This window comes from Capsicum annuum, chromosome 11 (genome assembly GCF_002878395.1).
Source record: "Capsicum annuum cultivar UCD-10X-F1 chromosome 11, UCD10Xv1.1, whole genome shotgun sequence".
Lineage (NCBI taxonomy): Eukaryota > Viridiplantae > Streptophyta > Magnoliopsida > Solanales > Solanaceae > Capsicum > Capsicum annuum.
In genome coordinates, this window is record NC_061121.1 from 97,028,269 (window position 1) to 97,079,828 (window position 51,560).

Consider the following 51,560-nt stretch of genomic DNA (forward strand, 5'->3'; position numbering starts at 1 on the left):
TTTTTTTAGTAGTATAGAAGGTAAAAATTCTGTGCTATTCTAAATTAACTACTGCTGCTTCATCAATTGGTTGAACATATCTTGGCATGGATCGCGGAGGATCATTATTGTCGCTTGTGTATCCTTCATTGGCCTTGATCACTCTGTAATTTCATTGTAATGTAGTATAGCACAATCAGTGAGTTTGTGCGTCTAGTCCACCTAAAGGTACTATCAGCCCTTCACTTAAGTACTCCGCATACCTGACTACAAAAATGCCACAGTATTTGAATTGAATAAAAAGTTTCATTAATTAACAAGACATAAAAAATTTCTAAAGAATTATTACATAAATAATACTTTGACATTAGAGCTGATATGGTCGATGTAGTATAGATACATTCATCGATATTACCGATACATTTAAGATCGATAATTATAGCAAACTCAAGTATAGTAAATTTCAGAATATTACTCTATACAAAAACTTGAATCTTGTCATATTTTTCCTGCTGTATTCGAGCATCAAAAAATATTTAAATATTTGGCCTATCCAGTTGCACTGAGGCATGTTGAGAAATAAACTGAAGAATGTATTTAGAAATAATTCAAAAATTTCTTCGCCCATTTTTTTATATCTTCTCCAAAGTCCCAGTTACATGAACTATCAATATGCAACGGGTGAGCTGAAACTTTATCAATACGATATTTCATCCCCTGAAATAATAATATAGAGTTGCAACCTTTTTAAAATCTAACACAAAAATTAAGCTTGCATTGAAAAGAAAAAAATACAAATATAAAAAAGAAACTTTCACTGTAACATACATATCCTGAAATGTATAAGCAAAAATATACGTGCAGACAGCCAAATATCTAATGCATAAGATACATATGTTTGTGTATAATATAACTATGTTCATGTATAAGGAATACAAACTCATGGCTATTTATGTATAATACAGTAATACACACAATTGGATATGCGTAATATCAATCAAAATTGCAGATAACTATAGCATTATACATAATTGTATAAGGTTATCATGCTAATGTATAAGGTTAACATAGTCAAGGTAGCTTATGTATTATACTATAATATACATTGCGTAGTAATGTATGTGAGTTTAAATAACATTAGATCTACGTACGACTTGATATGCATAACAATGCATAGAAAATAACAATAAATCTAATCATGTTTACTTATGTATTATGTTGTATTATACAAACCTTGATATGTATAAAATTAAACAAAAAATAAAATTTAATCATATCGTTATACATCAAAAAGCTTATGTATAAGGTCAACATGCTTAATGTTACAAACTATATGCATTGCTTAGTAATATATGAGTGTTGAATTTACAACATATTTATGACAAAAAAAAGGCTTTAAAACTATATATTACATAACTATGTAGAGCAATGTATGAGAAATCATGAATTGAACGAAAAAAATACAGCAAATCATTATATCTTTGGAAGACGCGATCGTCCTGACTCTTTAATTTTTTTCTTACTTGAAAATTTCGCAACAGGCTTTTTAAAACTTTTATGAACAACTTCACTCAATTTCTTCATTTTAACTGAATCATTTTGGTGTTTCGATCTGTTCTCTGCGAAATTAGGACAAATCCAACAACAAAATTTGTTTGTTCTTTAACATCTAACTGACTAAGTTCTAAACTAAAACTCGAACCAGACTCCATTACAATGCTTTGATTTTAGGAATTAAGAACGTGCAATAAAAGCAAATTCAAAAATCTTTGATTTGAAATATTTGAAAAAATTATAAAAGAAAGCAAATATTACACTGTAATGTCATTACAAAACTGAGATTTTGAGAATTATACACATGCAACAATGAAAATCAATAAAATTCTAATTTGGTAAAGGTGAAAAAAAAGTTAAACAAATCTCAAAAGTAATTAAAGAAGAAGATGAAGTTCAACCCTTTTATCAATTAATGGTTGCTTGCTTTTAGGTAAAAATTAATGGTTGCTTGATTTTAGACAAAAATTAAGGAGCATTTGTTGATGGCAAGTGTGTGTTTTGATTTGTATGAGAATATTAGAGAGATAAAGTATAAAAGATGGGAATATTTTGTAACTAGTTTGGGTTATTTGTAATTAGTTTTGTTAAATGAGATATTATGTAATAGCTATAATTTAAGATGTATATTTATGTAAATTTTAGAAATTATATTTGATGTTTAAACGAATAAAAACAAAACCTAGATTTGCCATTAGAGTTGAGAGGTAAGATGGGATATTGGTTAAATGAAATGTTTAAGGAATATTAAAGATAATTTAGATGAATATTGTTATTGTTAAGGCTATCAAATGTTTGCAAAAAAATTTAAAGGGGCCGGGTAATGTCATTCAGATTTAATTTATTAGGTGTAAATAACCGTAACATAAACAAAATGGATAACAAAATTGTGTACCTATTAGTAGAAGAAATTTCACAAATTTTTTATTGAAGAATTGTTCTTAGTTGAACTTCATTTCTCTAAAAAACGAAGTTAGCAACCATAAACTAGATGTAGTTTACCAGTGTGTGCTTTTGGGATATATCGCAAATTAGAAAGCCGTTTCTTTAATACATAGAGAAGAGATGGTTACAAAATTTACAGGATTTCCTTCCACAAATCCACGTTCAAAATGGGGGACATACATTATATGTGGTAACTCCTTAGTGACTTCTTAATAACTTCATGCTATTTATTTATTTATGTATAAATAATACATTATATCATATATGCTATTTATGTATTCTAATCGAGTTTGTTTGGATCAGGCTGCATGCACGACCTCTGATCCAAATCTAATACCCAACAATTACACTAAAAGTCACTAACACTCTTTTCTTCATAACCAAAAAATCACTTAATTTTGCCTGAAAATCACTAAATTATTGTTACAAATAAATCACTCGGCTTAATTTGCCTAAGTTTCACATAAAGTCATTAAATAATTGTTTTAGTGAAAAGTCATTTCATTTTATGACCGAATAAAAATATCTCTTTTGTTTTTTTGCTAATGACTTTTGTGATGCTTCAATAAAATTTAAATGACTTTTTTGTTAATAATTTAGTGACTTGACAATAATATAGACATAGATGGAAGAAGTGCAGAATACCGTGTTTGAGGCCTCCATTTAATTTAATTTATGGAAAAATTATATATATAAACAAGTTAACTATTAGTTATTACAAAATATCCCTAATTTAAAAAGTAATTACATATATCTCATATTAATTATAAAAAACCCTTCCTTTTTACTGTTTCTCTCTCTTCCTTCTTATACATCTCAAACCACCGTATTTTACTCAATTTTGTGCTTCATATTTTCGGCCTAAAACCTTGCTATCGTAATTTGGGGTTTCAATTTTTTTTTTACTTATCAAGCATTAACTGATCAAGTAATCAATTTCATCAATTTCTTTATTTAATTCTACAATCCTCTCTCTTCTCTTCATTTTCCCAGCAAATTCATGATTGCACCAAGATTTTGCTTGCATTATTGGGATATGTAAAACGATTTTATTTACGTATTCAACTACTAGCATCATGTAAAATTTAAATGTTTCTTGGTGGTTTGCAATCTTTTTGTGTAATTAAGGAATTTGGGGCAACTAATTGAGCACATTATGCGTTTGTCTTTATCCTCTAGTGTTTTCTAAAGTGTTGGAAATATTTTTCAGTAGCCATGAAAGATTGTTGAACTCCTTATGTTAAACATGTTTAGTTATAAGGGTCAAACTCTTCGCGATACACGATATATTGATCTGTTAAGTTCGCAAACCAGTATCAGCCTCTGCTTTCTCTTCAGGTTTGTACATCCGTTAATTCAAAATCCCTCCTTTAATTTTGCCTCCTCTTTCCGGCACATAAGCTTTGTTGGTTTTATGATCACATTATACTTTAGATATTTACATTATACATTAGTAAGTTTACATCAGATATTACTTTTATACGTTGTTGGTTTTATGGTCACATTATACTTTATATTTACATTATACATTATGAAGGTATATTTTTTTAATACTTTATTTACTTCAGTAAATGGTTTCTTATACGTTACTACTTTTTTTATAATACTTTACGTTGATATATTTTGATATACGTTGGGTACATTATACTTTATAATTGTAACCTTATACATTATAATTATAATACGTTTATTTCGATTGTGTTAAGCTCATACATTTATGGTCACATTATACTTTAGATATTTACATTATATATTATAAAATTTACAATAGATATTAGTCTTCATGACATCCTTATAATATGTATAAGGCTACATTATACATTTAGAAAGCTTATTTTTACATTAGTTTTCATGATAACATTATACATAAACGTACTATGTATAAGGTGTACACATATATGTTGAACTATTGTATATGGTTATCTTTTTTATTTTTGGCAGTCTGCTGATATGCTGCTCCCTTTTTTTATTTTTTTTGTTTTTTTTTCGTTGCAACTTGATTTTTTTGTGATAGCTCTGATAACTTTGCAAATATATATTATTGTCTCAGGGCATGAAATATCGTATTAACAAAGTTTCGGCTCACTCGTTGCATATTGATAGCGTATGTAACCGGAAATTTAGTGAAGATATGAAGAATTATTTTGAGGAAAAAATTATTGGGGCATTTAGAATAAAAAACGCAATTGCAAGGAAAACAACTATGGTGATGTTTCAGGAAATTTTTCAATTTGTATTGTAGTTTTTATTTTCAAACCTCCATAAAATCAACACATTAATTACTGGAGTTAATTGTGTGTGCGAATAATGGTATTTGATTTTATTACCATAATTGTAGGCAAACCGGTTACCTCATACGTTGTAGTAATGTATAAGGCACAAAGTAATGTATATGTATTTTTCTAAAGTTGGGAGAGAGAAAGTACATCAGGGATTCTATGTAATTACTTTCATTAAGGATGAGATTTATGTTGTTTATATTTAATTTATACCCAAAGTTAAAATGGGGTATTTTATAAGTTACCCCTTTCGAAATAACTTCAAACATATACAGAAGTGAAGTTGCGAAAATTCACATCTTTTTGAACATTTTATCTAGAAGCCGTGTGAAGACTCGTAATTTTTTGCCTAATAGTTAGAATGCTTAAAAATTGCAAAGACCAACTTCAAACTTTTTTTTGGTATAGAAATTATGAACTCGACAAGATCAAAGTTTAGTTATTTTTTTCTCTGAAATTATGATTTTGGTAAGACTTTAGAAATATAATGGCTTACCAAGCCTAACTGAAGACATTTTTCTTTTTACTAAAGTTGTCATCTCGGCAAAACCTTACTTCATACATATTTGACTGAAGTTGTGATTGCATGAGTTCAGAGTACATATTTGACTAAACTTCAGACATTTTTGCATGAAATTCAGCTGAACAATTTTTTTCTTCAACTTCAGACATTATGCTAAGTTCTCTAAATGCGAGTTTTGGTTGGAGTCTGTTTCTTTCTTAGGTCATTTGGTGATTAAGGAGGGTTTTATGATTGATCCATCTAAGCTTGTCATGGTTCGTGATTGGGATAGAACTATTTCGCCCATCGAAATTCAGAGTTTTATTGGCTTGGCAGGTTATTATCGGCGTTTTGTTGAGGCTTTTTCATCCATTGCAGGTCCATTGACCAAGTTGACACAAAAAAAGATTTCTTTTCAGTGATCCAGTGCTTTCAAAAGCTCAAGGATTTGTTGACTTCAGCTCCTATCTTGACTTTGGCCAAGGAGGGCATGGGTTTTATCGTCTTTTGTGATGCTTCAGTTGCTGGATTAGGTGTTGTGTTATGATTACATATGCGTCTCGTCAGTTGAAGTCTCATGAGAGGAATTATCCTACGTATGATTTGGAGTTGTGCACAGTTTTATTTGCCTTGAAGTTATGGAGGCACTACTTGTATGGAGTCTGTTGTGAGATCTTCTCAGACCATCATAGCCTTCAGTACTTCTTTACCCAGTGAGATCTTAATATGAAGTTGCGCCATTGGCTTGAGTTCCTTAAGGATTATGACTTTACTATACTCTACCATTCAAGCAAGGCTAATGTGGTTCCAGATGCGTTCAGCTGAAAGTCGGCTACCATGGGTAGCTTGGCGCATCTTTTGACCCAGGAGAGACCTTTAGCCTTAGAGGTTCATTTTTTAGCTAACCAAATGGTTAGGCTTGATATTTTGGTACCTGAGTATGTTTTGGCATTTGTGGAGGCTAGAACTTTTTTGATAGAACAGATTCAAGCTCATTAGTTTGATGATATTAGATAGAGGTTGATTCAAGATAAGATGTTGAATGAGGAGGCTAAGGAAGCTTCACTTGGTTCATATGGTGTTTTGAGGATTAGGAGTCGAGTTTGTGTGCCAAGAGTGGGTGATTAAATTAGGTTGATCTTGGAGGAGGCCCATTATTTCAGCTAATCTATCCATCCAGGTGTGACTAAGATGTATCGTGATTTGAGGCAGCATTACTGGTACGGTGGTATGAGGCGAGATGTAGCAGATTTTGTGGCTCGTTGCCTATGTTGTTAGCAGGTGAAGGCCGAGCATATGAGACCTAGTGGGTTGCTTCAGAGGTTACCCATTCCCAAGTGGAAGTGGGAACGGATCACTATGGACTTCATGACTAGTCTGCCTCGTAATTCTTATGATTCTGATAGTGTTTGGATCATCGTAGATCGATTGACCAAGTCAACTTATTTTATTCTGATTCAGGTCTCATTCAGTGCTGAGAGGTTGGCTTGTATCTACATTCGTGAGATTATGCATCTGCATGGTGTGCCGGTGTCTAATATTTTAGATCGAGGTCTCATGTTCACATCTCACCTTCGAAAGACTTTTCAGGATGAGTTGGGCAAACTAATGGCCAGTCAGAACGGATTATCCAGATTTTGAAGGATATGCTTCACGTATGCATGATGGATTTTGGTGGTCAGTGGGAGCACCATTTGGCTTTAATATAGTTTGCATATAATAATAGCTACTGTTACAGTATTGATATGGCTTCTTTTGATGTATAATATGGTAGGCGTTATCGCTCCCCAGTGGATTGGTTTGATGTTTCAGAGGTAAAACCTCGAGGTACGTACTTGCTTCGTGAGTCTTTGGATAGAGTCTGGGTCATTCAGGATAGACTTAGAGCGGTTCAGAGTAGGCAGAAATGCTATGCTAATCGTAGGCTTTGTGCCTTGAGATTTGGTGTTTGTAATCGTGTTTTTCTTCGAGTTTCACCCCTGAAGGTTGTGATGAGGTTTGAGAAGAGGGGCAAGCTTAGCCCCAGTTATATTGATCCATTTAAGATTCTTCGGACTATTGGTGATGTGGCTTATGAGTTGGCTTTGCCCCCCGATCTATCAGCTATTTGTCCAGTTTTTCATGTTTCTATGCTTCGTTGCTATATTTCTGATGAGTCTTGTGTCATTCGTTGTGAGTCGGTTCAGTTAGATGAGCGTTTATCCTTTGTTGAAGAGCCAGTCTCCATTTTAGCTAGGGATATTAGGCAGGTGCGCTCTAGAGTTATCCATGTGGTTACAGTTTAGTGGCGACATCGACCTGTAGATTAGGCTACTTGGGAGGTTGAGTCTGATATGCGTAGTTCTTATCCTCAACTCTTCATTAATTCAGGTATTTCTTTGCCTTAGTTCGAGAGCGAACTAGATTTTTAGTGGTGGATGATGTAACGATCTAAAAATTTGATGAAATATATGAAATTTGTGATTTTGTGTGATTTGACTAATTTATCCCTCCCCGTAGTTGCATTATGGTATTTCTAGGGTGTGGAAGTGATTGACATGATTTTCGATGCATTTTGGTACCATTTATGCGATATTGTAGTTTTTGATGGCTTCGAGAGACTTATTTAAGACTTATGGAGATATCTTTTCATCTATGGGATGAATGGCTGAACGGACTGCGCCAGTAGCTCCAAAATATCGATTTTAGGCTAGGTAGACCTTTAGTTCGAGTCCCGTGCACCCGAGCTTATTTCGACCTATTGGTCGGAAAGTTGAAAAATTAGAAATATGGGTGTGGGACCCACATTTGATTGAAACGAACTCAGATGGAAAATTTAACTTCGCCAGAAGATCCAAAAGATCGATTTTAGGGAGGTAAGATGTTTAGTGTGATTTTACAGCTTTTAAATTGCATTTCGACCCTCGATTTGAAAAATTATGATTTCGAATTTCGGGGGTTAACTTTTGAAAATGATGTTCTTTTGAAAATTTGATTTTGCCAACGCGCCTGGGACGTCGAATTTAGTATGATTGCATAGTTCGTTTGCATATATCGGACTTCGAATGAATTTTGGATGCCCATCAAAGTCTGGGGTGAACTTGAAGGAAAAAATTTAGTGCAAAAACCAGAAAAATCTGCAATATAAATACCCTTTTTGTTCATTTTTCATCTTACCTCTTGGGAGTTAAATCCTAAAATAGTGTGGAAGCTTAAAAGTGAAGTTTGTGGGAGCTTAGAAAGCTTGATTAACACCTATTTCTTGATTCTATTATGAATTTAAGGTGAGATTTCATTTTTTTTCTACTTTAATTCCTTGACTAATTTCTCAAAACCCCAAAAATCTTAGGGCTTGTTTTCAAACTCCAATTTTACTTCTTTTCACTCGAATAATATTTTTATATTATAATTACTAGTTTTTCATCAATTTAACCTTTAAAATAACTCTAATTCTTGATTTTAACCCGGATTTCAAAGATTTTACCTGGTAAAGCTTAAAAATAATTTTTCTTCAATTTGAACCTCGTTTTTGACTCGATTTGACTTGAGTTTTCAGTTGTAGATTCTTAAAATATGGAGAACAAATTTTTGAAGTAAAGTTCTGATTTTATCCTTCTTTTTCGAAAATCCATTCCGGGAGTTCGTTTTGACCTCGAATCAAAAGTAGTCAATATGGGTGTCGTTGGTTTTATTTTGACGCATATATTCTATATTTGATGTTTTTAGTATTTCGAGATTATTCTTAAAAATTAAGGTCGTGGGTTTGAAGTGTAACGGATCAATTTCGGCTTTTGAGGTAGGTTACGACTTAGCTCTTTTAGACTGGGTTGGGTAGTAAATGATGATATAAAATGCATGTTAAGGGTAGGAACTAATCATGAAAAAGTGTCTATCTATGTGTTGTTCCCGTGTGGGTCCTATATGTGATGCAATTGTTAAAATTGAGATACTATGTGATATGTGTGATTGTGTGGGGTCCTATACGATGTTGATAGCCTTGAATAAATATGAATAATTGTATTGTTTAAGATGCTTAATGTGGTACCATTGACATACTGTGATTATATTCATACTTTATTAGCATATGAGACATGTGAAAATTTATGAATGAAACGAAGTTAATGAGTGGATATTGGCTCACGTAGTTGTGGAAATGTATCATTGTGGTTGATCATGGAAATATATCACGTGGTTGGTTATGGAAATATATCACGTGGTTGGTTATGGAAATATATCATGTGGTTAGTTATGGAAATACTCATTGTGATTGATTGTGAACATTACATCTTCGTATCATACTCATTCATGAAACATTAGTACCACCGTGACAACATCTGAGAAACACTGGCAACACCTAAAAAAACCTTTTTGAGGAATGTTCCAGAAAGAATATATGATATATATGAATTGTATACGGGTTGATGAATCCCCAGTGGGTCCTGCATTGGGAGGCTTGCCTCCGTAGGTGTATATGGAGATTGTGCGACGATCCCGGAGGTGTGCGACGACCTCATGAATCATCATCATCATCATCATCATCGTCATATACATTGCACTCACTTTATTGTGTTGTTTTGTCATATGGACTTGCCATTTATGTAATTGTCTTATCTTCTTTTACTTGTATTTGATGATCTTGTATATGCATGTTCCCCTTGTTCTACTTATATATGATATAATGCATACTTTTGTTCTATCTTGGTGTGATTTTATAATATATGTCATATATTAGAACTGTTAGTGCAAGCGGTGTGGGCTACCGTTGTGGGATATTTTCTGGTTGCAGGTGACCTTCCTTTATGTAATACCCCACAATTTTTCCTAGCTTAAATTCGTTCCTAGAGTGTTAAGGGATAGCTTCCAAAATAAAAACTATTTATTTTGTATGGAATTCCTTAGATTTGGACTTTTCATTGCGTAGGAAATTGAATTAGCTTTCCAGCGATAATAGATTCACCTAAATCCGATAACCGAGTAAAAAGTTATGACTATTTTAAGTTCTAGTCGTAAAACACCGTCTTTTGAACCCTTAGTGCATCATGGATCAGTGTAAATTTCCAATTATCCCATTCCAGTGGCCCTCCACGATACTGACATATCGCGGAGAGGTTCACTTTCCCGTTTATCAATTTCCAGAGGTCCAGCGCGATAATGACGCGTCACGTCATGTGCCAAAATGGCATTCCAAAGAGGCACTGCGATGCATCTGCGTCGCGAAGTCTGCCCAGTTTCCATTCGTCAATTTCCACTGAGCTACCGCGATAGTGGCGCGTCGTAGTGGCCACCCAGATCGGAAAAATATACGTTTTCCAGTTTCGTATAAAAGTTTAAAGGGGGTATTTTGATAATTCTCCAACCCCCAATCCGTCCAAAAATAAAAGATTAATCATATTTGAGAGCACTTTATGCTTTATTCATTATTCTCTTTTAAATAAAACCCTAAGACTCATACTTCCTCTTCAAGAAATCCAAAATTTCTCTATTTATTCTCCAAGACTCTTCAAGATTGAGAATTTTCAATTCAAGAATTCTAATAAGTCATCTCCAAAACATCAATTAAGATCCAAGATTCAAGTTCTAGCATCTAGATCATCAAATTATGGTATGTGGGGTTTGAACAAGGATAATTCTTTCATCCTTGTGCCCCAAACTTTATTTTAATTACAAATTTACTGCAATTTATGAAATTTTCCATGAAATTTAAGTTAGGGTTTATACCCATTATCATTATTTGCAAGATTATGAGATTTCTCATGATTTAGAAGTTGAATTACATGATTATATTTATATTTCTATGCATTGTGCAGTAATTTCCAGATTTTATGATGAATTATGAGTGTTTATATCATCAAGCATAAATTTTAAGATGTTTTTAACATGAGATTGATGTATGGGTTGTTAAGCCCCAATTTAAAATTGTTATTTCAAGACTATTTGTGCTATGAGCACCCTCAGATAAGATTACTCACAGATTTTGACAAAAATTTGACCTTTTGGTCCTGAGCTAAGATAAAAAAATCCACTTGTTCAGATAACTTGAGATTTAAAGAAAGAAAAGCATAATGGGTTTTCTTGTAAACCCTCATGATATTTTTTTGAAGTGGATTTCTTAAGATTTTGAGCATAAGAATGAGAGCAGTATTTAACACCGAGATGGGTAGGTTACTACAGTTTCATATTCTAGAACTACGTGCCAATGTAGGATTCAGATTTATTCCCACTTCTACATGGATGACTCAGATTGTGATCACTAAGATAAAAGTTCTATTCCGATGGCAAGAGTAGAACAGCCCTACCTAACTGAGGCCAGGCGTGGGACTCTATGAATGCTCACATGGTGTATGTCAGTTAGAAGAACCTCCCAAAAGATGTCCCCTACTCTTCAACAGTCTATTGATTTAAAACTTTAAGATAAAAGCATATGTTTTAGAAGTTATGGTTTTAAGATTCTCAAGCTTTAAGATAAAGTATTTTTACAGATTTCAGAACTAAGTGTAATGGCTCACCAGATTTACGTTATATGTTTTATCATTTATGATTTATGATCTTCAGATTTCAGATTACTCAAGCCTGTGTGAGTCATTTATATTTAGCATACATGATTTTATAAACTGTGATGATATTATTTACTTATTGCATGTACCCCCATATACTCAGTACATCCTCAACGTACTGATTCACATATATGTCTATATGCTACATTGTTTCATAATATAGGTTCAGGTACTCAGTCTCAGCAGCGTGAGTGATTCCTGAGTATCTCATCTATATCTCTGCAATTGGTGAGTCCTTATAGTTCGGGGACTTAGTCATTCATACTTTCAGTTTATTAGTAGATGTTCTTTTATTTATTTCAGACAGTTTGAGTCAGCTGGGGGCCTGTCCCAGTGACTCTCTAGATTCAGACAGTAGAGGCTTGTCAGACGACTAGATTCAGTTTTAGACATTTGATTCAGAATTCAGATTTCTCAGTATTGTTTTACCCAGACTTCTAGCATGTTTCAGATAAGATTTTCTGCATTATTATGAATTCATATTCATATTTCCCCTATGTTGAGATACATGCTTAGTAGAAAGCAGCCAGGGTTAGCTCAGGACTACTTGTAGTTCGGAGCACCGTGTGGCATCCCGGGAACTAGATTTCGGGGCATTACACCTTAGTGTATATTTTGTATGCTGAGTATAAGTGGACCTTACTCATGCCTACTGCGCCCTTTCGGTGTAGGTCCTAGCTCGAGTATGCTCAGCTTGATTGACTTAGGCAATTGTTGGAGCTTCCAAAGTAGTGGTTGGACATTCACGCATCTGAAGTTCACCTCTGTCTTTCTACTGTAATTATGTCTTTATTAGTATTTAGAGACAAATATTATTCCTTTGTGGTTATTTTTCTGATGTATTTGACTCTTGAATTGTATTAGTAATTCTTACACTATTGACACCTGGTTTTAGGCATGATTGATATTTTGGATAAGTTTTTTCTGCATTGTTATGATTACTTGTATCGTTCGGATTTATTCTAGAAGCCTTACCTTGAGCATTTCTGTCCTTTCCTTTTTCCTTCTTGTATCAGTCTTGGTGATAGGCTTACTTGTCAAGGTAATCTGCGACAAGTGCCATCATGACCCTTATTTTTGGGTCGTGATCCATTATGACTTTGATTGATGATTACTTAAGAATGATATGGGTGTATTTTTTGAAAACAAAAGATGAGATATTTTCAACATTTGTTAAATGAAAGACGGTGATTGAGCGTCAGATTGAAAGAAAAGTTAAGCGTCTTTGGAAAGACAAAGAGTTGAAATTTGCATCTTAGAGTTCAATGATTTTTGCAGCCGAGGGCATAGTGAGACAATACACTTGTATTGAAACACTAAAATAAAATGGTATTGCAGAACATATGAACATAATGCTTTTTGACAAGGCATGAAGTATGCTTTCACATTTATGTGTTAGCAAGGATTTTTAGGCTGAAGCAATTAATACAACTTGTTATTTCGTCAATAGATCTTCATCCACAGCTATTGAGCTAAAAAATTCTTTTGAAGTTTTGTCCGATTCACTTGCTAATTATTCAAATTTAAAGATATTTAATTGTCCTACTTATGCTCATGTGAGGGATGAAAAATTTGAGTCAAGAGCAAATAACTGTATATTTCTAGGATATGTACTGGAGTGAAATATTATAGGTTGTGGTGCACAAATCAAAAAACTCAGGGGTTAATTATTAGTAGGGGTGTGACATTCACTAAATCAACCTCAGTGGACAGTCAAAGAGGAAAGACAATAGTAGAAATAGATCGTGGTATTAGTGACTGTTGTTTCTAATAAATTTTTACAGTGACAAAAATAAATTACAATCACAAATAAAATATGAAGAAATAAGAATTTTTATTGATAAACGATCTGGGTACAAATCTGTTCCTTCCTTGATTCTTCTCTCTTGATTTTCTCTATAATTCGAGGGCCGTCATTAGCTTTTTTTTGAACGTAGGCATAGTGGATTTGATATGAATTTCTCCATAATTCGAGAGCCGTTAGTGACGTATTTCTCAAACGTAGAAATATTTAGATTTGATATGGATTCCTCCATATTTCTAGAACCCTTAGTGGCGTATTTTTCAAACGTAGGAATATTTGGGTTTGATCTCTATGAAAGGAGAATTTGTGAATCTTCTTGATGTATTTGATTATCAAGTAGAGAGGTTTTTGATCTCTTTATGAATATCCCATGAATTTATTGGGACTTTCAAGATATTTCTTCAAGGGAGTAAGCCACCCTTTTTATAGGTATAATTTAGGGTTGATGTTGAAGTTGCCTTCAAGAACTCTAACAAAATTTGGAGTCTAAAAATCCTAACAGAATTTGGATTCTTTCTATAGATACAACCGTATAGAGTTAGAACTTGAATCTTCACTAGCTTAGCTGAGTAGTTCAGAAGTGGAGGAGGTACAAAATATTAATCAAGATAGTAATGTTGATGGATCTATACAACAACAACCGTATAAGATTGCAACGGGCAGAGAGACGGGAGTGATCGACCGACCAAAGTGGTTTACGAATATAGTTGATAAAAATCTTCTTGGATATGCAAATTGTGTAGAATTTGCTTTCTCAGTTGTAGATACCACTAACGTGCTTGAGTTTAGTAGTTGTAAATAAGCTACTTCTATCTCGGTAGCAAATCGGTGGATTGTGCTAAATCTGGAGCAAATCGATGGGTTGGTGCTATGGGTGAATAGATTGAGTCACTTCGTAGGAATCGAACATGAAAGTTGGTTTATTGCCAAGGAAGAAAAGGTTGTAGGCTGCAAGGGGGATGCTGATGTGAAGAAAGTATCTACACATGATAATCCAACAGGTATGATGATCAAGACAATCCCGATCAATAAGTTTAGGCCTTACCTAGAATTGATTGGTGTGTATAGTACTCAATGAGTTCTTTTGGGGGCTGGAATCAAGGTAAGGAGACGTTGTTCCTATTGATGAAGAAAATTCAAGCCAAGGGAAAGATTTGTTAATTATGTCTTGAATTTTCCCTTGTATATTTTAGGAAACTCAAAATTCCAATTAGTTTAGGAGATCTTTTTTTCTAATAGATTTGGAAAAGGAAAATATAGTCCTTGTAGGATTAGGAAAATCTTTTTCTTATAGGTTTGAGACTATTTTGAGATCTATATATAAGATATGTGGTTGGAGATTCTAAAGCATTGTACACTTTTTTTTTCTTTCATAGTGAAAAACTCTCATTGCGTTTGCTTAAAGGACTAGGCCTAGCCGAACCTCATTAAATTCTTGTGTTCTTCTCTATTTTCTTATTTGTGGTTGTGTGCTAGTTAACCCTCGATATTTCTACAACAATTTGGAATAAGCCAAATATCCCTATAACCATAACGATATGTTTATATATATACATTTTTAGGAAGAGAAAAGTCATTAAAACACTCCTAAACTTGTCCGCTCAACTTACTTTAGCCCTTTAACTTCACTGACAATTATTTACCTCTCTTAATAATTTTATAGTGAATTAAATACCACCCTAAAGATATAATACCACTCTCACAATGAAGAATACATTATACGTGTCCACATATCATCGTCATGTCAATGCCACCTCGGAGTCAAGCAATATATATATATATATACTTGAAAAGAAAATTCTTTCTTCACTTTCACTTGGAAAATTCTTCAGCAACCATGCGACTCTCCCTTCCTTGCTCCTCTCAATTTTTTCGATTTCCCCTCCCCTCCTTCCCCTCATTAGTCTCTCTCTTCCTCACTCAACAATCCTTTTAATCCGTCACATTCAAAAAATTTCTAGATCTTTTTCTTGGATTTCAATTTTAACGGAATTTTATGATTGATTTGATGAAATACGGGTGAAATTGGAGATGGTTTTTGTGGGATTGGTGGTTATTTTTGTGTTTTGATTGGAAAAGATAAAATTTTAGAGTTTAAGTTTACTTGGGTTAAATTGGGGATAAGCTTGATCTTGAAAATCTTAGAAAAGCTGAAATGAGTCTCGATCGTAATTTGACTTGTGGAACTCTCTTTTCCTCTGTTAATTAATAATATCGACGTCATTAACACCACCAGTTGACCTCCTATATTGGGGGCGGGAGGTGGCGGATTTGGTAGTTGAAGGAGGAGAAATTGAGATGGGGTGATAGATTTGATAGTTGAAAGAGGAGAAACTAGGGTAGGAGTGGGGTGGGGTGGTGGTGGATTTGGTAGTTGAAGGAGAATAAATTAGGATGAGAGTTGGGTAGAGGATGGTGGTTTGACAGTTAAAAAAGAGGAGATATTAGGGTGGGGGGTGGGTAGGGGTGGGGGTTAGAAGGAGGGGGAAGAGTAAGGGTAAAAAGGGAGTTTTTTTAAATATCTCTCTATATATTAGTGGGACTTTTTTTTTTTTTTTTTAAAAAGATTTACTCATTTTTTTTCTATTTTAAATGTCACGTCAGTTTTAAGGGTTGAAATTAATTTGCTATAAAGCTGTTTGGAGAGGGGGGGGGGGGTTTAAATAATTTATAAGTCTAGTTTAAGAACTAAAGTAAGTTCAGAGGGTAAGTTTAAGAGCGAAATGATTTTTTTTCTCTTTTAGAATGATATTTTTGGCAAAGGTGTGTGATATTAAATAACTTAATTCCATATACTCCCTCCTTTTCAAAAAAAATAAAATTGTTGGGATATAACACATCCCTTAAGAAAAATTTTTAGGACATAAATTGTAGGTTACTTTTCACTATTACCCTTTTAATTGTTTTTAAAGAAGTATTTAAGAACCTCATTTAATGAAAGGGTAAAATAGGAAAAATATTTCAACATGTCTCTTAAAAAATGAATAATTTATTTATTTTGAATATTAAAAAATAACTCAATAATTTATTTATTTTGAAATGAAGGAAGTAGATTTTAACTTTGAAACTGAGGTATAGATACACTAACATGAAATTAAACATTCTCCAAAACCTAGACAGATAATATTGCTGTACGAGATGATTTTTTAAGATGTATAATTCTTTTAAAAATGTACAATTTTTTTTTTTAAATGTTAATAGTCATACGCATGAAGACATAAGTCAGCGGAGAATTTGGCTGACTCATTTGGAAAGCACAAAATTTTTGGACAGATTCTTTAAAGAATCTACTGATGTGATTGCACTGTAATCTTTTACTAATACCATCCCCTTTTTTTGAGCTTTTTGACCAAATAGGAGTAGCCCATTTGGTCAGCTTTTTTTCAAAAATATTTATTTTAAATCAAAAATATTTATTTTAAAAAATTGAAGTGTTTGGTTAAGATTTTAGAAGAAAATAAGTATTTGTGAAAAGTAGCAGAAGCTGTAAGTTAAAAAAATAGCTTCTCTTCAAAAGTATTTTTGAGAAAAATACACTTAAAAATATTTTTAAAAGTTTGACTAAATACTAATTGCTGTTTAAAAATATTTTTCTAAATCTATTAGTCAAAAATAAACTGTTCATTACTAATATATTTTTTTAAATCCACATCTGAAAGTAAACTGATTTTTATAAGTTGACGAAATAAACTACCAAGTGAATTGTTGGGATTTTCTTATAAATTTAAAATAAGTAAAATTTTCAAACTCCAAAAGAATTGTTGAAACTTCTTTTCACATATTTACTATTTCATTTAATGAGATTTTTAAATAATTTACACTTTTAGGGAAATAATTTAAAAATAATTAAATAAATAATAATAAAAAGTAACCTATATCCTTAATTTTTTTTTAAAACAATGTGTCATACCCCAATAATAGGGATGAAGGGAGTAATAATTATGACAGTATTATATAGACATTGCATAAATAGATTTTTCTATCCATAATTCCACTCGCCATTATATTTGATTCCTCTTCATCATCATTCCACCAAATTTTTAAAGGGGCACGTGCTTCCTTCTTCATAATGTACCAATGTATGCCCTATACCTAAAAAAAAAAAAAAAGTGACAATGTATGTCATATAAAAAAATATTAAATTAGGTTTTGTGCACTTAATAAATGTATAATGCTTTTAACTTTGTAACGAAAAATATGTGATGGTATTAAAAAAATTAAAGTTTACATTATGCACTTAATAAGTGCACAATTCATTTTTTTATGGACTGTGCACTTAATAAGTGCACAATTTATTTTTTTTATGGACTGTGCACTTAATAAGTGCACAATCTATTTTTAAAAGAATGAATTGTGCACTTATTAAGTGTACAATGTAAACTTTAACTTTTTTAACATCGTTAGAAATTTTTCGTTACAAAGTAAAGTTAAAGGTATTGTGCACTTATTAAGTGCATAAAATCTATTTTGGTGCTTTTTTTTTTTTTTTTTTATATATATATGGCATATATTGATACTTTATTTTTTAGTTGTAGGACATATTTTGGTTCCGGATTCTACCTTTGATCGGTCTGGTCTGGTTTTCCATCTCTATTTGCATAGACATAAGTATTTTATATGACTCTGTATGGATATGTATTTGTACTTTTCTAGCATACATTGTTTCGGTTCTTTTGGCATAACTTTTTAAATAAATTAATTCTTGCATTTTGTGCTCCAAGGTTCTTTTCGATAGAGTAGCAGGTTTTAAGGGCTGAGTTGAATATACAGTGGGATTTTCTTGAGTTTTAGTCTCAAGTCTCAACCAAGATGGACATCACTCTGACGCTAATCAATATGGCATTTTTCTTGTTTTTACTCATATGTTTCTTGGTAGATTTTTTCAAGAATAATGGAGGAGAAGAGGGTTTTGCAGAAACAAGAGAGAGAAGAAAATCCACACTTTTCACTAAGATTACAATTTTAGTGAATTTCTCAATAGCCATTTCTTACTTGGGATTTTGTCTCCATGAATTCTGGAAGTTGAGAACTTTTGTGTTTGAAGAGTCTATTTCTTGTGTCATGACATGGAGTCTAGCTAGTTTAGTTGCAGCCTACTCATCAAACAGAGAGAAAAGGTGGCCATTATTACTCATCATATGGTGGGTCTTTTCAAGTATTTTTGATATAATTAGAGTCTCTCTTCATCTTTTCAACCACTGTACTAATATATTTACAAAAGCCCCACATTTTCTGCCCAAGCCAAATATAATTGATTTTGTTTCCCTACCACTGTCAATTCTCCTATGTTTCAATGCCTTGCCAGCTTTTTCTCCCAAGAAACACAGTGAAACTGAACAGCCATTCCTTAACAAAGAGGTAAATAAACGTGTTTTAAAACACGATGATGCATTTTCTAATGCTGGTATTTGGAGCCAAATCACATTCAGGTGGCTTAATCCACTATTCAAGACAGGCCATGAGGAAAAGCTGAGAGTAGAGCACATACCTTCAATTCCTCACTCTGAGACCTCTAATGAAGCTTCTTCTTTGTTGGAAGATGCGCTTTGGAAAAAGAAAGCTTCTACTTTGTCCCTCCCAGATGGCATACTACATATGATTAGGAGATCACTTGCCTATAATGCAGTTTTTGCAGGTAATTCTTGATTTTCTTCAGGACTATTAAGTTTAAACACTAATGCATAGCAAACAATCAATGCATAGCAAACTTTTTTGTTAACGGTGGTGTCTGATCCACGTCTCGAATATGCTTAGCAAACTAATTACATGCTTCTGTTTATTGTTTTTCTTGTTTTATAGGAGTCAATACAATTGCATCCTATACTGGTCCTTCGCTAATAACAAGCTTTGTGAATTTTTTATCTGAAAAGAAAGATGAGTCTAACTGGCAAGAAGGAATGATCTTAAGCCTTCATCTTCTTCTTTGCCAAAACAATAGAGTCGCTGTCCCAAAGGCAATGGTACTTTGGAGCTCACCGGATTGGCGTTCGAGTCAGAGCAGCTCTGATGGCATTGATATATAAAAGAACATTGTCCATAAAGTGTGGCGGTACAAAAGACGAAAGATCATAAACCTCGTCAATATTGATGTTGAGAGAATTGGGGACTTCTGCTGGTATATTCATGGAGTTTGGTTGCTTCCTGTTCAGGTTATAATTGCCCTGCTTATCTTATACAGGAACTTAGGCGCTGCTCCCTCTGCTGCTGCTCTTCTTTCCACTATATTTGTGATGGTGAGCAACACACCGCTTGCCAGTATGCAAGAACAGCTCCACTCAAAGATAATGGAAGCGAAGGACGTGAGAATTAAAGCCACTTCAGAGACCTTAAAAAGCATGAGAGTCTTGAAACTGCATTCATGGGAGTCCACTTTCTTGAAGAAGCTGCTTCAACTCAGAGAAAAAGAGAGAGGTTGGCTTAAGAGATACCTTTATACATGTTCTGCTGTGGCTTTCCTCTTTTGGGCTTCACCAACTCTCGTATCAGTTGTAAATTTTGGTTTTTGTATCATCCTAAAAACACCATTAACTTCCGGAGCGGTTCTCTCAGCACTAGCAACTTTCAGGATTCTACAAGAACCGATTTACAACTTGCCCGAACTCATTTCCATGGTTGCTCAAACAAAAGTGTCAGTTGATAGGATTCAAGACTTCCTAAGAGAGGAAGATCAAAAGAAGTTAACAAGCTATCATACTCCTAACGCTACTGACGTGGCAATCGAACTTGAACCAGGAGAGTATGCTTGGGGCACAAATGAGTCCAAGAAATCAACAATTAAGATAACTGAGAAAATCAGGATAATGAAAGGGTGGAAAGTAGCAATATGTGGTTCAGTGGGATCGGGAAAGTCAAGCTTACTCTGCAGTATTATGGGAGAGATTCCTAGAGTTTCTGGATCAAGAGTTAAGATAAATGGTTCGAAGGCATTTGTACCACAGAGTGTGTGGATGCAGACGGGCACTGTTAGAGACAATGTTCTGTTCGGCAAGGAAATGTATAAGGCACGTTATGATGATGTCGTGGAACGATGTGCTTTGAAACGTGACATTGAGATGTGGGCTGACGGAGATCTAAATTTGGTAGGAGAAAGAGGAATGAACTTAAGTGGTGGACAAAAGCAAAGAATTCAGTTGGCCAGAGCTATTTATAGTGATTCAGACATCTATCTACTAGATGACCCTTTCAGTGCTGTTGATGCACAAACTGGAGCTCATATGTTCAAGGCAAGTATTATGTCCTACTTTTGTAAGATTCTTTTCAGTGATCTAGTTGCTCTTATTGATGTGCTACAATCGTTCATCATACTGCAGAAATGCTTAATCCAACTTCTACATGATAAAACAGTTGTTTATGCCACTCACCAATTGGAATTTTTAGATGTTTCTGACCTCATCCTGGTAAGTTGAAACTATTTTCATCTATTGGTTTTTTGTTGATTCAAACAAACCAGAAGGGTATATCTTAGTTTTTCTTCTTACCTAATATGCTTAGGTATTGAAAGAAGGAAGAATTGTTCAATCGGGAAAGTATAACAAGCTGATTGCAGATCCTGATGGTGAGCTCCAAAGACATATGGTGGCCCACAGTAAATCATTAGATCAGGTGAAACCTTCTCAAAAGTGCAGCTGCTTAACCAAGGGTAAACATCAGAATAACCAAATTGAAGTCGAAGAGTGTTTGAAAGACCTTACCTGTGACAACAGGATCTTAGGAAAAAGTCAGCAGGAAGATGCAGTATCTGGTCGAGTTAAATGGAAAGTCTACTCGACCTTTGTGACTTCGGCGTATAGAGGGGCCCTTGTACTTCCAGTCCTTCTATGTCAAGTTCTCTTCCAGGGACTGCAGATGGCAAGCAACTACTGGATTGCATGGGGAACAGAAGAAGGAAGGGTTACTAGAGAAAGATTAATTGGAATATTCGTGCTGATTTCAGGGGGAAGCTCTTTTTTCATCTTAGGAAGGGCAGTTATGCTTTCAACTATTGCAATTGAGACTGCTCAGAAGCTCCACATTGGAATGATCAAATCACTCTTTCGAGCACCCTTGTCATTTTTCGACTCCAACCCTTCCAGCAGAATTCTCAATAGGGTGAGTATAGCAGCTGAAATGATCTATTTGTCTTGAAATGTGTCTATATTCATTCAGTGCTTTGTTTCTCAAAACATGACGTCTGGCTGCATCTATTCTGAACTTCAATTTTTTTTCTTGCTTATCAGTCTTCTACAGACCAAAGCATTGTGGACACAGATATTCCATATAGATTGGCTGGATTAGCATTTGCACTTATTCAATTATTGAGCATTGTTGTACTTAAGTCCAATGTTGCCTGGCAGATCTTTCTTCTCTTCCTTCTGGTACTTGCCATCTCCATGTGGTATCAGGTAATAAGAAGCTCAACCTGAGGTTACTTTTTACTGCAAGAAATTCACTTTCTTACTGAGTGCTGTAAAGTAGACTGAAAAACATGAAGGATATTTCTTTTGTATCACTACTACTTTAGAATGCAAACAATGAGTATTTACATCTCATAAATATGGCCTTAGTGCTAATGATACAATTCTTATTACAGGCATATTACATTACCACCGCTAGAGAACTGGCAAGGATGATTGGCATTCAGAAAACTCCAATCCTTCATCATTTCTCTGAATCTCTCACTGGTGTAGCAACAATTCGTTGTTTTAATCAGGAAGACCGATTCTTGAAGAAGAATTTAAATCTCATCGATAACTATTCTCGTGTTGTCTTCCACAACTCTGCAACAATGGAATGGCTCTGTGTTCGGATTAACTTTCTCTTCAATCTCATATTCTTCTTTCTTCTCGTCATTCTGTCACACCTTCCACGGGAGGCTATAGACCCCAGTAAGCTTTTCTTCTTCTCCATTTCCATTTCACTCAGCCTGTTTACCGTATTCCCAGTCAGTTAATCAACAAAAACCCAGACAGCTTCTCTTGTGATGCATGAGTAGACATAAGAAACAAATCTTAGATTAAGAACTTACACAAAGTGAGGAATTCAAAGTCTGTGATAACAATTTCTTTTCCTTCTTTCACTTTGGTAAATCGTTTCAGTGTGTAGTGGTTTCATCTGTTTACAGGTTTAGCAGGACTTGCAGCTACCTATGGCTTAAATCTTAATGTTCTACAAGCTTGGGTTATATGGAATCTTTGCAATGTTGAGAACAAAATGATATCCGTTGAGAGAATACTTCAGTTTAGCAACGTTCGTAGTGAAGCTCCACTGATAATTGAAAAGTCCAGGCCGAAACCTGATTGGCCACTAAAAGGAAGAATTGAAATTAAAGATCTTCATGTGCAATACAGCCCTGATCTACCAAGAGTTCTAAAAGGTATAACCTGCACCTTTCCAGCGGGAAAGAAAATTGGCATAGTTGGAAGAACAGGTAGTGGGAAGTCTACTTTGATCCAAGCTCTCTTCAGGGTTGTGGAACCATCTGAAGGATGCATTCTTGTTGATGGAATAGACATTTCGAAGATTGGTTTGCAAGACCTGAGATCTAAGTTGAGTATGATACCACAAGATCCAACATTGTTTGATGGGACAATTAGGACTAATCTTGATCCCTTACTACAACATACGGATCAGGAAATCTGGGAGGTAGTGTTCTGGACTTCTTTTTCTTGCTTTATTCGACAAAGTACGAGACTTTGTAACTTGCTAAGATATATATTATTCTGTATTTTGAGCAAGCTCACAAGACATTGTAACCGGCAATTAGAATGATTCGATATTTCAGGTCTTGCAAAAATGTCATTTAGCTGATATTGTAAAGCAGGATATAAGGCTTCTTGATGCACCAGGTACAAATACTAGGTTCTGTGGTCTGAACCCACCTTTATATTCCAACCTATAAAAGAACATCAAAATACACAAACATTGGAAAGGGAAACAAATGATCATATTTATGATAAAAATTTTTATGCTGCAGTTGAAGAAGACGGAGAAAACTTGAGCGTGGGACAAAGGCAGATTGTATGCCTAGCTAGGGTATTGCTACAGAAAAGGAGAATATTGGTACTTGATGAAGCAACTGCTTCAGTGGATACAGAGACGGACAATGTCATTCAGAAAACTATAAGAGAAGAAACAAACGGATGTACAGTTATAACAGTGGCACATCGGATACCCACAGTTATCGATAATGATCTTGTTTTAGTTCTTGCTGAAGGTAAGATACAAGACTAAACACCACAAGCACACAAAAAAAGCACAATCACGTAAATTAATTTTATGTTAATAGGATAAGTTTCAAGTATAGCAGGTGAGAAAACAATAGTAAGGATGCAGCAACAGTTCGAATGATTAATATATCAGCTACTTTTATACCACTGCATGACAACAGTAGTTGCAGAATATAGTGCAAGCATTAATCTGCAACGGGCTAAGAACTCAAATATATGAAGATTACATTATTCCAAAATGGATTATATTGCCTGATAAAATCCATCTTGTTTGATGCAGGAAAAATTCTCGAGTTTGATACTCCTAACCAGTTATTGAGGAACACTTCTGCATTTTCAAATCTGGTGGCAGAATTCTTGCGGAGATCATCCAAGGGGTGACTACTTACTCCTTGGGTTTAACCTATAAACATAGCACTAGGCGCATATGATAATCCATCTAGTTTAGATCCTCTAAAGGTAGGATCAGCCAATGTTAATGTGGCATTGTACAGTACAGAATCACAAACTAACACCAAGAAATATAGCAAGTTGAGCAGCCACTTCTAAAAGTAAATATCTCATAACTGCCAACCAAAGGTGACATGAAGCCTGCTGGATATGTACACTGTTAATTCTTAATCCTTAACTCAGTTCATTACCTAACAATTAAACTGAATAGAGTTTTCTTGTGGTTCATCCTAGCTGGCCTTTAACCTTGCTAAAAGAATAGTAGAACTGAATTATACCTAGAAGGGGTTGAACAGAAACCGTTGGAGAATCACTTAGAAACACACAAAAAATAGATGGTTAGTATCCTACAATTGAAGTGTAAGAAATGGACTTAATCTGAAAAATAAGAACTTTCTTTCCATTTCATGAATTTACATTAAAATGAATCCAAGATGGTAAGAAGATGAAAGATTACAAGATAAGCTACCTTTTGTCATTTTGCTCCATTTTCTCTACACAAAGTGATCATTCAGGTTCTAGAAATCTACTCCATTTTCACTTTGAGACTACTTGCTGATTGTAAGAATGGCAGAGGCCAGCGGAGCTTATGTACAATGGCTTCAAGACAAATGGAGGATTTATTCAAGCAATTCACACTTAGTACCCATGCCTTCGTCAAGACAAATGAAGGGTCCATAAAACGCGGGAAAACAATTACTAGTCGAATTAATAGGACAGAATGCATTGCAACTTTATGTAATGAAACCTAAAAGTAGTAGGCATTTTGAATTTATTTAAATTAATTAGAAAGATATACTCTTCTTCTTGCCCTCCTTTCTGCATCGTTTTTCCGAACAAAAAGTATCTGCTTCGTTTGTTGACTTCATCGAAATTCTGCAATTTCTGTTGACAGTATTGCAGAATAGAGTTCCACTCTATCTTGGGAGGAATTAATTCATAACCTTAGACAAGTATGAGGAGAATGCTAAGAACTCGTGGTATTTCAAATACATATTAATTAAGCTTGGTCAAATAAAGCAGATGTGTATAATAGATCCTCTCTATTCTAGTCCAATTCATTCCAATGCAGGTATATAGTTTATCTTTCAAGTCAAATAATGGTTTTTCTGAAACTAAAGATTATCAAAATTCCTCCCAAAATAATTCAGCATTCTGAAAACCCCGAAATGAAGAACACAAAGCACTTTATTCAATCAAGCAACAGTAGCTCAATTAGCTTAATTCTTAGACAAATTCTACTTCTACTTTTAATTAACTTCTTAGTCGGAAGTATAATATCTTGCAAATGTTTTAGTTTACAAGTTATAGCAACTTGTATTAAATATATATATATATATAAGGAATTTTTATTTTTTAAAATAATTAAATAAAGACCAATTAAATAAGAAAAAAACAGATTTTATATAACAACAATTAAATGTTTTTTCCTTAAAAATAGATGACAGTTAATAAGAAATACAAATCATTCCCCAAATCTCTCTTCAACCGTTTTTCTGCTTCATCTTCTTCAACAATTCCTGTAATTTTTATATATATATAGTTTTTCAACCATAATATTTCACAAAATTTTGTTGTTTTACGCGAGATTTTAGGCCATAGCAATTTTAGAATTTTATGTGAAAATCAAGTTCTTGAATTTGCAAATTTAAAAAAAGAAAAAATTTTAGAAATAGCAACTGTAGAGCCATAATTATAACTTTTATAGCAACAGTTTCAAAATTATAAAAAATAGCAATATGTATTTTGTATTTTAATAAAAGGTGCTATAAAAATACACATACAAATATGTTAAAACATTTCTTATTAAACTCTAATCAGTTAGAGCAAATTATGGGATTAAACTGTTCCTTATTTTAAGCAACATTCAATTAACAGATACCTTTACCATTAATGACTCTTTTTTTTTTTTTTTACTTTAACCGTTAATAAACAATTTGAAATTCAAAACTCAGTTTCCATATACATCTGGTAAAAGCATTTAAAAAAAAATTGAGAGATTGAAATATCATTGATGAACTCTGTTTTTACGAAGAATATTTGAATAATCAACTCAACGATTACAGGTATGGTTAAATAAACTTTTTAGATCATGTTAATGGAATTGCGAAAATAATTTGAAAGTTAATAACAATATGTGTTAATGATCATGAAGCTGAAAATTTTATATATTGTATCCTGAATTTTATAAGTTGTGGGTGAAATTTTTTTTTTTCTACTTTTTTTCTCAAACATCAAAGATTTTGTTTTAGTCATTTATGTGTGAAACTAAACTAAACTAAATAATTTTTCGTGGGAATTTTTTTTTGTTTGTGTATATACAAATTATTAATTGTATGCAGTACATATTATATAATTTAATTTGTATTTAATATTTTATAGTGTTCTGGATCTTAACGATGGGAAGCATACCTGTTCTCATTAAACATACTGGTAGTATGAACAACATTGAACAAAATATGAAGATTAAATCAGTGATGCAATATTGTAGAGCATAAACGCTTCATTCAACCAACTGTGCGAAGTATTAGCTTCGCATATGGATGTCGATTTGACATGCAAAAGCATTTAAATTGAATATCAGTTAACAGATATTGAAGGTAAAATACGTATACGTAATGTCATGGGTTTGAAAGTCTACATTATGCAGAAAAGGAATGTAAAGGCAATGAGTGCTTTGCTCTTGTACATAAGTGTTCAGAAAAGAATAATTTCAATGAATTCGTTAGTTCATCAATATGTAATGCTACGAGTATGAATCTATCTATCACTGCGCGTAATGTTGTGAATACAAGTACTGAAAGAGCATTGATAGTTACTAATTCAGATGAATGTTTGGATGTATTGAATATTGACACAACTAAAGTAATTATCTCGGACCCACATCACAAACATATTGATGTTGAACAAGTTTATATCTCGAAAAGGGTGTTAAAATCTGTGATGAAGGATTACACGATTCGAGAGAAGTTTCAATCACAATCTGTTAGATCAAGTAAAACCTAGTAAGTTTGTAATGTATGTAAAATCTGTTATTTTTTTCTTGTTAAATTTTACTACAGCATATGTATTTAAAAAATACATATAGATTATTTTTTCTTTGTACATGTTGTAAATTACATTACATCATTTTTTTTTCAGTTACACATTAATATGCAAATCACGTAATTGCGATTTTTTATTCCGTGCATCTGATATCAACAAATCAGGAATGTTTTGTGTTAGAGAATTCTTACCCGAACACACATGTCCGATAAAGGATAAGATTTATCCCAAGTTTCATGCTACTAGTAAGTTGATTAGAGGTATGGTGAAACAAAAGTTTAAAAACCACAAAAGAAAGTACAGTGTGACTGAAATAAAAAATGACATGAAGGAAGACCTTGGTATGAATTTGACGTATATTATGTGTTGGTGAGCTAAGGAACAAGAACTTGAAGATTTGAGAGGGAAGCCTTCGGCATCATACGAAAAAATACCTGCATACATTCATGTTTTGAACACTACTTATCCACGTTCACATATACGAATGAAAAAACATGAAGATAATGGGTTTTTGTATATTTTTGTCGCACTAACTACATTCATACAAGGGTTCGATCATTGTAGACCTGTGATAGTTGTTGATGCAAGTTATCTTAGCGGACTGTACAGTGGCACATTTGTAGCTGCATGTACCATGGATGGAGCCGATAAGCTATTCTCAAAATATATTGACTCTATGAATAGATGTATATGTTTATAATATATAAATATATATATATATATATATGCAGCATATTTATATTTGTACTATTTATTTGTTATGTTTTAGATATATGAATTTATATTAAAGTTGTGAATTATGTTTATGAAATAAATTTCATTCAAATAATCGGTAAGTTATATGTTTTTATAGAGTACTTATTTAATTTTTTTGTGGATGTTGATTGGGAGCAGGATATAGTTCCAAATATATTTATATGTATTATAGGTTTTAGTTATGTTTATGTTTTAAATTCCAGTTAAACTCGTTCCCAGCTGTATGTATTTGAAAAATACATATGATTTTTTTAATGTCTGTATATATCGTGCTTTTAATGTATTTGTTTCATGTTCAGGCCATATATTTCCATTGGCATATGGAATAGTAGATTCTGAAAATGATGCACCCTGGACATAGTTCTTTCAGAATCTAAAGAAAGTATACGGTGAAAGAGAACATATGTGTATAGTTTTCAATCTAACCCAAGCATTATAAAAGCTGTTGCTGGAGTGTACAGTAATGTACCACACTACGCTTGTATGTGACATCTATGGGGTAATGTGAAATTTTTTTTAGAAAGTCACATGATGCATTGTCTGAAATCTTCTATACCATGGCAAAATCATACTCAAAGTCTGAATTTCATAATTTAATGGAGAAAGTGGAGAAAGTTGATGTTAGGGTGAAGAATTACTTGGAGTTGGCGGAATACGATAAGTGGGCTAGGTCATATGCAACAGTTCATAGAGGATGGACCTTAACATCAAATATTGCAGAGTCAATTAATGCTGCACTGGTATCAGCTAGAGAACTTCCAATACATGATTTTTTAGAGGAAGTTAGATTGATGTTTGGTAGATGGAACTGTGAAAACAGACATGAGGCATTGTACACACGCACGGATCTTATTGGAAAATTTCAAACAATTCTCCAACAGAATGAAGTAAAGTGTACACGTATGAAGGTATGATAAAATAGATATAATCATTTAATGTTATAACTTCTTGAATTTTTATATGTTGTATGAAACATTTCTTAATATACAAATTATTAAAATTATAACAAATCTATGTGTTGTAATGAAAAAAATATGTATATATTCTTTAGACATATTAATATGCATTTGCTGCTTTGGAAAAAAATACATTTGCTAATCTGTAGCAAATTTTACTGTAATATTTTTTTTCTATAATATTTTTTATGTATTAATATTTTCAGGTTATACCAGCGTCAGAGTACGTCTACTATCTATGATAAGGAGAAACATTTTATAGTTTGTCTAAAGAAAAAAAAATGTTCTTGTCATGCATTCCAATTGGATGAGATACCATGTGTGCATGATTGTGCTGTACTTGATAGTAAGAATCTTGAAAAAGGACCATATTGCTCTAATCTATACAAGCCAAAAACTGTACTGCGAACATATGATCTTCCTGTATATCCTCTACCACATAAAGATGACTGGGTGATAGCTCAAAAAATTTTAGATGAAGTAATTTTGCCCCCAAAATACAAGCGGCCCCCTGGAAGACCTGCAAAGAAGGAACGCGATAAATCAGGAAGAGATATGTTTGGAAAGAAAAGCAAAAATTGTTGTAGTTCATGCGGAAAAAAAGGTCACAATAGGCGTTCATGTAGGAAGTACAACAAATGATATATTTTATCATGTTTTTAGTGAAAATTCAATTGCTTTATTATTTTTTTTTTGAATTGTTTCATTTTGAATTTTGAACTTTTTATTGATATTGATAATTTGATAGTGTTCAGATGTTGCACTTTTATGAAGTTGAACTTGTTAATTTGTTGTAGTTCAAACGTTTAATTTTATATTATATATATATATATATATACATATATTTTTACACTAAAAATATGTTTGAATATGGAATAATAGGAGCCATTGTTATTTTGAAAAATAAATATGTTTACATTAGACGTAAATGAAAATACAATCTGAAACGAACATTAGTATTAACCATAATAAGTATCTTTCAAAAAATATAAATTGAAATCTGAATAATACATATGTCTGAATGTGTATTAAGTAAAAACGTGTATATGGAAATCAAATAAAAATACATATGTATTATAAATGATTATGTTCAGTTGAATGGTATATGTATTTTAAATATACATTTACTCATTGAAATTTTAAAATTTATGTTAATAAAATACATTGTTAACTGGAATGACATATTTATGAGTAATACGTATTTTACAAATATATATATTTACAGTCATGGTGATATATATTTTTAAAATATATATCTTCACTGTAATGGTAATACGTATTTTGAAAATACATATCTTCACTGTAATGGTGATATGTTGACTTCAGAATTGATTTGGTAACTGTATGTTCATGCAATGTTAAAAATACAAATGTTAAGTGGAATAAGCATATGTATGTTAAAAATACATAATTTCACTGAAATAAACATATTTATTATTCCAAATATGCACATAAACATATACTAACCATGAAAAACTGGAAATTAGACAATTAAAAATCAAAAAGTTAAGATAACAATAAAGGAACATTAATATGCCATCTTTGACCATTAAAGTAACATATGAATCCCATAATCTATTCAAAAAAAAAAATATCCACATAATCTTAAATGTTGTTAACTTCAATAAAATAAAATACAAATCAAATATCAACCACTTCAGTGCCTTCTGTTAACTCAGTGATCTGAATAGGCCTCATTGGTGCTTCATCTTCACTTTGTGCCTTTGCGTTTGCTTTTCTAGTACCATAATCCCACAACAGTGAAGCGTATCTTATGCGAATTAGATCTGGGTCAAAGTCAATACATAGAACAGCTTCATCAAAAGTAAGACACTCGACATACGTAACCATATATAAACCACAATCCTTGTAAAGATATACATTAATAAGTAAGAAGTTGTTACAAATTTAATGCATATGTATATATACTAGTAATATGCATACTAATTACTTACAAGCTGCCACTTGGTTGTTGAGGCACATTCTCCACAATTGAAACACCAAACGGATCCATCTTATCATTCAATTTGTAATTAGGATGATTTTCGATGTCAATACCCTTATTCTCGTAGAATTTACATTCAATGAGACATATAGGTATATAACCTTACTAACTTTTCAATTTCAGTAAGCACTGCCGCATCATGACCAACAGCTGACAAAGAATCATATACATATATACACCTATGATTGAAAGATATAACTGCAACAACCCAATGATGTTTTGCCTTTACGAGAACAGAAATGAACATATGATCAGCCGTATGCCATGGCACTGTAGCATGCATGCGGAATCCACTTACATACTCATTCAGATGATATTTCTTTCCACCAGCATTAAGAGTTGCATCATCTAATTTATACACATCAAACACAGTTGTAACAATGTTCATGAAATTGCAGTCTACAGTGCTAAACTTATATAAGATATTGGGATCATACTTGGACTTCTTTCGCAGATAGTACAAGCATACATTAATTTGCTGCATTATAAATAAATTTCATACTTAATATTAAATAAACAAATAAAAAAAATAAAACCTTACATATGAAAATATCATGTACAAATCAGTGAAGGAATAACATACTTCATATGTATTTACAAATATACATTTTCAACTATAACAAAATAATCAATTACAATTATTCATATTTAACACCGAACTAATATATATTCCAATATACAAATCAATGTAATAATACATCACTTACCTCATCTGACCACGTCTGGCTAGGAGTACCCATAATGTAGAACTAATTCTTGTCTTCAACAGATAAAATTCCAAAGTTGATAACTGGTATTTTTGGCTTTTCCTTCAAATAATGTTCTTCTTTGTTGTTTCTGTTTATTCATTATACATATTAGTCTGTAATTTACATAATCTTAATTTACAAAAGTTAGTACTATTAAGTTGTATTTTGTATACCTCTTCGGATGATATTTAAGAAGATCCAATGAAAGCCACATCATGAACTTGTTGGTGACTTTAGTGTCTTCTATCGCATTAACTGGATGAGATGTGAAAGGATGCTTCTGATCGAATGTTCTTCATTGCTCTTTCATGCTTACTTTATTATTAAGTTATACAATTTTATATATATATATATATATATATATATATATATATATATATATATATAAAATCAATTACATAAGATAATGCAGTATTATAAGAAACAATAAGTATACTGCTAAACAAAAGTTAAATCATGTCTGAAAACTGTAACAGATGTATTTCTGAAATACATATGAACAAATGCAAAGTAAAAATGTCTAAACTATCCAACTTCGAAATGAAAAAAATATTCTTCAAAATATAACCATATCTCATTAAAAACATTTACTGTTGTTCCAAAAATACAACTGAACAACAAAAACCAAATTCATACTTCACTATCCATTAGGAAAAAAATATAAAGTAAGCAAATTTGTTAACTAAAAAAGTTATATTAAGAGTACCAACCATCTGCTGAACCAAATTTCATTGTGAATGGTGACTCATTGTATCTAGATGGTCGCCTAATCCTTGAAACATGCATTGGCATTTGTTGTGCTTGATTTGCCGATGGATGTACAATTATACTTCGTTTAAGATTGACATACGCATTAAGACTGGGAAGAAGCTCATCCGGAAGAGTGTTCTGAGAGTCAGACAAATGTTGATCAACATTTACTCCTCTTATATTGCTGATCTAATTTTGAATTATCCATATCATTAACCTCTGACTCATGTCCTGCTGGTATATTTACATTCATCTCGATCGCACCTTCTTTGTGCTGTATAAATTTATAAAGATCTAGTTAGATCGCATTTTTCAACAAATTAAAAATAGCAATCAATGCACGTATTGTAGATACCTTGAACTCATCTTCAACTTCAACATTGACTTTTGTTATGGAGTCAAAATCAATACTTCTAAGGACGTCATCTGAAAATATGAGTTTAGATTTTGATATTTGTGCTTCACCAATACTTTCGTCAACTGATTTTGTGATCTACACATGTTCATACAAATTAAATGAAATAATATTTATGAAGAACTAAAAAACTAATCAATATGTATTCAACATATCGGAGCGACACAAACATCTCTTGCTTCATGAACATCTATATTAGTTTTTTCCTTTAAAAAATGAAAGAATAAAAAATTAAAATAAGTATTATAGATCAATATAACTATACCTAACAAAAAAAAAAAAATCTCTACCAGAGCAATGTCATTATCCTCATTGTACCCATCAATCTCATTATACACATCATTCATACTGTTGCTTTGATATCCTGCCATCTCTTCGGCAACCTGTTTTAATATTATTTTGTATAATGACAAATTAGAATTGTATATATAAAATTAGTTGAATATAAATGTACGGAATTTACTTACCAATGTGCCTTCAGTATTCTTATTAAACTCATGAACAAACTTTGTAGCCGCTTGATGGGGTGATGTACTCTTAACATTTTCATCCGCTGGTGGCTGATCATATTCGCTGCCTTTTGCTTGTTTCTTCGCGTTGAAAACATAAAAATAAAAATAAAAAAAATTAGTAAATAAATACTTAGTTGTAAAAAATACATATGCTGTAAATGTATATATATTGTACCTTATTTTCATTGATTGCATTCATCATCTAATCAAACCTGGAAGACACTAGGCCGTGGACATCATTAAAATCTTGCCATACCTGAATTATAAAAAATATAATTAGAAATGGAAAAATAAATTAATCAAAAACTTAAAGAAAAATTACCTTTTCACAAAACTTATCAAAGACTTTCTTGGAGACAACACCGTCTTCATCTTTAGAACTGAACGAAGACGGAGCAGGTGACTGAACCGGAATAGATTTTTTACTGTCAGGCCAGTTTATGTCTTTCCTATTTCTATGTAGTGTAAATTTTGTTTTAATTATCTTGTGAATTAGAGTCCTGACAAAAGGCATCTTTGCAGCACAGGGTGGAGGGGTCCGTTTTGATATCAGCTCATCTACACCTTCAGGATGTGGCTTCATTTTTTTCTTTACAGGTGAAGCTGAGAAATCGCCAAGATGTTTTTTCTTTATGGTAGACTGATTTTGTCTTTGTGGAGGATCCTGAAAATCATCATCCGAATTAATGTCACCTTCATTATGACTAGCAGATCCAGGAACAAGCTCTTCGGTATATGAAAAACTGAAATCTCCTTTCTTGTTGGCTCGATATTCTTAAAAACAACCTATAATTTAAATAACATAATGAAAATAATAATTTAGATGATAAAAATAATTACATTATAAATTAGTTAACCATGATCCAAACCTAATAATGAATATACACTGACAAATGGTATGTTGTATATATACATATACCAGATTAGAAAATACATTTACAAAATAATCAACATCACATACAAAAAAAATCGTAAAACTAACCTTGTCATATGTATCATCAAACATACTTCCCATAAGAGTTTCATATCTTGGACGAGGAGAATTTATCTTCCAATTCAAAATACGAAGGATTTGAGAATCCACTTTGGAAGCAACATTACGAGGCACATTTGAACAACACTCGTACAACCAAATTTGAATGGCCAGTGGCATTCCAAGAAGCATATAGAACTTTCCTTTCGTCTTCAACTTTTTATGCAAACTTCTAGCTAATTCTTCAAATGCAACAGATCCCCACGGATAATCACTGTAGCGACCACTCTCAACCAAATCAAAGTGGAGGCATGGAATAGTACGGTATCAACTGGCGATATTAAGAATGCGTGAATAAAATACAAATTGGCAAATTTTAACGCATCTTCATCGTTATCATTCCCCCAAATTTTGTCAGAAACAGCAGCATATAAATCATTTTTCTGTACAAAACTCTCACCATCAAAATATTGATCAATAATTCTATTTGGGCACTCCTCGTCAAACACAAATTTATCCTTATTTGTAGCACAATTCAAACCAGTCACCAAAGCAAACTCTCTAATAGTGAAATGAAGAGTTGTGCCCTTTGCTCGAATGACTATGACACTTGTAGAACTTTCTCTAATTTCAAGTGACATAATGCATCTCCCTAACTGGGCTTGAACTACACAATCTTTCTTATTCATGAAGAAACCAAATATACTTTTAGTACAAAACATCTTGTACTGACTCTTTGTCAACATTGTCTTAATACGATTTTCAATGTCATTGACCGTATGACATCCTATATGAGGAGCAAATTTGGGCAATACCCGGGCCATGAATATTTGATCATGAATGACCTAAACAACAAAAAAATACATTTATATGATAAAACATTCTCTTATATGTATTTATGAAATACATCTTAAAACTAGTTTATACAAATTATCTTATATGTATTTATGAAATACATCTTATAGTTATTTTATAAGATGTATAATAACAAATACAACTATGTATGTAAAAAATATATTTCAACAAATAAGAAATACATATCACATTAAAAATCTAATGACTACCAAATACAACTTAACATTGAATAAAAATCTTAGAGGTAACATAAAAACACATATCTAGCCTGTATGTATTTTCATAATACACATTAGAATTATATTTCAACAAACACATTATGTATTTTGTGAATACATGATTTGTAAAAATTTAATTAACAAGACAAGAATATAACAACACATATACAAATTATATAACAAATGTATTTTAATAATACATATTAATCCAAACATTCTTTTATATGTATTTATAAAATACATCTTCTAGTTATTTTATAAGATGAATAATAACAAATACAACTATGTATGTAAAAAATACATTTCAACAAAAAAGAACTACATATCACATTCAAAATATAATGACTACTACATACAACTTAACATCGAATAAAATTGTTAGAGGTAAACATAAAAACCCATATCTAACCTGTATGTATTTTCAGAATACATATTAGAATTATATTTCAACAAACACATATGTATTTATATAACAAAACAGTCTCTTATATATATATTTATGAAATACATCTTAAAACTAGTTTATACAAATTGTCTTATATGTATTTATGAAATACATCTTATAGTTATTTTATAAGATGTATAATAACAAATACAACTATGTATGTAAAAAATATATTTCAACAAATAAGAAATACATATCACATTAAAAATCTAATGACTACCAAAAATAACTTAACATTGAATAAAAATCTTAGAGGTAAACATAAAAACACATATCTAACCTGTATGTATTTTCAGAATACATATTAGAATTATATTTCAACAAACACATATGTATTTTATGAATACATGATTATTAAAAATTTAATTAAAAAGAAAATAATATAACAACACATATACAAATTATATAACATATGTATTTTCAGAATACATATTACACTTCTACAGTTTCTATGTCAGCCATTTTCCTAAAAGAATATATATATATATACAGAAACCTAATAAATACAAATATCTTACACAAAATTTAGATATGAAATACATATTTAAAATATATTATATATAGCCTATACAATTCATATCAATAACAAGATTTTTGAATAGTACCATACCTCCTCCACTTTATCTTGTTCAGATTCAGAATCTGATGCAACGGGACTTGCAATTTTACTACATTCTCCTTTTCATCTGACTTTTTCCTTTTCACTGATTTTTGAAATTTTGTGGGAGATGAAGTTTTCGTCAATCCTTTGCTTTTCATTATTTCCATAATCTTTTCGGGATCGTTACGGTGCTTAGATCTCAACTCTTTGGTAACACCTTCCTTAGAAAAAACATTAGTAGAACCCAAATTAAAAACTTCGTCTTGTGTTAAACCAAGACTAAACGATGGTACTTCATTGGTAGTAAATTCTTCGGTTGATTTTCTCCAACTGAACAACTTCGATTTGCATATTGAGCCATTATAAATTTTAACAGAAAAAAATTGATCCGAAACAGAGAATTTTTGCCGAACTAATATTCAAAAAAATGGTGACACTAAACACATTAACAAAAATTAAATGGAAAAAAGTAACATGCATTAACTGAAAGAAATACTATCCTTAAAAAGTGGGTATGATCTTTATCAAGAACGTGGGAGAGATATGCGGAAATTGGAGAAAAAAAAGAAATGGAAGTTGGAGGGAAGTAAATTGGTAAAGTAGAGTAAAAGTAGGGATGTGAAAAGTTTGAGGTGATATCACACGCTTTTCAAAAAAATAATAATAAAATATTGCTATTTTTGTTATAAGTTGTAATTTTACCAAACTATTATTATTTCTTGTAATTAAAGTCTTAAGGTTGCTAGTTTATGTAATTTTTCCTTTAAAAACATGCCATACAATATTTCAATCATGATACATTATGGAGGGAGATGAGATGCAACATGTATGTTATCTTGTTTAGCAATTTGATATTTTGCGTTCAATTTCTTTTTTTGAAATATATAATATTTGATTATTGAGTAAGAAAAAACATTTGGGAAAAATTATAATTATTTTTAATATTTGTTTTTGATTATGTGATGCTAACACACAGAATTTTCGAGAATATATAGTGGAAAGCCACAAAAAATAGTTCTTTAATCATTAATAGTGTATGATTATTGATTGTTAATTGTGTTCATTCCTTCATATTACATTCCGTAAACTAATATGATATTATATTTATTGTTTTAATAGGAAGATCAAAAGAATTTGGTGTAGAAGGGATTATGTATGATGCAACTACAAAATATAAAGGGTTAGTAGAGCAATTGCAAATCAGTTGAGGATAGACATATTTTAGGGGATCTCAATTTATGGAGTTGGTATATAAGATTCTACATATAAATGATGTATTCTTATAATTATTTTTAGTGTATGAAAATTGTACATAATACGATATCCATGAATTAGTTTAATAACTTTTAGTAAAGTCAGTTTATATACTCATTTCATACTTAATTAATGTTTTTTTTTGAGTTCTCAATGTATGCAATTGATAATAAAATTGGTATCGATGAAAATCACAACTTCAAAATTCGTGGTCAAAGGAGAACTACCTCAAAAATTTCAAGGGTAAGGGCCAATCGAATTCGTATTAGGAAGTCAATCATAGTGAGTTGGTGCAATAAAATATGCATAATGGAGTGTTCATACATAAATTAGTTAATTAGTGAACCTTTAATGAATCTAAGGAGGATTAAGAGGACATGTTTGGAGTCTAACGCAACAATTAAATGTTCACTCTTTGAAATCTATCATTAATTGTCACATTGATCATCACTTTATTTTTGTTGAATGTTCTTATTACTTCCAAATAACTTGAATAGATAGTAAATCAAAAGGAGGAAAGAAATAATTTGAGAAAAAGAGGGTATATTAATGGTGAAGAAAATCTTTTATCAATAAAGTAAATATGGAGAATCGTGTAAATATTGAAAAAGTAAAATAAAAATATTTTACTGAAAAGTCAAAAAACGAGTATTCATCTAAAAAAATATCTTTACCAAATTTTACTTCTTAATTTAGGAACAAATTTTATAACTTAACTGATAAAGTTAAAAAAAATATAAATAAAGATAATTATTGAAACCAACAATTATTTCTACCATAATTATCAAAAGAGTTAATGAGGAGAGATAGATATTAAAGACTCGAAATTAAAAGATAATGTGACAAATAAATATGAAAAAATAATTTTTTAATTAGAAAATTATTTTTTAAAAAGTTTCTATAACTTGTAATTATTTCTTTAATTCAATAATTATGAAACCGTATTGCTATAATCTACAATAAACAATCTAATAAGTATATACATGATAATTTTTTCTTGGGTATTAGATTCTTTAGAGAGAGTGTTGGAAATCTTGGGGGTTGTACCATACAGTGAGGGACCAGGTCCCTTAGAGTCAATTACAAGCAATACAACAGAAAAATAATTAAGAGTTACAAAAATCAAAGGCAGTGCAGGAAAGTAAAGACACAAGATTTTTACGTGAAAACTTAGGAAGGAAAAAACCACGGCTTGCCCTCACAAGCACTAAGGAAATCCACTATAATCAACCTCTTGATTACAATCTAGATTTTAGCCTACCTCTAGGCTCTTTTTGCTTGTAGCCACTCTACTACAAGCTCATCTTGGTAACTCTACTAAGGACCCTCTCTACTGATTAACTCTAATCAGCAACAAGCTTAGGTAACTCTACTTAAGCAGCTCTCTTAATAAGAAAACACTACTCTTATAACATGAGTAGTTCTTTTATAAATCAACATTCAAGAATAATTTCAATTTAAGCTCACATAAATAGCTAAGAACTTGAGCAGTTTTGGAACTGAGTTTTTGTTGCCCCACTTCACTTTGTAGAATTGTAAAAAATCATTTGATTGAAGACGCATCTCTTCTTTTTTATAGCTGAGTGATGATTAGGGATGAGAGATTATTGGACCATCTGTGTAGGTCAGTACAAAATAGCACCTGCAAGTTTATTACATAAGAGGAAAAATCTATGCAGATGACGCGTGCCAGTTGTACTATACCTTGCGCGTCCAAAGGCCTGGTCCCTTGCAGTTCAGCTGCTCATCATCAAAACTACATATAGCAATTTTCTCCCCTTTTGATGATGACAAAACAAACCATACAATTTAAGCATCAGTGCATGTTCATTACATTTAATCAGTGTGATTACCACCTAAACATGAATGTTCCCCTTATCATCATTCTTCCATCTTGCAGCAAGAACTTCTTAGCACTACTGAGTATATTTTCACACTGCCCCATATCAACATGACTCCATCCCTTTATTTATCTATTCAATATCTATTCCCCCTATTAGTATTTCATTAAAGTCTGCAACTCAATTTCTGGTCTTGCTTGATCCCTACTACATGAACTCAGTATTTCCCCTTTTGGCAACATTGAAAAGGATTAACAGTAAACCAAGAGTAATAGTAAGCACACTTTAGTTAACTCATGGCCACTAGGGCAATACTAACATGAAGAACATCTTTAAGATAGAGCCAGATAAAGAGCACCAAAGCAGGAACACATTCATGTATCATTTCAGTGCTAGAATTGCATATCAAGTTCCATAAAAAAGACCACAGAAGTTGGGGAAAAAGTGAAGGGTTATGAGAGAAGGTTTGGAGACATGAGGTCATCTAAGGATAGAAGCCTCATCTTGAGTTCATCACTTTTCTGATTTTGCACCAGCACTTATCAATTTCTACTTTTTTCTAGCATTTGTCTTTTGTTTTTTTCTTTTTTACAAGCTCTGCTAGGCTTATCATCATGCCTTAGAAATTTGGTGCCTTTTAATAGTTTTTTCTTATTTCAGGAAGAGTAAGTGAAGAAAAGGATCTATCATTGGATGATTTAGATATTTGAGTTGAGCAGGGTTCATGGGGCTAATGCAAAGATGAAATTAATTTCAGTTTTGCCTTAGACAAGTTTTACGAACATGGGTAGAGAGAATATGGCCTTTTCTAATAGAACAAGAAGAACAATATGCACATTCATGATACTAACTCGAGAGATGGGACTAGGTCCCCCTCTTTCTTTGACTAATTTCTCATATTTGTGCATACTTCATCTATTTTCTTCTAATACTGTTCCCATTGGTGTATACTTACAAAGGTATGATACTGTGTTAGACTAACAACTACCTACTTTACCAAGGATACCTGTCTCCTGATCATAGCCAATTTTGTGGAGAACTGCTGATTCACATGGTAGATTAGGTCATTTTGATCAGGCCTAACTTCAACATGTTCTTAATAAATTATTCCTTGTGAAGTACCTTAGTAAATATATCTGCTATCTGATCTTTAGTCTTGCTGAACTTTATGTAGATTGCCCCTTTCTCAACATTGTCTCTTAGAAAGTGATGCCTCACGTAATGTGCTTAGTCCTTTTATGCCGTATTGGATTCTTAGCCATGTTTATAGAACTTGTGTTGTCACATATTAAAGGGATGGTATCTGGGATAATACCAAAGTCTTTCAATTGCTACTTGATCTATAGTAGTTGTGCACAACAAAAAGATGCAACAACATATTCAACCTCAATAGTAGATAGGGCAACTGAATTTTGTTTTTTCGAACCTCAGAAAATTAAATTCAAGCAAGAAAATGTGCCATTCCCGAAGTGCTTTTTCTATCTACTAAATATTCAGCTTAGTCAACATCGGCATAACCCACTAAGTCAAAACTCTCTCCTGATGGATAGTATAGGACTATGTCCCCTGTCCCCTTCAAATTCCCAAGAATTTTTTTTACAGCATTCAGATGGGACTCCTTTGGGCATGCTTGAAATCTAACACACATTCCTACACTGAAAACAATGTCAGGCCTACTTGCAGTGAGATATAGCAAGGATCCAATAATCCTTCTATACATTATTTCATTCACTGAAGGACCTAACTCATTATTGTCCATTTTTGAGCTGGTTCCAATTGGGGTGTCAATTAGCATGACATATCCTATGTTATACTTCTTTAGTATCTCCTTGATGTGCTTATCTTGACAAATCATTGTCCCTTGAGAAGTTTGCTTAATCTGGAGACCTAGAAAGAAGCTCAATTCACCCATCATACTCATTTCAAATTCATTTCACATTAGTTTAGCAAATTCTTCACATAGAGGTTTAGAAGTAGCTCCAAAGATTATGTCATCAATATATATTTGAATAATTAATTGACTGCTACCTCTAGTCTTTAAGAATAGAGTATTGTCTATTTTTTCTATTTTGAAGCTATTTTACAAGAGAAACTTTGAGAGTTTCTCATACCAGGACCTTGGTCCTTGCTTCAGCCCATAAAGAGCTTTGTCCAATTTAAGTACATGATGAGGAAAATCTGCACCTTTAAAACCTAGAGGCTATTTGACATATACTTCTTCTTTAAGATTTCCATTCAGGAAGACACTTTTGATATCCATCTGAAATAGTTTGAATCCCATGTATGGAACAAATGCAACAAGAATTCTGATTGCCTCTATTCTTACTACAGAGGCAAAAGTCTCATCACAGTCAATCACTTCTTCCTGGTTATAACCTTAAACAACCAACCTTGCCTTATTTCTATTGATAGTTCCATCTTCATCTTGCTTATTTCTATACACCCATTTGGTCCTAATAATTATTTTTTCAACAAGCCTGGGGACCAGATGCCAGACTTTGTTTCTTTTAAATTGATGCAGTCCTTCTTGCATTGCATTAATCCAATTAACATCTTTCAGGGCCTATTTTACATTTTTAGGCTCAATTTTGGATAAGAAGGCTGAGAATGCCATAGCATTCCTAGATTGAGCTCTTGTTTGGACTCCTGTTTGCAAGGGTGTAGTTAGGTTCTCAAGGGGATGGGAGGACTTGTATCTCTAATTTTGCTTTCTGAGATTGATACCACCGGGACTACGTCCTTGTGAATTTTGACTGGCTTTCTCTAGTTGTTCTTCTAATGGAGTTGGAATTTATGGCTCAGATCTTGGATCATCATTACTGTCATCACTCTTATCTGCATCATTGATCCCTTGATCATCCTCCTCAGTAACAATATCCCTTTGAACAGAAATGAGTTTTTTTCTTTTGAGCTTTCACCATCTTTAGTGTTCATTTGAATTCCTAACTCATTAAAAATCATATGAATACTTTCTTCAACACATAAAGTTATTTTATTGAACACTCTGTAGGCCTTGCTAGTTGAGGAGTAGCCTACAAACATAGCTTTATTACTCTTGGAATAAAATTTTCCCAATTCACCTTTCCCATTATTTAGCATAAAACATTTGCAACCAAAAGGTTTGAAATAGTTTATCCCAGCTTTCTCTTGAATGCTATCTCATATGAAGTTTTATTCAGAAGCAATCTAATCAAACACCTGTTACTCACATACTAAGTAGTATTCACTGCTTCAACCCAGGAATTCTTTGGTAGACCACTATCAATTAGTATAGTCCTTGCAATTTCTATGAGAGTTATGTTTTTCCTTTTAACAAGTCTATTTTGTTGTGGAGTTCTGGGAGTAGAAAAGTTGTGACTTATTTCATGCTCAGTACAAAATTCATCGACTTGAGAATTTCAAATTTAGTCCCATGATCAGACCTAAATTCAGCAATTTTTTAATTTAGCCTCACTTGGATTTTCTTGACAAAATCCACAAGAACCCCATATGTTTCATCCTTGGTTCTTATAAACATTATCCAGGTGATCCTACAATAGTCATCTACAATGAACAACACATATTTCTCCCCTCCTTTACTTTGGACTTTAATGGGTCTGCATAAATCCATGTGAAGTATTTCAAGGGGTCTGGAAGTACTTACTTGCTTCTTCAATTTGAAGGAGGATTTGGTCTGTTTATCTTTAACACACGCATCACATACTTTGTTGTCTGGTAATTTCAACTTTTTCAGGCCATGGACTAGGTCATTTTTAATCATCTTGCTTGACAAGGAGAAACTCACATATCCTAATCTTCTGTGCCATAAATTTACATCTTTACTTTGTGCACTCAAACATGTTAATTCCCATCAACCATGTCACTACCCGAGTTGGTACCCTGGCCGCGATGAGTATCCCAAACCGTATAGGCTCGAGCGCTTCCTTCCTGTCTGGTACTCATGAACACCATTCATAACAATGAAGAAAAGATGCAGAATATAACAAACAAAATCATGGTCATACTCTGAGTTCGGTTTAACATCTCAGAAATAAGAAAATCAACAATTAGACAACATCTATTCCAGTCTGCGAAAACTCTATTACATATGAACTTATCAAACTATCTGAAACTGGGACAAGGCCCCCAATGCACCTAAACCAAAGTAAATAACAAGTATCTGAAAAAAAAATGGGCCTTCCGGAATAGAGAAGGCTCACCAACTTTACACTTTACTTTTTTCTAAAAAACTTTATGGCTTAGCAGGACTTCTAGATTGAGCCACAGAGCCTGAAATATAGGGGGTCAATACAATTGTACTGGTACGCAGAGCAATCCAAAATAATGAGTTTATACATTTATAACATAGGTGAGAGCAAGTCATAAAATATTGTACATGAAATATCACAAATAATCTTAAAACAATCTTGTCAATGCAATTCGATACTTTATATTACTTCTGAGCTTAGTGGTACACCCTATATATCTGAAAGTTTCTCATGGGAAATATATGATTCGCCATTAACTTGACGACCAAGCCCTCAACCCAAGTTTGACGCAAGGGTTGAAGTATCTGAATCTGATACGCCCAAGGCACTAGGCCAGCGTATAATCCCTCTTGGGGAAATAATAAACCTGTATCGGCAAAACACAGTTTCAAGAAAAGAATTGTATGACTCATGCTACGTCGGTAACCACCTAACTCTCTTAGTGCCCACTTTTAACAAGTTCTATACATACATCTGTCTGAATTCAAAATTTGAAATCTGAACTGAAATCTATATTTTGTTATGAGTTTATCATATCGTTATCTAATTTGGTATCATCATACCAAAACTTACAACTCGTATCTAAGACATTCAATATTATTTATAGTCTTCTCTTTAAAAACATAATGTTTGGACCACCATACTTCAAACAATTCAAGAAGATTCATATTTTAAAACATTTGTCAACTTAAGTAAAAGTCACTATTTTCAGCTTTGCAACAAACATGTGGTGATCATGAAATTTGTTACAAATTATGAAATCTTCTTAATAACATCTTTAGCCTTTAACACCAAGTAAAACACCCCCTCTCCAGTTCAAACCATAATCAAGTCATAAATAAAATCAAGACATTTACATCATGTTCCAGTAATGCATTTCGAATAAATCATAACTTACGAAAATAAGAAGCTTGTAAATAAGAGATGGATTTCTAATAGTTCGTGCTCTCAATTCATCATTCAAACTCGTAAATGCGCACATATATATATACTTAAACATGATAATAAATCAAAGTTAGGGGAAAGGCCTCAAGACCAAATCAATTATACCATTAAAGAATTCATAAAGCAAAATTGTAACGTAAGTTCCAAAACCCCTTCAAGAATTCATGATTTCACAATGTTTAAATGTTGTTGAAACAATTTCCTTATGCCCATTTAGTTTTAGGAAAACCCCACGTACCTTAGATTACTTAGGAGAAAGAGTGGAGCCCGAATCTCGCTTAAGTTCTTGAAATTCTTGACCTCAAAGATGAACTCTTGATCTTAGGGGAAGAGACTAGGGTTTTTGATTTGAGAGATTGTAAGAGGTTTCTGATGTATTTTGCCCCAAAAATAATTTAATTTCATGTTAAGACAGAGTTTAGATAAGGGGAATTGACTAATATACCCCTTCTGACCTGGATTTTTTTTTAAAAAATATGAACTGGGCACTGACGCGTTAGACGACCCGATGCATCGATATCACGTCGGTCCACTGCTTCATCGGCGCGGCGCAGCACTTTGCATCGACCCACTATTTCCAACATCCAAACACACCTTTAACGCTGTCCGAAAAATTCAAAACTTCCTGACACATCCCCTTTACTCCCCAGAACATGAAACAACTTAAAAATCCATATCTTAAGATTGGAAAAATCAATTTAGAGATTGCACAAGTATAGGAGCTTAAAATATGACTAAGTCCTTTTTGACACTTATGAAATTTTCAAGTTGCTAGCCTGTCAATTATGCTACTAGGTGAGATACCGCATAGAATATTTTTGTGGGGTGTTACATTATCCCCCCTTGGGATCATTCATCCCCGAATGATGATTCAGAACACAGGTAAGCATGATTTATCTCAGTGAGTAGAAGATAAAAAGAATAAGGCAAGAATTGTACCTTCCTTTTCATCGTTCACTGGATCAAAAAGATTTGGGTATCTTGCACGCATATCGTCCTCCGACTCCCAAGTAGCCTCTTCAACTTTCTAATTTTTCCACAGCACCTTAACCGAAGTTATTTCTTTGCTTCTCAGCTTTCGGAATTGACGATCCATAATAGCAATGGGTTCTTTTTCATATATTAAAGAGTCTTTCACATTGATTTCCTCTATAGGCAATACCAAGGAATGGTCCCTAATACACCTTTTCAACATAGACACATGGAACACAGGATGTATGAAGCCTAAACTCGCAGGCATTTCTAATTCATAGGCAACTCCACCTATCCTTCTCAAAGTCTGGCATGGTCCTATAAAATGAGGACTAAGTTTCCCCTTATTTCCAAAATGCATGACTCCCTTCATAGGGGAGACTTTGAGAAATAGCCAAGCACAAACCTCAAATTCTCACTCTCTTTTTCTAACACCGACATAGGACTTCTGACAACTCTAAGCTGTCTTAAGTCATTCACTAATGATTGTTACCTTCTCCATTGCTTGATGAACAAGATCAGGCTCAAACAACTGCATTTCACCCACTTCATACCATTTAATCGGTGATCTACACCTTCTCCAATAAAGTGCTTCAAAAAGAGCCATCTTAATACTGGCATGGTAACTATTATTGTAGCCGAACTCTATCAATGGCAAATGATCTACCCAATTACCCTTAAAGTCAATTACATAAGACCTCAACATATCCTCTAGGGTCTAAATGGTGCGTTCAGCTTGCCCATTAGTCTAAGGGTGGAATGCAGTACTTAGGTTCACTTGGGTACCTAAACCCCTCTGAAAAAATTGCCAAAACTGTGAAGAGAATTGCGTACCTTGATTGGATATAATGGATACTGGTGTCCCATGTAAGTAAACTATTTCCTCAATGTATAGCTTTGCATAATCATCTGCCGAATAGTTAGTCCACACTGGCAGAAAATGAGCTGACTTGGTTATCTAGTCCACAATTACCCAAGTGGAATCATATTAGTTTTGGGACCTCAGAAGTCTCATAATAAAGTCCATATTGGTCATCTCCCACTTCCACAAAGGCAAAGCTATCTCTTGGGAAGTGCCATCTGGTCTCAAATATTCCACTTTAACTTGTTGGTAATTCAAACACTTGGAAATACTATCAACAATATCGCGTTTCATATTATTCCACTAATATGTAGCTTTAAGATCATGGTACATCTTAGTAGAGCCTGGGTGAACTACATACCTCGAAGTGTGAGCTTCATCAAGGATCTTTCCTCCAAACCATCCACATTCGGTACACACAACCTGCTTTGGTACCTCAAAATACCATCACTGCTAATTTCAAATGCCATCACCTTCTGTTGACCCACATCTTTCTTAATTTGCACCAAGATGGGATCCTCGCCTGTTTCTCCTTAACTTCCATACATAAGGAATATTTATCTACTTCACACACAACTACTCCTCTATTTTAGAAATCTAAAATTCGTACCCCTAGATTTGTAAGCTGGTGAATATATTTCGCCATCTCCCTCTTTCCTTCCTCAATATGAGAAAGATTGCTCATAGATAATCTACTGAGGGCATTGGCCACCACATTCGCCTTACCTGGATGATAGTTCTGGCTCATGTCATAATCCTTTAACAGTTCTAGCCAACACCTCTATCTGAGATTCAGTTTTTTTGGTGAGAAAACATACTGCAAACTTTTGTGGTCAGTAAATATATCAACATGTACTCCATAAAGATAGCGCCACTATATTTTAAGCGCAAATACCACAACTGCTAACTCCAAGTCATGGATAAGGTAATTCCGCTCGTGCACCTTCAAATACCTAGATGCATAAGCTACTACCTTACTATACTGCATAAGTACACAACCAAGTCCTACCCGGGATGTGTCACAGTACACCATAAAACCCTCTGTACCTTTTGAAAGAGTCAAAACAGGTGCAGTAGTCAAATTATCTTTCAAATTATCAAAACTATTTTCACAAGTGTCAGACCACACAAATTTACCTTTTTCTGTGTCAACCTGGTTAGTGGGGAAACTGTGGAAGAAAAAATCTCTACGAACCTTCTGTAATACCCCGCTAAGCCCAAAAAGCTCAAAATATCGATTGGAGTCATGGGTTTGGGCCATTTTCTCACTGTCTCAATCTTTTGGGGATCAACCTTAATTCCCTCACCAGACATAATATGTCCAAGAAAGCAATAACATTAAGCTAGAATTCACACTTGGAAAATTTTGCATACAATCTATGATCTTTGAGGGTCTGAAAGATGATTTGGAGATGACTGGCATGTTTCTCCTCACTCTTAGAGTAAATTAAAATGTCATAAATGAAGAGTATGACAAATAGATCTAGAAACTGGTGGAACACCCTATTCATTAGGTCCATAAAGACTGCAGGGGCGTTAGTCAATCCGAAGTACATGGCTAAGAGTTCATTATGGCTATATCGGGTTCAGAAATTTATTTTGGGAATATCAGCCTCCCTAACCTTTAACTGATAATACCCCTAATAAAGGTCTATCTTTGAAAAACACCTAGCACCCTGAAGTTGGTCAAAGAGATCATCAATTATAGGAAGGGGATATTTGTTTTTGACAGTGACCTTATTTAACTGATGATAGTCTATACACATACAGAGGGGACCATCTTTCTTACGTACAAATAGCACGGGTACACCCCAGGAAGAAACACTATAACGGATAAAGCCTTTATCAAGAAGATCTATTAGCTATTCTTTCAATTCCTTCAATTCAGCAGGAGCCATTCTATAGGGCGGAATAGAAATAGGATGGGTATCAGACAATAAATCAATACCAAAATCTATCTTCCTATCAGGTGGTATTCCTGGGAGATCATCGGGAAAAACTTCTGGAAATTCATTAACCATAGGGATAGACTAAAGAGAAGGACTTTTGGTATCTAAATATTTAACCTGAATAAGATGATACAAACAACCTTTAGAAATAAGCTTATGGGTTATGGGGTAAGATATGAATTTCTCTCTAGGTGCTAAAGAATGCCCCTCCTATTCTATCACTGGTTTATTTGGAAAAGAGAAGGTAACCTTTTGGGTTCTACAGTCTAGCGTGGCATAATACGAATAGAGCTAGTCCATTCCTAAAATTGTATCAAAATCAACCATATCAAGCTCTACGAGATCTGCCACGATTTCATGGCTATAAATAGACATAACACAATTTTTATATTTCCTTCTAGCCACAAAAGAATCAACTAAAGAAGTGGAAACAGAGAAAGGTTTTGCAATAACTTCGAGCTCAAACCCAAAATCGACTGCCATATATGGGGTCACATAAGACAAAGTAGAATCGGGATCAAGTAACACTTACACATCACGGGAGAATATTTGTAATGTACCTATGACTATATATTATGAGGCCTCTACCTCCTGACAATTTGATAAAGCGTACAATCGATTCTGACCACTCCCGATAGCTGAAGTAGCGCCCTTGGGAGGCGGTGGTGGCGCAGAGGAGTTTGCTTTGGACCTAGAACCTCAAACACTTCCTCTAACAGACGGATAGTCCCTCTAAAGATGACCTGGTTGGCCACACGCATAACATACTAACCTACCAAACTGGCGCTTTCCTGTATGGTACTTACCATACATATCACATCGAGGGTATGACCTAGCAGGTTGTGCCACACTCCCTTGAGACTGTGTTCCCTGTACTCTTAGCCCATGGATAGGCGAGAAATTCTGAAAACGCTGATCAACTGGAGTTCTGGACGCAGGCGCGCTAGCTGCAGGCTGAGCATTACTCTAGAACTTTTTCTTCACCCCCCTGTTACCCCAATTACCATCTTGGTGCTGACTATAGTTTTGATCTACCGGTCTGGCCCTCTTGGCCTATCTATCCTTCTTCCGTGCTTCAGCAACCCTTTTCTTCTGCTCCTTAACCTACTGCATGTGAACGGAGAATCTAGAGAAGTCCATATCTCTATTCAATATTTCCCCCTTGCACTCCAACACTAAATCATCCGAAAGACCAGATGCAAACTTCCTTATATGGGCCCTCATGTTTCCTGCTAATTTTGGAGCATAACGGGATAGTTGATTGAATTTTAGGGTGTACTCCTTGACACTCATCTTCCCCTATTTCAAATTCATGAACTCTTCAGCCTTGGACTCCCTCAACTCCTAGGAAAAGAATCGGTCTAGGAAAGCTTCCACAAATTCCCCCTACATAGAGGGTTCAACATTTTCACCCCTCAAATCTTCCCACTCATTATACCACTAATTTTCTACCTTCTTAAGTTGATAAGCCACTAGTTCAACCCCTTCCACTTCATCTACATGCATCACTTGAAAAATTTTCACCATATCGTCTACAAACTCTTGTGGCTCCTCCATCTTTGTACCTGTAAACTTAGGCGGATTCAACCTCATAAACTGACTCACCCATGAACTCTTGGAGGAACCAAATGCAGACCCAACATCCTCCGACTGGCAGGTCTGTGAAGCCACTAACTGTGCAATTATATACATCAATTGTCTAAACTCAGCATTTGATATCTCTCTGTGGGGAGGTTGGATATAGTTAGTCCCTGACTGGGGAGCCCTAGGTGCCCTGGGTGGGCTAGTCTAAATAGGAAGGACACCCGGAGCTTCAAAAAATTTAAAAGTATGAGCCCTATTACGTGTCCTTATTCCATGGGTAGGACAAAAATATTCAGTTTGGGCATTCTGATCATTAGAGCGACGTGGAGGCATGGTAGCTTTTATTAAGTACAAAAGACTATTGCTCAAGGGATATTTCAGACTCTACAACATGAACTAAATCATAAAGAAGGGAGACATTCCTAAATGCCTAATAGCCTCCTATTTATAAGTGTGTTGCGCTACACACACATAAATAGGACTCTACCCGATGCAATTTTGCGGACACCCTAGGACCATGAACCGTGCCCTGATACTAAATTTATCATGACCCGAGTCGAGACCTTTGGCGCGACGAGCATCCCAAACCATATAGGCTCAGGCGCTCTCTTCCTGTCTGGTACTCATGAACTCCATTCATAACAATGAAGAAAATATGAAGAATATAACAAACAAAATCATGGTCATACTCTGAGTTCGGTTTAGCATTTCAGAAATAAGTAAATCAATAACTAGACAACATCTGTTCCAGTCTGCGAAATCTCTATTACATATGAACTTATCAAACTGTCTGAAACTGGGACAAAGCCCCTAGTGGACCTAAACCAAAGTAAATAACAAGTATCTGAAAATAAATAGGCCTTCCATAATAAAGAAGGCTCACCAACTGTACACTTCACTTATTTCTAAAAAACTCTATAGCTTAGCAGGACCTCTAGACTGAGCCTTAGAGCCTGAAATATAGGGGGTCAATACAGTTGTACTGGTATGCAGAGCAATCCAAAATAATTATTTTATATATTTATAACATAGGTTAGAGCAATTCATAAAATATTATGCATGAAATATTTAAAATACATGGGCCATCACAAATGATCTTAAAATAACCTTGTCAATGCAATTCAATACTTTATATTACTTTTGAGTTAGGTAGTACACCCTACATATCTGAAAGTTTCCCATGGGAAATATGGGATCCTCCATTAACTCGACAGCCAAGCCCCAACCTAAGTTTGCCGTAAGGGTTGAAGTATCTGAATCTGATACGCCCAAGGCACTAGGCCAGTGTATAATCCTTCTTAGGGAAATAATAAACCCGTATCGGGAAAACACGGTTTCGGACAAAGAATCTTATGACTCATGCCTACTTCGGGTA

General features: G+C 33.4%; 2 protein-coding genes across 2 annotated transcripts; both read left to right on the plus strand.

Moving 5' to 3' along the window:
* Positions 1–18,172: 18,172 nt before the first annotated feature.
* Positions 18,173–24,657, plus strand: LOC107848589 (putative ABC transporter C family member 15). The gene is given in 12 exon segments (XM_016693376.2): positions 18,173–19,231; positions 19,396–19,502; positions 19,504–19,654; positions 19,657–20,819; positions 20,907–20,993; positions 21,088–21,684; positions 21,813–21,977; positions 22,166–22,460; positions 22,697–23,217; positions 23,357–23,420; positions 23,549–23,788; positions 24,082–24,657. Coding segments are annotated over 12 exon segments (4,317 nt in total). The 5' UTR covers positions 18,173–18,405; the 3' UTR covers positions 24,183–24,657.
* A 3,952-nt stretch (positions 24,658–28,609) lies between these two features.
* On the plus strand, positions 28,610–29,250 carry LOC107865416. The gene is made up of 2 exons (XM_047400165.1): positions 28,610–28,960; positions 29,215–29,250. The coding sequence occupies exons 1-2, from the start codon at positions 28,610–28,612 to the stop codon at positions 29,248–29,250; spliced, it is 387 nt and encodes a 128-aa protein (XP_047256121.1).
* Positions 29,251–51,560: the final 22,310 nt, after the last annotated feature.

What these genes read in the sequence shown, in the direction of transcription:
- LOC107865416 (XM_047400165.1), top strand. Translation starts at nt 28,610, where the DNA reads ATGGCAAAATCATACTCAAAGTCTGAATTTCATAATTTAATGGAGAAA. An exon ending in TAAAGTGTACACGTATGAAG is followed by an intron (nt 28,961 to 29,214) that starts GTATGATAAAAT and finishes TAATATTTTCAG; the next exon opens with GTTATACCAGCGTCAGAGTA.